The following is a 66,574-nucleotide window of genomic DNA, read 5'->3' as shown; positions in this document are numbered from 1 at the left end:
CAATTTATTATTTTAATAATAAATAATTCAGTTAATTTATGTCTATGTATTTATTTGTTACATTTTGTTTTACAAAGTTAAGAAAGCAATGATTAAGTCCAACGTGATATTACCTTAAACATAAAAGAATGATTCCAGTCACATCCACACAGTGAGGTATACACCTTGTTAATTAAACACTGGTATCGGATCGGTTCTCGGTATCGGCCGATACCCAAAGCCCAGGTATCAGTATCCGTATCGGGACTGAAAAAGTTGGATCGGTGCATCCCTAATGCAGACCACTTTGTTACTTGAGCATAAATGGTTCATTGAATCAGAAATTCTGCCATCTCTTTACCTAAGTGCAGGTGGATGGATCACACAGCCAAGTCTTTGTGCAAACTAGCACTGCAATTTCACTATATGGGGAGCACCTGCCGTATTCCTGCACAAATATGCCCCTATTATGTGTCAACATAAAACATTCTGTTCATTCTTTTACCTTAATATTTTACCTGTCATTTCAGGGCTTGTACGGTTATCAACACACATGTTCTTTGTCTGTCTTCATCGTGCTTTAACAATAAATCACTCTGTTAACACGTATGAGCAGGTGGCTGGCAGCTTCTTACCAGCCGAGTCACACAGTCCGATTGTGTGGGATGAGAGCGCGTGTAAACGTCCAGCATCCCCTCCGACCCGGAGGCTTTCAGAAAGCTGGAGACAGACATTAAGACAAGGAGGTCCGAGGAGAGTCAACCCTCTCAGGGCACAGATCCCTCTTTATGCTCCTGTTTATTATGGTCCCAAGTAATCCATGCCTTGTGCACTACACCAGAGCTGCCATATGTCAACATCTTGCTGGTGGTTTGCAGGGTTCCAAACAACAGATAGGGTGCACTGAACCTACCATGTAAACTTTATAAAACACATTCAGCCGAACTATAATTATTTACAAAACCAGAGCATGGGAATATTTTTAGTAAGGGAAGGGGGATTCGGGTTTTTTTTCAATTTTTTGAGAAAACACAAGTTTGTTGCCCTCGGCCTTTGTGATAAAAAACGTTATGAAGAATTCAATTTTTAATATTTTTAAATCTTGTTATGACACCTTCAAGTAGCTGAAATCAAAGCTGTTATTTAGGCTATAGAGAATGCTGTATTGTCTATGAGTGTTTCATTCACTCAGCTTTTCCCACACAGATTTGTGTGTCAACATTTCACCTTCAGTGTTTAGTGCCGTAACGGTCTAATGGAGGGTTCTGCAAAATTTAGTCCACCTTTCCGTAGAGCAGGCGTGGCAAAGAAGCGGGTGGGGGAGAGGAGGTTGTTGGTGGGGAGGAGCAAGGGGGGTTATTTTTGTGAGCACCCCTACAATGCTCCACCTGTGCCTCAGCCATACCCCAGAGGACCACCCACTTAGGGAGAGAGAGGGCAGTCGAGAATCCCTATAACCTCGTTGGGTGGGCAATAAGGCCTCGCGCTGAAGTAGAGTGTTTGAGACAACTGAAAGACTCAGGAGGAACGACTCTCAGAGAATACTATCACACCACCAGCGAAGAATAGCTGGCGTGAATTAAAGATGTGCTACATCAGGGCAGCCTCTCTGTGTGTGTGTGTGTGTGTGTGTGTGTGTGTGTGTGTGTGTGTGTGTGTGAATGTGTGTGTGTGTGTGAAGTTGATTAAGAATGATAAAAACTGAAGACTTTAGTCATTGTTATATATTGGATTTACAAACCTGTTCATTTCATCATAAAACTAAGTTGAATCAGAAATCACCATGCTAGACATCATGCTATAAATATCAAACGACCTCCCGACACTCCTCTCATCCCTCTCATCGCCACTTTCAGGGTGGATTTCATGCAGATAACCATAAACATTAATAACTGTCAGTTTTGATAGCAGCATGAAACAGCGAACACCAGATGAGCAGCAGGCCTCCGCAGAAGACACACGGAGGTCTCAAAGGTCAAAGATACACTTCACCATTACCGACATAAAGCTGAGCAGGTTTGATGCAGAGGGAGTCCTTATGGTTATATGAAACACCAGGGACAAACATACAAAGTCCAGAACTTCATTGTTCTATCACGGACAATGTGTTGTGTTTTTTTAAAGATGAAATTATGTAAAAAAAAAAACAAAGATTATAGAACCAATGGGCCTCATGCAAGAACATTTTCGTCTTCTTATCTTAACTTTCTTTTACTATTTTTCTTACCGTAGGCTCGTACGAGTGTGCCATGTCAGATTCAGCAAACACTCCTAACTTCACATAACTACTACAATAATTAATAATAAATGAGGATAATTAACGCCCCACAATAGCATCAATGGTCAATTTAAATGAATGATGATATTGTTCGGCTAAAGGCTTCGAATTGCAGAGGCAAACAGGATAATGTCAAAATAACTATAAAGTGTAATTTATTTAGGATTCTCAAAATTGCTTCTAAGTAATGATATATACAATCCATTAGTGAAAAACATAGTAACAGTAACAGTAGAGTAATTGCATGACTGGACCACTCGTAAATTGTGGTTGTACCTTATGGAGAAAATTCAAAATACGAATACGGCAAGTTCTCCTAATTCAGTCCTACAAGCCAGTTTAGAACAAATCTGTTAGTACGAGTGACTCTTGCATGAGGCCTATTGTGACCAAATCTGCCATCAGCTGTGATGAGTTATTTTTCCTGATAAAATATCTGCAATGACCAGCTTCAAGTGATCTTAAACACACAAATCAGGGAAGCAAGAAAATACATACTCATTTTATAGTGATTATTCATTTGGTCAGGGTTCCTTTCAAACTTAACATGCATTTAAAAACTGTTGTCTGTGTCAGGGAATGTTGTCCATCCACAGACCCTGCTTTGTCTTTTAGTGCCCCTTTCCCAAGTAGGCTGGATGAACATTAAAGAGGGTCTGGCCTGATATCAGAGACATAAACCTCCTTATCTGTGAGCGTTAAGCTGGAGGTCAGTGTTTATTAAGGCCTTGTTTGACCCTGGGAATTTAAGGCTTTGTTAGGTGGTCAAAAAAGCATCTGAAATACCCTCCTCCTACATCTTTTCAATATCAGAATACATGAATAGTATATAGACATTTTATTTTATTTCTTATTGTATTGTTGGTACAATTTTTTATTTTATTATTTATTTTTTACTGTTGGTGCTTTTTTATATATATATTTACTGTATATAATATTTATATATACCTATTTTTTTCACTATTTGTGTACATAGCAGTCCTGTCTATACCTTTCCTCTATTTGTCCAGCTTTGTTGTCCTGTCCATTGTGTCCGACAATTTTTGTAACTTTCCAAAATGGTATTTCTGACAATCAGGCCCACGTCTCGCAGCATTTGGCAGGTGTGTGGAAGTGAGAATGTAGCTGTTAACTTTTTGAATGTACAAGTAATCTCTGTTTCTCCGATTATTGTGTCTTGGCCCTCTGTATGACAGCATGCGTTTTGAGTCTGTGGCTGTACAACCCTTTTGCCGTCTGATGTGGTTGGAAGCCACTTGGGATGCACAACCAAACCGTAAAAAAACAAACCGTGCACTTGTTGAACCGTTGCACCACTATTAAACACAGGCCTGCTAATTAGAGAAGAGGCAATTATCTGAACAAAGTTAAGTAGCCTGCCTTATTTCATGTATACGATCAGTGTTATGACTTCATATAATATAGTAGTATTATTCATTTAGGGCTGTCAATCGATTAAAATATTTAATCTTGATCAATCTTGATTAATCGCACATTTTTTATCTGTTCAAAATGTACCTTAAAGGGAGATTTGTCAAGTATCTAATACTCAAATATGCTTGCTTTATGCAAATGTATGTATATATTTATTATAGAAATCCATTGACAACACAAAGCAATGACAAATATTGTCCAGAAACCCTCACAGGTACTGCATTTAGCATAAAAAAATATGCTCAAATCATAACATGGCAAACTCAAGCCCATCAGGCAACAACAGCTGTCAGTGTGTCAGTGTGCTGACTTGACTATGACTTGCCCCAAAACTGCATGTGATTATCATAAGTTCACATATGTTGAGGTCAGAGGTCAAGGGACCCCTTTGAAAATGGCCATGCCAGTTTTTCATCGCCAAAATTTAGCGTAAGTTTGGTGCATTATTTAGCCTCCTTTGCAACAAGCATGTATGCATGACATGGTTAGTACCAATGGATTTCTTAGGTTTTATAGTTTCATATGATACCTGTATTTTCACTTTGGCTTTAAAACTGTGCCCGCTACAACTAAACTGAAAATCACAAGTTGCGCTAATGCGTTAAAGAAATTAGTGGCGTTACAACGAATGTGTGCGTTATTATCGCGTTAACATTGACAGCCCTATATTCATAACAACCATCAATCTATCTATTTATATATTTTGGACTTCAAACACATTAGAAATGTTTTTCTTCTCCCTAATGTGCAAAACAAACCTAACTGAAACAGTGATCCAAAAATCACAAAACAAACCGAAACCGTGGGCTTGTTGAACTGTTGCACCACTAGAGGACACATCATAAAAAGTAGTCCATTTCAAGCATATTTTGGCCTTTAGAGTTCATTCTATGACAGCTTTGAGGGACTGAGCAAAAAAGAGCGTCCACTTTAACAAAATAAAGTGAACATTAAAAAAAAACGTACGAAAAACACATGCTTCATCGATCAATGCTTGGGAACCAAGGATCTGGCATGAATAATATACAGCACAGTGTAAATTACAACATCTTTTCATTGTAGGTAATTCTGTCTGAAAGTAAGTGTAAATTACACATAATGGCGAGACATAAGGATGAGCGTCTGGTTGTGTTTGCTTGTATCTATCTTTGCTTATATGTATGTGGGTGATTGATGGCTGAGGAAGGAGGTGAAGGCCTCCTCCCCGGTGGTCCGGCTGGGCTCTTAGCCACTGTGCAATGATCGCTGTTGCTGCTATCCCTGACCCACATCGCCACATCATTGACACTAAACCGACCGCCAATCTTCCGTTGGCCTGTTGCCCTTGGCACCGTCTGCACTGGAGCTGTTTGGATTATCACCCCGCTTCATAATGAAGACCGGACAATAATGAAGAGGAACACTGTGTCCACAAACTACAAGATAAAGTTTGTTTGTCTATCATTATTGTTAGGCTGACTGATATTTTCCTCTTTTTTTAAAAAACGTGGTGCACACTGCTGCACAGGCCAACGCTGCGGTGCACGTGTTAAGTGGCAAACACAGGGAGGATAAAACAGCTCAGGAACACTATCCCATGTTCAAATAAACAGAGGTGTGTGGGGTCTGAAGGACAAACACACATTCATTAGGTGTCTCGGTGCCTCCAGACCCGTAGTGTTTGCGCAGTGATGCGCACACACACAAGTACACACAAACATGCACAGTTGCCCTTACTCTCTCTTTTTTTATCTCTCATGCTCTCTTTTTCGCAGACACACACACTCACACAACCCCCAATTAGACAATCAAACAGCTCCGCTGACCCTTAGCTGCTCTGGGACTTGGAGTTTACACCCCGACATGGGCCGCCCATTCCTGTTTACCCAAGAAACCTGACTGATGGATTGTATTGTTTGGCCTTTCGCAGCTATAATTGGCTCCGTTGTATAGGTTAAAGCTTGGGATATATTCTGCAGACCCCAAACATGCCACGCATGGCCTCAGGGTCAATAACACTCATATCAGTCCAGGGCCCCCTAAATGGTAAAAGGGTCAGGAGTGAGCGTCACTGGCTCGCTAACGACATTGGTCGGTGGCGATGACTTCACCATCGTACCGTCTCCGTGCTCCTGAACCAGAGACACAAGCTCGGCCAAGCATGCCTCCTAACCCCCCCCAGCACCCAGTAAATATTTAGCCAGGACTCCACACAGCAAGTCCAAACAACCTGCTAAACAATTATCATTGGCATAATCTGTATACTGCACTGCCTCCTTTATGTATCCATGTGTCAATATAGTATTTGGCTTTAAAACGCAACGTATTTTGTACTGGCTGTGTACTGACTATCATTCTGACACCACAGAGAACGAAAATATGCGTTTGAAGCCAAAAAGTCAATGCTAATAAATAATGTCCAGGGTTGTTGTTGTGTTTCTACTTTCACTAGCAACATTGTACCACAAACACAAAAAATCTACAAAAACAAGTTGAATGCACACAAGACAGTCAGTCTCAAAAGTTGATAACCAGGCCAAGCCCGTTCTCTGTCCCAGGGCATCAAATACAGACGCTTTGTCATGGCTGTCGGCGTGTGATACCGCCGCATAAGGCACCCTTTAGCGCCTAGACACAAGGCTTTCATCCAGGAGACCGCTGTTTGTGTCCCTTACGTTTCATTTCACTTTCACGTTACAATTACTGTAGCTGTTCGTTCGTGTCCCGTGTTCACAATGTTCAGTTTCATTTTCACTTTACAAACATAGTAGTTATAAGCCCAACCGTGTTGTTTTTTTCTAAACCTGACTATAGTGGTTTTGTTGCCTAAACCTAAAGTGACGTCAACTGACAAAGGGCCAGTATGTGACGAGTTGGGATGAAAACGTGTTGCCAGGCCAGAAACATAGATGACTGCAAACACAGTAAACCCAAAATGTCAAAATAGTGGAAGCCTATAACATTTGGCAGCTTCACTGGGCGTGGCGTCGGCTGAGAGGCATCATCATAACAGTGATTGTACTTTGTATGATTTTACACAGCTGCAGCACAAGAAGCTTTGTCTAAATGTATGATGTACATTTATATACATACATGAAGGTGACAAACTAGCTTCACAACAACAAAAAAGTTTTGCAGCCATGAGAAGTTTGAAAGGGGTTCCTTTTAACTGTATGTTATGATGGAAAATAATTTAGTCCTGTGGATCTACAAGAGTCATAAATGACTATGGCACCGGTTGCTAAGCATTCAACAAAGACAGGTACAAACACATGACACCTCTGTGTTTGGCCACTGGTGAAGTTGTCACACTTTGGGTATGCAAACATTTGCTAAAATATGGCTTCCTCTCCTCTGCTGCTTGCTAATGAGGCTGCAGGCACATTGATTTAAGGATGTCCAGCAATCTGCAGTTGATCTTGGAGACCACGCCGTTTCCAATAAATGTGATGATTTTTCTCAGTTTGTGTTCTACTCTCATGTTTCATTTCCGTCTACACCGGAGGTCCACAGCGGTGATGAATCAACACGGAGCTTACAGTAACTGAGCTGTAGTCCAACAATGATAGAGGTCTGTATACTGTGACTGTGGCTACCCATACTGCCAAACACTATTATGCTTACCAGATAATACTGTGCTGCTTGTGGTAGCCATCCAAAGTTAGATAGAGCTAGATAGACAATATCTTGTGAGCACAAGGTTTGAAGTGAGACAAAGGAAAAGATTGTGCTTTGTTATAGACAGTGATCATTGTAAAGGAAACTCAAACTGTACATCTGATGCAAAAGAAAGGAAAATATTGTTGTTTGGTACATGTGCAAAATGGAAAGTAGCTTCAATTAAATATGGGGTTAACTCCCACATTAAATGGACCGCTGTGACAGAAATCTGTTTGAGTAGACTTTATTCTCAACCTTCATACACCCTAAAGACAGGACTGCCATCAACCTTTAATGACCTCAATCAGAGACCAGTAGTGCAAATACATCCTACATAAACCTGAAGGGTTGCCCTGCCCTCCATTTAAATTATTTGTCACCTACACAGTAGCCTAATGGAGTAACTGACACAAGTAAAAAAGTCAAAATTTGAAACAAAGATGACAAATTGACAGAAGTCCAAGAGAAAGAAGAAGAAGTTTGTGATGCAAACTAAATAATTATTCATGAATTCATAGACTGTATATAAGAAGTGGACGTAGTCACTGTGGCATCACCCATTCGTTTGTGGACTGCCGTTTGAAACCTTGAGTTCGCGTTTTGGCTGTCGCCATCTTGGTTATTTACAACCAGTAGTGACATGACAGGGTGGAGCTAAGTACAACTGAATGCTGAATAATACATTTTTAGGTGACCAAAAAGGTTATAATTAACTTTTATGAACTGAAAGCACACTGGTAGCGACCTGTCAATCACAAGGTAGCCTCGCCATAAAGCATACCCTGCTTTATGGTCTATTTGACTCTAAATGGGACCATAATTTACTAAATGAACATCATGCTGTATTGACAAAGACTTGAAACTAGTGATTTAGACCATATACTCATGTTTATAATGTTTACTGAGGTAATAAATCAAGTGAGAAGTAGGTTCATTTTCTCATAGACTTCTATACAATCAGACTTCTTTTTACAACCAGAGGAGTCGCCCCCTGCTGGCTATTAGAAAGAATGCAAGTTTAAGGCACATCCTCATTGGCTTCACTTTTCAGACCCTGGAGGTTGCCCACTGTTCAAGAACGGGAGGGATGGATAAGGAATTTCCTAAAATTGCATTGGGAGATTATTTTTCCCACAAACACACTGCAGACTCAAAAGTGACTTCTAAAGAAGACCTTCCAAACTACTGATTTAGTGATCAGAACATCCATAGAAATACAGCATCATTGTAATTTACTATTTAGCAATTAAACCCACAATTATTTGGCATTCAATTGTTATAATCATTACCAAATGCTGCTCAGTTAAAAGAGGACAACAGAAACCAACATCTCCCTTGAATAACTGAATAACATTTGATTCATTGAATAACAAAATAAATGCACAATACTTGAACAGCATAGTGTAAAACATGAAGCAAGTTCAAGAGTGTTTGAACACCACTGATGGGATCCAACCGCAACAGCACTGTCCAGTTGACCACACAAATATTTGGAGTACGCAGCGATACTTGGCAGTCTCCTTGCTCTTGAAACAGCATGCAAGCCACAGGTTGTGAAAGACTGGTAGGGGAAAAAAATCCACTTTCCCAAGGAAGGACAAGTGTTGAAATGCATTTGAATGTTGCGCTGCAGTGCACAAATGATTTATGATCAGTACATCCTTTCATTTTCTTGCTGGTTTATCTCACCAGCATTGTCAAGTTCGTTCAGCTTTCCCTTGGATATCAGAATTCACATGCAGAGCTCTTTTGGTGGGCTGAGCGCACCACAAGAACATAAAGGCTCAGTTCATTTAGCATCTTAATAAAAAACATGCCACATGGCTTCTATGTCTTGGCCTGTAAAATCATAACAGCCTTACTAATCAAAGACTTTGTGTCAAAGGAACACTGATTCCAGTTGTGGCCTGATGTTGGCAAGACACCCCATTTCCTTCTTTATATTCCTCTGCCAAAGGCTGAACAAAAAAGTCCATATTTTACAGCAAATTAGCACAAACGGTACATCTGAGAGTATCAACGTCAAACACCTGCTCGTGCAGGCCACCCTTCAACTAACAATATTGCTGTTCACAATTATGTACAGTATATACCAGATGGATTTCAAAACAGACCCCTGAATTGAAGGAATGGTTCTCTGAAAGTACAAATAAACGTATGTCTCTCACTTACCCCTTGTTGTATCTAATCATGTAGATAGTTTTGTCCAGATTTTGACACATTAGTCGAAGATTCACCACCAACTCAATACAATGGAAGTGAATGGAATTTCATTTGTGGTGTTAACAAAATAAAACAAGACTAAGAGTAATTTATCCAATAATTGTTGAGATACTCGATTATCGCGATGTCACAAGATCACGCGAGAATCGTGGGATCATATATCACACGAAAATCCATCTTGTCAGGCTTCAAGTAATGCGTTTGTGTCTGCCAAGCCCGAAAACGGACCAGTCAGCGTCCTGTGAGGAGCTACACTGGCAGCTACGAGCGTGGCTTAGGTGTGTATGATGACACAGAGAGGCGACTGTTCCTTCTAAACAGCGATGACGGCTCCTGAAGAGGTTAGTGTAGATGTTGCAGTAGCATAACTTATATCAGAACTGGAGAGTATTTCTTCATTGAAAAAAGAGCAAAGAACGACACTGAAGGCTGTTCTCGATGGAAAGATATTTTCGCTCTTCTCCTGACTGACTTTGGGAAGAGTTTGAGTGACAGATGGTTCATCCAATCACCTACCAAGTATATTTTGAAAGTGCCCGCCCTTTCGCGAACAGTTTCCATTGACGGCTTCTCAGATGGTTCTGTGTGACACACCATCAGGAGGGTCAGGTTACTGATGTGGTGGACCGACCGACCAATATTGCCATTCTTAGAGCCTTGCTGATAGCACGGATAAAATTATATTTAAAAAATGAAACAGGAATGTGTCTTTCCTGAAACAAGGAGCAAGTTACTCGGTTCAATCCATAGGCCTCACTGTGGACAGTTTTCATTGGAACTACTTTCTACTGAAGACATAGTGTCTCTGAAAAGTGTTGACAGTGTGCTCTGTTGATTATTCCCAGTAACAAGACACAGACGAAGTAAGTTTTGTTCTTAAAATTCTGCTACAGTTTCAGGTCATAACCATGCACAGAATTCAAACTTTTGATTATACACTTGTGAAATAAAAGACAGCGTCTTAAAGACGAAACAGTGCCTCTCTGACAAGGAGAGGATGGATAAGCAGCAGAGGGAAAACATTTTATCAGAGTCTTAGTACATCTCAAGTCATGTAAGTATACTTAAAGTCCTTGGTGGTCCAAAACTGCTATCAGCATCTGGAATGCAGCGCCCAAAAAGTTCTGCTCTGTATCTTTGCAATTAGCTGAAGATAAACTTGGTGTTTTACACTGTCCTGATTTATCCTTTGTTTCTTAAATTATTTACAAAATGATCTTTCCCACAAGAAAGTACAAACATGGAGCCTGTGTTTATGGTCACTGACTTTGGTTAATTTGTTGTCTGCTTTAAATGGCTATGACGGGAGGACGAAGATAATGATGCAGTGTTTATTATTTTTGAGTGTTTAGTGGTAATAGGCCTGTTTTGTGCTCTTGTGCAGATGGGCGGTTTACGTACACGGATGGAGGACTGCTTGTCTGTCCATGTGTCAGTGTGATGGAGGGTTTGAGGAATGGGAGAGGGACATACAGTGGCAGACAGGGCAGTGACCCCATCCGTCTGAGATAAACCCTGCTGAGAGAGGTCTGAGGCCGGGGACGCAACCGCTCAATCACACACAGTGCGTTTACATGCACTTTGGGAAACGGGTTACTGTCGGATTTCTGCATTCACTTGAACTCTTCAAAGTTGTGTAAATGAGAAGAGAAACCTGGTTTTCTTGGCCATGTATACAGTTTGAGGTGTTTTTTAATATGTGCGTGACAAAGATTTCAATTCAGCAATGAAAAGAAAGATTGTTACCGATAGCTGCATCCTTGTTTCCAAAATATCTGAATCCAAAGTTCAACCAAAAGTGAAACTGACACTAAAACAGATGGGTCTGAATAAGTCGGTCTCCACAGCTGACCTGTAGACGGTAAAATTCAGATATATTTGCACAGCAAGTAAAAACTTTGCGCTGTTCACTTCAGAGCCTGTTCTCCTACTGTGCTGTCAATCCAAATGTTTCTACAAAAATCAAATAAAAAGAGTCATATATAACTGACTGATGACACTTAAAGGGGACATATCATGAAAAATTCACTTTCTCAGTGCTTGAGCTCATACATTTGGGTATCTGGAGTGCCTCTGCAAAGTTCCCCCATAGCCAATCAGAGTAGACTGGGCTTTTTAAAGAGACAGGCGCTAAAATGGAGCGTTTCAGATAATCCAGGTATATTCAGACAGACAGTATGAGAAAAATAATGTGTTTTTTGAACATTAAAGCATGTAATCATGTTCTAGTAGAAACCCAAAATACAAGTATGAACCTGAAAATGAGCATACTATGTCCCCTTTAATATACGTCTTTGCTCAAAAATATGGTATATAGTAGATAGAAACCTAATTACTGCATGCAACAAATACAGTTTTACAATAACAGTGCATTGTTGCAGTGCATATAAAATCCATTCTGGGATTTCCTAATTTGAAGGGGACCTATTATGCTTTTGTGCTTTTTCCCTCTCCCTTAGTGTGTTATATAGTTTTGTGTGCAAGTAAAAGGTCTGCAAAGTTATAAAGTCCACGCCAAAGGGAGTTATTCTCCCCCACAGACACACTGCTCCTGAACTGCCTGAAACGCCTTGCTTTAAGTCCTGCCTTTTCTACCGTAATGTGGTGATGTCACCAAGTAACATACAGTATTTGCATAACGGCCAGCTGAATAAGCCCTCAAAAAAGCTAGTTAGAACGGAGCTGGAGCCCAAAGAGTTTGGTTTGGTTGACCAATCACAACAGAGTGGACCAGCTGACCAATCAGAGCAGACTGGGCAGGAGATCAAACAGAGCGTTTCAGAGAGAGGGTGAAAAGAGGTCCTGCTGCACAGCCGGTATGAGAAAAATAAAGCATTTTTTGAACATTCAAGCACGTAAACATGTTCTAGTAGAAACCCAAGTATGCACCTGAAAATAATCATAATAGGTCCTTTTTATCTTTAATTTTTCCCAGGAACCTGTTTTCTTGAGTTCATGAAAAGCGTAGTGACTGACTCAAGCCTGCCATCACTGGGGTTCAGCATAGAGACCACCTTCTGACACAACGCTCCCTCTGCTGCTAATGAGAACCTTAAGGCCACAAAGAGGTAGAACACATCTGACTAACGCACAGCCGTGCATGACCAATTCAGAGACTTTGTAGCCATTAAAGTGTTAGGTGATACATAAAGAGTAATAGCAGGGGCAAGGTGGAAATGCACCTGGACATAAATAATGAAACATGTCGGTGTCACACTGAGTTTAGAGCGAGTGAGGTTAACAAAAGCAGTAGCAAATCTGGCACGTTACAGTTTTCAAGCTGTTGAATCAAAGCTACCACTAAATACCTTCCATGGCTAGCATGAACCAAAAACACAAAGGAGATCACAGTTTGAATTACATTTAGGGAGGCAATATGAAAATGTATACTGTAATAACTGGGCAGTGTTTTCTAGCAGACGTACCTTGGACTAACTGAAAGAGATTAGAACAAAAACATCCTGACAGGAGAGGCTGGCACACTATAAAAATGACTCATGCTTTGTAACCAGATCCCAGACAAAGGGGAAGTTTTCACTTCGGCTTTTTGATATAAAAGAATAAGGGCCAGACGAGGAAATATTACTCTGAAATGAGACCTCAAAACAATTCCCTGGGACAATAAAACGCAGTGGGTTCCCAAACAGTGACCTTTGTATGAAGGGATGAAAAGGAAAAAAAATCTCCAAACTGATTCCACACCACACCTAACGGCCTGTTCCACTCGCCTCTTTTCCTTCTGTTGTAAAACGATCCCAACGCAAAGAGGCTGTGTAAACCGGGATTTCACAATTGACCACAAGCCCTGGGAAAACCATATAATGTCCACTTTTGAGAGAACTCGTACAGCACTGCACTATCATACCAATCATCCCTCCAAAGTCAGCTGAGGACCACCTTGAGAGCTACTTTTCCAAATAATGGAAGTAAAATACTTTCCATTTGCTTAATCTAAATAAGGGTGGAACTGATTAATCTGGCCGCTGTGTCTGTAGCCTTTTTGTTTGAATGATAAAAGTTCAATATACAGTATACGTGGCAGTAAAGCAAAGCTGCAGGCAAGACTCTTCAGATGAAATGTTCAAGTTTAGAGTGAGAATTGATGCCTTCCATAGCCACCAAGCAAGCAAGAATTTGGAGCATAAACTTACTGGCGTGGTTGTTAAAGGCCCAGACATACCAATCCGACATTAAAGAACTAGCGCGACGAAGGTCACCAGTTGCATCACCTCACGTCGCCTTTGTCTCGGCCAAAAAGTAGCACTCGAACACACCGCAAAGACTACAGCCGACGGCCAACGACCACGTACGTTCTGCACCTGCATGAGATAAAATAACTCCCCCTACCAGCAGGTGGCGGTAGTTTGTATTTGTCATTCAAAAAGGGAAACCGGAAGATCAAGGCCTGCAGATATACAAGCTGTTGTTATGATACGTACATGAAATAAAGCGCCGTCTGTCGACCATTTTCACACCACTCTCACTCACCACTTAGCTTCATTCCAGATGGCCATGTCGTTGTGAAAATATCCATGTAATGGAATGATCAGATGTGATGAAGATGAAAATTGAGACGAGCCTTTTGTGTTTTACCTCTTGACTTTACTCGTTTGCTTACTTTCCTCATGTCCGTTTCTCTTCTCGTGCACTGATTTGTTTAAGCTGAACCGCCAATCAGAGTGATTTCTCTCACCGAAGATTCAACATGCTGAATCGGCCAAAAAACTTAGAGCTGACAGTGCGGGACACACACAAAAAACTAGGCCGACGGACACTCACCGACGGCCCCAAACTGGCACGGTGTGTCAGGGCCTTCATAAAGGCAGAAAATGCTTAGAAAGGGAGTGACACTGCTTTGATTTGAAACGGTGTAAAAATATCTCTCAACAAGAAAAAAAGCATTAGAATGTCTTGCCGTTTGATATCACCAGTACTTCTTACGTGTCTATATTTAAAAGGATAACGAGTACGGCACGCACTCGCTGTACTACTTTACGATAAATATTTTCACTTGAGCTGATCTGCCCAAAGGCAAGTTGATCGCCAGCTAATGGCATTAGCGGGCCCTCATTTATTAAATGTTTTAGACCGTACATTTAAAAAAACACAGTCTTGCAGGTGCACACACACACATACGCACTCACACTCCTCTGCCTGACTTAATGCCAGGAAATGAGAGGAGCACTCAATAGCTCGGGCCTACCTGATGGAGAGCCTGAGAGGCCAAGCAGGAACAGATGGGCTGAGGACGGCGGGGTACTGGGAATGAAGGGAGGGAGAGACGGCAGAGAGCATCGACAGTCAGGGACCACCATCATTGCTACCCACACCAGACTACACTTACCACCACTCGCCCGCCCGACCGCCCCCATCCCATCCCACCAAATTCATTTGCAGCTCAGTGATTCTAGACTGTAATGAATCTGCAATTTGCACACATATGCATGGTGCCGAACATGGTACTACTTTGGGATCTTTTAACCCCCCGATGGAAACATTTACAAACAAGTGGCCACAAAGAGTCATCAATCTGCGCATTAACCTCTTTCTTGCCTTTGGGGGATTCTCTATTATAGGGTTCAGAGAGGACCAAAGGAACTGAAACAGGGAGGAAATGGAAATAGTCCCCTTTCAAAGCAGGTTACAGAGGCAATTAGCCAAGTACTTACAGGACCGAGCTATGGTCACTTCAGTCTTTGTCCTCCCTTTGGTTTAAGATTAGAAAAGACATGATCAAAGTGAAGTGAGAGATTTGAAACCCTTGAGAGGTAGAACGACCACTTCTAAGCTCCCTGGGTCACTGTGCCTACACATCTGGAAAGGCGTCTCTCTGGAGCTGCTGTATTTATCTCCCTGGAGCTATGTCATTGTATTTGTGTGTATTTGTATGCATCAGGCATTGAGTGTCGCGTAAACAGTGACGGGACACTACGTCTTCTCGACTTGCGCAACCCGGTATGTGTCTCGTGCCACCGCGCTAGGCAGCCCTGGGTGGCTTCAGTTACTCATGCCATGTGTATACTCTAGCCAAACAAGGCCTAAGGACACTCCAGGGTGGTACAGAGGAAGGAGGGGCGAGGAAGCTAAAGGCGAGGTAGTGTGGTCCGATGGTTGAAGCCGGTGATTTAGAGGCTGTTGATACCGGGCAGACAGCCCAGGCTCAGTCACTGACTCACTGTGGATGACGCTGCATAAGTCACTACACTTAAAATGTCCTCATCTGTTTAGAAATGTTCAAGTGGAAATCAGGCGCGCTCACACAGCTGGAAATCGCTACTGGATCTGATTTTCTTGTTTCTCGCTCGCTTTTCCCTGAAGCTTTCATAAACAGATGGCCAAAGCTCATTAAGCTGTTGTCAGGACTATTAATGACATTGTGAACACTTTCCGAGTTGTGTATGCCTCGGGCCTTGCGATTGCCAAAGCTGGGCCATTAAAGAAGGTGTGAGAATAACACAATGCTGCTGTGTGCTGCAAGGTGAGGGATGGAGGCCGTGAAAGAAACGTACGCACATGGTTGAATGGCTGTTGGGATGAAGTTAATGATTTCATGTTAGTAGTGGAGTTAAGAAAACCCTGCAATGCCACATTGCATGTATACTGCATGTGCTCCAATTCTATGGTAGAGGGGATCACCTACAGTCACACCTGCCACTAGCACTACTTTCAGATAACACAATAAATATGTTTCTATGCAAGTTTACAAAAGTTATAGTGTCAAACTCAAACAAGAGTCTACAGCCACGATTGCGGCTCTGTGATGGCTGTATTAAAGCTGAAGTAGGCGAGATTGGAGCAAATATGATTAAAAAAAGTTATTTTTATAAAACGGTCGCTATATCGTGTGTAGTACATGAAACAGGTAACCTGAAAGAAATCATGTGCCTCTGTGTCCTCCGGTGTACTCCGGTGCTCCTAACAGCATCTGCAAGATTTCACAGACCGGAGGAAAACAAGCAGTAACAGCTGATCTGCTGTCCAGCTGCCATCTATAAGAGCCTGCTGTCAATCACTCGCGAACTCTGACCAAATGGTCAAACTAGGCAGCGCTGATCAAATATGAATCAATATTATGTTACGTTAATGCTTATTTCTCGTCTCAAATGTTTTCAGAATCATCTTGTAGTGTACTGTTTAGCTGTAAAATGAGAACGTTTGTGATGCGGCCGCCATTGTCAAATCTGATGAAGGAACGCCAAGTTCTGGTCACATGACCGGAGCACAGCCAATAGGAACGCTCTCTCAATGAAATGACCTGTGATTGGTCAAAGTCTCCCGTCACGGGCTGGATTTTCTAAAGCCTGAAAACAGAGCCATGAGGAGGTGCAGAAGTCTAGTTTTCTCTCAGAACACTTGAATTACAACATGCTGAAAGGTTATTATGGAATTTTTGCCCAGTGATGCCAAAAATATACTGCCTACTGCCACTTTAAGGCCTTTACATGCCGGGGTGCATTTTTTTGATTGATTCACACATCAATATGTCATCTAACTGTTGTTACTGTCATGAATACTTTCACACAGAAATCAAATATGACGTGGCGAAAAACCAAAATTATTTTACGTAACGAGGTCAGTTTTTCTGAGCTTTCGCACCGCAAATAAAGGCATTATACACTCACCGGTCACTTTATTAGGCACACCTGTTCAATTGCTTGTTAACAGAAATAGCTAATCAGCCAATCACATGGCAGCATCTCAATGCATTTAGGCATCTAGACGTGGTGAAGACGACTTGCTGAAGTTCAAACCGAGCATCAGAATGGGGAAGAAAGGGGATTTAAGTGACTTTGAACGTGGCATGGTTGTTGGTGCCAGACGGGCTGTTCTGAGTATTTCAAAAACTGCTGATCTACTGGGATTTTCACGCACAACCATCTCTAGGGTTTACAGAGAATGGTCCGAAAAAGAGAAAATATCCAGTGAGCGGCTGTTGTGCGGACGGAAATGCCTTGTTGATGTCAGAGGTCAGAGGCGAATGGGCAGAGTGGTTCGAGATGATAGAAAGGCAACAGTAACTCAAATAACCACTCGTTACAACTAAGGTATGCAGAATACCATCTCTGAACGCACAACACGTCGAACCTTGAAGCAGATGGGCTACAGCAGCAGAAGACCACCCGGTACCAGCACCGGCCACTTTATTAGGTACATCTTGTACCTAATAAAGTGGCCGGTGAGTGTATATTATGACGTCTATACTTATGAAACAACAACACAGAGGCTCAGTAGTCCGAACCAAGACGGTGAACTTCCTGTGCGTTCCAATACCCATACTACCATATTATATTGTATGCCAGAAAAAGATTTAGTATATATCAATACATAGTATGTCAAATGTAGTATGCCAAAAAATACCAGGATCTATCTACATCGCATTTTGCAGTATGCAAGCCAGCATGCTTTTCTGGCTATTCTGACCCACAATCCTCTGTGCAGTGGATAATATACCAGCAAGGGCAAGCACAAATGTAAGGGCAGCTGCAGTATGTACTAAAAGTTTTTTAAAAAGTATGGGATTTGGAATGTACCCTTTATTACACCGTTCAACCTTGATAAAGGCAGCTCATTCCAGGTCCACTCTTTCCGTTCTTACCTTCACAATAAAAGCCCTAGACATATAATATTTGCAAGCGAGTAAATCATATATCATATAAATGCCAACATCAGCATACTAACATGCTCACGATGACAAGGCTAACATGCAGATATTGAGCAGGTATAATGTTTACCATGTTCACCATCTTAGGGACATGTAGCATGCTAACATTTGCTAATTCAAGTGAATACAATTCATTCGGAGAGGAATAATAACATGTGTACCAAATTTCATTGCAATCCATCCAATAGCTGTTGAGGGATTTCACTCAAAGCCACAAATGTGAACCTCATGGTGGTGCGAGAGGAAATGTTTGGCAACAAAGTCATTAGGATTCATCCTCTGAGGACCATGAATGTATGTAACATATTTCAATTGAAATTCAAATTGAATTATTATTGAGATATATTTAGATTTCAGTCTGGACCAAAGTGGTGGACCAACAGACAAACAGGCCAACATTGGCATCGATAAAAATCTAATCTTTGAAAACAGAATTGTCACAGACAGAGGTTGAATTTCAGATTCAAACATATTTAAAAATCATAGCAACATGACTTTAAAGGAATAGTGTGTAACATCTTGGGGCATCTTTTATCAGAAATGGAATATAATATTCACAACTATGTTTTCATCAGTGTGTAATCACCTGAAACTAAGAATCGTTGTGTTTTTGTTAGCTTATAATGAGCCCTTCATATCAGGGAGTGGGTCCTCTTCACAGAGTCTGCCATGTTTCTACAGTAGCCCAGAATGGACAAACAAAACACTAGTGAGAGCCTTTCACATTTGTACGCATGTGAAACTGCAGTAACGTGAGCCGCAGAGGGTAAAACCGTGGTACCGCCAACCGCTGTCTAATTTCTGTTGCTCCTAAAGTAGTGTTACTATGATAAGGATGGACTCTGGGCAACATGAACAGCATTACCATGGTTTTGCACTCGGCAGCTCACATTACCGCAGTCTTGGAAAGAGAGTAGTGAGAGGAGGGGTACTCAGTTGGTTGCAATCTGCAACCACACCACTAGAAGCCTCCAAATCCTACATAGTGCACCTTTAAAATAGACTGAATCCAATTTTTACAGCTACTTGGAAAAGACTTTCTGTTCTGTTCTGTTCATGTTCACATGAACTGAGTCCAATTATGGCTAAAAATGTTTCTTCTCCTGCAGCTCCACAGATGACTTCTCCTGGACTCACAGCTAAGTGTTGGCCCCCTCTAACAACACTCAGAGACAACTTTAGGTGGACTTACGAACTGTGAGGTGTGAGGTAGTGGTTTCTCCCGCTTAGAATGGAAAAAATTGAAAAAGCACAAACAGAGATCTGTCATCAGCCCTGTTGTGTATGCACATGATTACGATGCTGAGTTATGAAGCAAACAATGCAGACAACAGAGTGGACAGAGAGAACAGAGTTCAACAGTCTGGGAAACAGTGGAGGCGGCAATGAGAGCTTGCAGAGCTCCAGACTCATGTTGTTGATCCTTATGTGGTCACACGCAAACCTAACCATCTTCCTCTGGGATATCCTCTCTGAGTGCATGAGAATTCCCCCACTGACCCTGCAGAAATAAAAGGACGAAGCAGGTGGTATCTTTTCAGGGTTTTATCTTGTTAAAGTGATAGATTGGGTGTTTTGAAGTGGGTTTGTATGAGGTACTTATCTATAGTACGTGTATTACTTACAGTAGATGACGGTCGGTGTGCCCCTAGCTTGGAGAAACAGACAGGACTACCGACACCGGAGCAAAACAATACAGTGCTGTGAACGGGGCCGGCAAAAAAATACATTTCAACCACCTAAAAGAAATTCTCACCTAATAAAAAAATTAATATCAGTTTAAGTGTACGCTTTAGAATATTTCCACCGCTTTATCTTGCCATCAGACAGCCCTTTCCTTCTCCTTTCTGACAGGGAACTGAACTGAAAGTGAAACTTTTCTATGCCCTCTCTAAAGCCTGTCGACTCAGATGACAAAAACAGTATAGATACGTTTTACTTTCAGTTCAGTTTGGCGTCGGAAAATAGTGTAAATATAGCGTACACTTAAACAGATATAAAAAAATTTTGGTGAGCCTTTCTTTCTGGTGGTTAAAATAGTTTTTCTGCCGTCCCTGTCCACAGCACTGTATTGCTTTGCTCCGGTGCCGGTGCTCCTTTCTTGTTTCCCAATGCTGGGGGCGTGCCGACCATCATACTGTAAGTAACACTATGGATAAGTACCTCATACAACTCCACTTCAAAACACCCGAACTATCCCTTTAATGTTTTATTTATAGCAATATTGAGTTACGAGCATGATCCCGATTGAGCCAAATTAAAGCAAAGTGGGCACACCTGCAATGTGATGCAATAATTGTAATAAAACCAAATTAGTGGAGAATGAATAATGTGGAGAGCAAGTATTGCGAGAGAAGACACTTTATAAGGCTGTTTGCTTATTTAATCTTGTGCATGCATGTGTGCGTCTGCTCTGCCTCACTCGGACTCTGTCAGCTCAGTACTGCGGTCTGTCGAGCTGTGATTCTCTCTAATGGTCTATCTCTCCCAGCAGATGTACTCTTCTCTGCTCCACAGCTGCATCCCACATGTTTTCACGCTGTTCGACGACGCAGTTATATTCTTTTTCTCTGCATGGAGCACTAGTGTTGGTGTTGGTAGGAGAGGTGGTGGCAGATTCCCTCTCTGCATATGGTCTTCCCTCCTTTACATCCAGTAATACTGCAGTAGCACTTTGGCTATACTTGGTCCTGAAATGTCTCCAGTTGGGTAACGTAAAGAATGTAGAGGGTGGGGGGTCAGATCTGGCAGGGTCTGCTGCTACGGCTTCATAGCACACACAGTCATTTCCATAATTGCCCACAATCAAACTAACCCCTCCTGGATTCCTCCCGCCCCAGATTCCTTTAGATAAGCTGAGCAGGGGCTCTGCTGAGTGCCGGAGACCCCCAAGTAAGAACAGGTGCCGCTAATGTAACTGATTTCAGATTCTCTGTGTATCAAAAAAAAAAGAGGGGCTGTTGTTTCTCCAGTAATTGCCATGGTCGGACATTCCCTTTCGGATCGCTATCATGTGACTTTTCTGAAGAGGGGAGATTTGTCCCACATTTGGTTCGGTATTATCAGGAGCCAAATTAAGTGTGTGCAACTGTATGAAGCAACAAAATCGCTGCGCATCAGGTCACATTGTTGCCGATTTTCCACTGCCTAACACATGTAATTCTTCATTCTGCGGCTACCAGAATAAACCTTTTAGACCATATTTAGACACAAAGTCAAACACCCATGACACAGTTTGTGATGTAACATAATATTCTCAATTTTCATAATGTCAGTGTCTTTGCAGAAATCCCCATGCCTCTCTCGAAAAGCTCAGTTATTGGAGAACAGAAAATAAGCTAATTGTTTTTCAAATATTTTAAAGATTTGGCTCTTGGCCATGAAGTCCAATCCAACATATGGATAGCAGTGGAAAATCATGTATTTGGGTTACTGTAAAAGTAAAATTCCTGCTTTCAAATTTTCACATAAGTAGGCTACAAAAATAACATAGGAAGAATTTACCTATCAATCAATCAATCAATCAATCAATCAATCTATCTATCTATCTATCTATCTATCTATCTATCTATCTATCTATTTATCGATCAATCTATCGATCATTCTATCTATCTATCTATCTATCTATCTATCTATCGATCAATTTATCTATCTATCAATCCATCCATCTATCTTTCTATCTATCTATCTATCAATCTATCCATCCATCTATCTATGGATCTATCTATATCTATCTATCTATCTATCTATTGGGCAGAGATATCTGGAGGTTGCTAGTCAACTGAACTATTAGGCTATACCAGTTACCAATAAAAAAATAAATAATAAGTTTTTATATTTTTGCACATTATATTTTAGATCACATACATCAGGCAGAAGCAGACTTGGAGTAATAACAGCCTTTACTTTTTCCGGTCTCTGGAGCACCAGCAGTGCGTCTCTCCCACCACCACCACCACTCTCCGCTCTCCGTCCTCCTCCCTCTCTCTCTCTAACCAGCCAGGTGAATGTTTACCTCTACTCGACGTGGACGCGACTTGTTGGCCACACTGCGCGCCCCCGCGAAGTCCTACGTCACCGCGCTCGCTCCTCTTCTCGCGCGCTGGTTAAAAAGAAGGAGGAAAGAGCACGGGGAAACATGTGAGCGGTCTGAGGACTTTAGTGAGACTGAGACAACTTTTATGTCTTCTATGTGTGTGTTTTTTTCTTCCATGCACAAACCAGCCGTGCTGTGCGTAAAAAGGAATTACATCTAAAAGGGGACGTCACGGCTCTTTTTGCAGGTTTTTTGACTTTTTTTTGTGTTCATCAGGATAAATTGTTTTTATTTTATTTTTATTATAGGCTGAGCAGAATAATTTATTTTTAAACACCTTTCTTTATAGCAGTGAGTGAGACAAATTTAGGACACCTGCTTCTGAGAAATTTGTAATGTTCTTGTAATTCTGCTGCTTTGGAGAAATATAGCCCAAAATAAAAACATATATATCTATATATATATAGATATAGATATATATAGGCTATACATTGCAGGCTATAACCTCACTCAAAGTGTTATTGTATTTTCTTTCTTTTTTTTCTTAATTTTTATAATTTTTTAAACATATTATGAAGCATTTGCAATTCGTGCTGGTCCTGGCCATCGCGGTCAGCGTGTGGGAATGTGGAGACGCCAAATTGGGCGAGAGAGGAGAGCTCAGCCCCAGGAGGAGAAGATGTTACGACGGGAGCTTGCCCAAGCGGCTGAAGAAAAGGGAGAGAAAAGTGTTGCTTGACGGCAGCAGCAGCGGCAGCAGCAGCAGCAGCAGCGGAGGAGGAGGAGGAGGAGGAGGAGGAGGAGAAGTTTGCCACCGGTTGTATCCTCGTGTGTCCTGCTGTCCCACCAGGAGAGCCGCCTATCAGATCCTGCACCGCAGGGATGCCAGGGTAGGTTATAATAATGTCCATCCATGCACCACCACGCTGCAAAATTAAGGGATTTTACGCGCCTAAACGCCTCAGGAGATGCATTTACAACCCTTGTGTATTGTCTGGCATCTAAATTAGGGAGGAAATTGCCCAAAGCTATGCTGCCTCTCAGTATACCGCAGTGAAAAAGTCTTATTTAACATAATAATGGCAGGTGACCTCGCCATACCTCTGCTGTTATCATGTTTTTAATCGCTATAATCCTTATAAAACCTTCTCATAGCAACTTATTTGTCTCTCTTTTCTGTAAGGCTTCTTTTTTTTTGCTTTACTTGCTCTGAAAATGAATACATTTCCATGTTTCCGTGATATCTTATATTGCATTTACTAGCCCTTGTGTATTGTCTGGCATCTGAATTAGGAGGAAATTGCCCAAGGATACGCTGCCTCTCAGTATATCTCAGTGAAAAAGTCTTATTTAACATAATAATGGCAGGTGAACCTCACCATACCTCTGCTGTTATCATGTTTTTAACAGCCTATATCTAATAATATCCTTATAAAACCTTCTCATAGCAAGTTATTTTGCAGGTCTCTTTTCTGTAAGGCTTTATCTGTTTCTTTTTTGCTCTGAAATTGAATGAATTCCCATGTTTTCCATGGTATATCTGTATTGTTTACCTGGTGGTGTTGTACACAATCTGGTTGCAGCTGCTCCAATGCGCTTCGGCGTTACCATGGTAATCACTCCCTTACGATTTTACGTTACTTCTCGCCACAGTCAGTTTACAACTGTCAGAAAGGAGAAAACTGTTGAACCGTTTACCGGAAAGGTAGGAGCCCAGTTGAACTTTTTTTTATTTTAATCAACTACTTTTATTACTTGCAGCTTGGGGAGCTGATAGCGAACTGTTTTGTTTGACAGCCGTGAAGTTCTCAGCGTGTTTCCAGCGCTAACTAACGTAGTTTGTTAGCCTAGCTAGATAACGTCAACCGTTAAAAGTTACGCAGTTTACGGAACACGTCATGACCGTTTTTATGACGTCGTCGACGACTAAAAGTGATAAAATTAAGTGTTAAAATGTGGAGTTTTTAAACAGTTTCCTTGACTGTATATGCGCCAGACTTTGTATCTGATTCCTTTGGATCCTCATTCTCATGTAAACCACTCCTCTCATCACCATCACTCAGTGGCTGGGTGGTATCTTTTACTTTGTGTTGCGACAAAAAGCCATATTGCATCATTTAATGTGCTCAAGTCATGCAAATAAGAGAAGAAGAGGAGGGTAGATGGAGGGACTCGACTTCTCCCCCTCCTCCTCCTCCACTACACCGGCCACACACGGAGCCCCTTTTCTGATTATGGCTAAAAGAATAACAACAACACCATTGTGTTTGTTGGTTTCACTAATGGGAGAGAAGCTGGAGAACATCACTCTCCCCCCCACACCAGTCATCAGCCCTGTCCAAGTGTTAATGCCTTTGAGAGGGTGTGTGTGTGTCCTTCACTATAACTATATCCCCCTGCCAACCAACTTACACCTATTCCCTTGAGGACAAGTGTTTTTGTTAAAGCTTTGCATTGCCTACATCAGTGCTCTGCTCTCCCCCTCTCTCTCTCTCTCAGTCTCTCTGACCATATGAGGTTTGCAGGGCTTCATTTGATTTATTGCAATTGAAAGACTTGTGAGAGTGTGGCCACTGTATATTAATGTTTGTTTTCCGTCAATTTCATTGGCAAAAAACATTATGCAGTATAGGGTTGGGACGATTCACCCATCTCCTGATTCGATACTACCACGATACTCGGGTGCTGATTTGATATGTATTGCGATTTTTAAGTATTGTGATTCTATAAGTATTGCAATTCATATTGCAATTTATTGCGTTAACTTTTTTAACACTAGACCATGAGAAAAAGTTGAATCAGACACTTCTAGGGACTTTTACTTTTACTTAATACAGTAATAATGTTTGATTTTTAGCATGTACTGTATGTAGTCAGAGATGTACTGAAGTCAAATATATAAGTCATTGTTAGGTATTATTCATTAAATTTTTTCCAGCAACCCAAAAATCAAAGAATAAAGACATTTCCCTCACAAATTAGTAGTATTTTCTATTTAAATGTATTAGGGACATGTAATGTGTTATACTTCTGGTTAATATAATCTAATCAATCTTATTTCCATTTATGTATTTTGTATATACAGTTCCCTTTTTTAACACCTTACGTGACGTAGTCACACATGTATACTTCCGCTAACTTCGCCAAGTCCATCGCTAGCTCTCCCATTAGCTCCGTTCTCTTTATACATCCATGGTCTGCTCCATCGTGGCCGTTTGAATGTATTCAACATAAATGTCAGTATATAGGTGCGTTACGGTTGTAGCGTCATTCAATTTGACCACAGAGACACGAGTGACAGCTGGCTTGACCGCACGTTACCACAGTGTGATAGCGTTTTACTGTCCATGATAGAGTTAGCATGCAGCTTTTGCCATAATGTCTAGTTTTTCTTTTCCTGGCAATGTGTTTTCATATTTTACTGATGTGTAGTGTTTATCACGTTGGATTTGAAATTTGAGGGTGCAGGTCGTGTCCTCGAGGACCCTCTGCCGTTTTCTACTTTTTCGTCTTGGCTCGCGGGAGCCGGCTGGTTTGTTTTGGTTGAAGGATACGGAACGGATATGACGTCACGCTACTCAGACTACAACAATCAAAACGGTGAATGGAATGAAGCAAATATATTGATTCTGGCATTAAAAAATCAATTTCAAAATCGTAAAAAAAAAAAATTGCGATATATAGGTGAATCGATTTTTTTCTTACCCCTATTATGCAGATGCTTTCCTAGAAAGAAGTAATCCGGTAACAGCTGTTCTCCCACATGAAGTTATGAATTGCAGCTTGGTGTGATGCCACCTTTAAAAAATGTAAACATCTGAAATAGCGTAATGTCAATTTTATTTTCCTACGCTATTATTGCTCCATGTTTGTTTGATTATGGCTCTGTTCTTGACCCGCTTTAGCGTGTCCTCAGCAAAAGTGCAACAGCTGAGCCTCATTGCACATTTTCTCCCTGCTTTTGAGGAACGCACTCACTGAGATTCAGCAAAAGACAACAAACAAAGGTCCACTTGTTCTGGTTTGGATGATGGCAACATTGGAGCCCATCCCAGCAACATATGGACACAGGGCATGGCTGAGAGCACACAAATGCTACTCTCCGTGGACCTTGTGCCAGCCCATGGCACACAGAATCAATGGGCAATTTAGAGCAGGAGGGCAGGCATGCCTACAACACTGCATGGCATGAGTTGTGAGGGCACTGAGACAGAGGAACGCACCACACATACAGGGTCATAGCCAGCCTGGAGCTCCCTTTTTGAGGAAAACATCAACAATTACATACAATATAGAACAAAAGTGGGATTTAGAGTTTAACTATGGAACCTCAAATAGGCTAAAATTTCTTTACCCTCCTCAATTTGTCCATTATACTGCCTTTTGTAATGAGAGATTTTCTGTATATGTTATTTTTCAGGTAGACATTCAAGGTTTTGCCAGATGTTCTGCCACCTGTTGCGTAAACACGGCTCTAAATAACTTCTAAACAGAAAATCTTTTCCCCAGTTGCAGTTTGTTCTGCAGTCAGAGTGAAGTACAAGGCGTCCATATGTTGGCCTTGGGTCCGCTGCTCTAATTGACTTCGACAGACTGCTAATTTGTTGATACCAGAGTGGGAATGATGTGCCTGTCTATCTCTAAATTGGTGTTTACACATGGACCTCACACAGAGCAAAGCACTACCAGCCTGCCTGCCTTGCTGCCCATGCAGTGCTGCTCTTGACCTAAAACAGATTACATTGTGTTTTATTACAGCTAATTTGTTATGTAAATAATCCTGCTAATTTCTTTTGGATTAACTCTTTGTGTACTTTTGCGTAATGACCCCAAGTCATGCTTTGAGGCTCTTATTTGGCTTCATTCATTTCATGCTCCGGGATCTGTCAGACATGGGAATTGTAATTTGACTTTAACTGTTTATGAACTTGGGTAAGTAGGCAGTGAATGAGATGATTTCTTTGTTTATTTCCCCAAACAGACAGGGTGTTCCAACCTCAATGTTTAACAAATTGGTATAAAGGATATAGAATTGGATATTACAGAAAATGTTGTTAGGATAGGATGGAAATGTGAAAACTAAAATACTTCAGGGCTTTGTTATGATTCAGTTTGTGTACACGAGATTGTAAAAGCTCTACAGAAATGTTTCAGTGGGAAAATGAGGAAAGATGCTATACCACCACTACCAGTGGAAATTTGGAGTGTCTTTTCAGTGTGAATGGTGTGAACATTCATGCAGATCGTAGTGCTGCAGACTTTCACACTATGCAAGTGACTGTCTGTCTCCCAACTCATTCTTCATTCAACAGATGATGCCAGGAAAAAAACTAAAGTTGCCGTGCAAACAATACCAACCCCAACAATAACTAACCACATGACAAATCTGAAGATCATGTCGAATATAAACAGACTACATGATGACATTGATGTTTGACATTGATGTTTAACATGTGATGTGGCATGTGGAGTAATGGGTTTATTACATCTAGTGTTGCTTTTCACCTTGTTGCCAGTAAGAGAGTATCTCACTTTGCATGTGTCATATGGGAGAACGATGTTAACATACATCTGAATGTGTTGTTGTAACTTTAGAGTATTTATGTTAAGTAGAGATAATTTCTGTGCGGTAACTGGGGTGAGATTGGCTAATTTAGGGTTGTTAAATGGGAAAGTCTGGTGAGGGCTGGAAAGTGCTTAGGCATCTCTGTGTTTTATTGTAGGTAAGATCTAAATATTTAATCAAAACCATAAATTTTACACATTATATGGGCTTATATACACATTGAAAAGGTTAGGTGTAATCTTTTAATCGCTAATATTTGCCTTTTAAAATGTAATTTGTATAGTTATAGTCCTTGAAAGCCTCAAACAGTGTCTTAAGTCGTCAGGAATTTATGTTAATGAAGATTTGAGAACGCGCCCTACAAATCCAAACAAAAGAAGTAAAAGTTAACAGCCCACCGTTTTAATCAGGCATTGGTCCTTGTTGCGTGTGGTCTCCAGATTTTCTCCACCAACAACACCGAATGTGGACGTCTCCTGGAGGAGATCAAGTGTGCTCGCTGCTCCCCCAATGCCCAGGTGTTGTTCCACTCCTTGGACATGGATAAGATGCCACACAGGGAGCCAGACCTGCCGCGGCTCTGCCAGGACTTCTGCCGCGAGTTCTACTACACCTGCAGGGGGCACATACCAGGTAATTATACAGATAGTAATGACCATGGATGTGACTTGAATTATAGCCCCTGTGTGGTTACCCGGTGATACGCAAGCAAACATATCCACATTGAATAGTGTAAGAAGTGAAACCAGACATACGTTATACTTGCTCATTTCAGCCTCTCATACATTTGAAATGAAACTGACACCTCTGATTGTGATGAATTAAATTTCACAGCAGGCCCCATTTCTCATTGAGACTCAGCCCTGCACATGTAGAACTGGCAGATTTTTGGACTTATGCAAGAAGTGGTGCGTCAGTAGTCTGGTCTGTGAATATTTATTTATCCAGCTCTTTCCTCATCTGACCTCACCTCCATTTGTTGCTGAGCTTGTCTCATCCGTTTGCTTGCTTGCTGCCGCGCTCCTCGCTTTACTGTTGCACTTTAATGCATCAGTAAAATGACTTGCCACACACTGCCTATATAGACACAACACCAGTTTGCTGATTAGTCTGCAGTCTGATGTAGCACATTTGGTCTAGCAAACGGCGGAGCAATATTTTAACTTTTTTTTAGGACGCAGTATTCAGTCTCGCTGTATTTATGGCACCAGGTGCAGAAGGTTTTGTTCTTTTGTCTCTGTTAGGTTTGTTCGGATCATGCAAGTTTATTTTAATCAGCATGAATTTGCAAACATTTGACTTTTTTTTTGAAGACCTTGAGTGTTGTAACAATACACAGATTTGAGGCATTTCCTGACATGTGAATGGAAAATATTAGATTTTGCAAAGGTGGGTGTGAAAACATGCACTAACAAAAGCCGGCCCAGCCTGACCAGTGTACCAGAAAACTGGACTGGAGCAAAAATGAACTATTTTATGACCAGTTCCTGGATACTGCTCACCGGACTCAACTCCTGGGGTTGACTCTGTATTCGGGATGCATAAGCACCCTAGCTGTGGTCTAGACATGACTGCCCGGCACCTTGCCTTCCTCAGACATAAACTGTCACTTAAAAACCAACGCCTCATGCTCTGCCACCAGTATGTTTTCATTTGAGTAGCAAGTTCATATGAAGCTAAACATAGTTGAAGTGTTGCTTTACTGGCCCCTCTGACTATTAGCTCTACTATGAGATGGCAGAATCCACAGAACAGGGAAAAAAACTCATTGATGCAACAGTTTTCCTTGTGGATATGGTCCTGCTAAATGATAGGAACCCCTCTCTGCCCTTTGAAAGCATTTAGTCTTCAGAATTTCCTTTGAAGGGATGCAAGATCACAGGTACCTGTGCCTTCATAGTGCATACCAAACATGATCAAACACTTTCTGACTGTCTTTTCTAACTCCAGCCAAGTCTTCTTCCAATCTCTGTCGTCACAAACTGATTAGATCTGCTCTGAGATTTGCAAACAGAGAACAGTTTCAAACACACTTGTCTGCAACCCACCCACATGGTGTGCTGCAAGTCAAATATCAAACACGTACATTCCGTCCGGGTCCATCCGAGTCTGCATCTAATGGCCTGCTCGCATATCTTGTACAGCACTTGAACTGCACTTGAGGTTAGCGAGAGGGACTCCACAGAGCATAGACAGAGGGAAGAAGAAGAAGAAGACTTGTCTGGAGTTACATTACTCGCTCATGAGCTGACAGACATATGGGCTCAGAGAGTCAAACCAAAAAAGCTTAAGAGAGGAATCCAGAGAGGAGTCCCCCCTCCCTGTGTTCACCGTCGTGCTCCTCCCAGCTCAACCCCCCCCCCCCCAACCCTCCACAGATCAGCATATGTGGTGACGAATGACACATTTATTTTTCTACAAAGGTTGTGTGTATGTAAAACTGCTGAAGTGCATCAAGATGTCAAGTACTTTGGGTGGGCCACCCAGGTTGCCTTGGAAGATAACCAGATGGAAGTATAACTTTAGCGCTGGGGAGCCGGGAATATGGACAGAGTTCTGTCTCTTTCTCTCTCTCTCTCTCTTTATCCCCTTCTTTGCTCTCTCTCTTTCTCTCCTGTCTTTTTTTCTTTTGCGTGCTCTTCCTCATCTCTTTTACGTGGTTCATACTTCTGGGTACACAGTACAATAAAGGTGGAACATACATAAATACAATAAACTTTAAAAATGCACACTTTGCTGAACACAAATACATTAATTAGATTGAATCCTATTGCACAGAGAAATGTCTTCCATAGAGTTTAATGGTTTATTTGCATAAACGGTAACAACTGTGTTGGTATTTGTGAATATTTAATACAGATATTTTTTTTATTTGTGGCCCTGAATCTTATCATGTGAGGCAGTATCAGTGAACATAAACACAGACATGAACAGATAATATTATGTCTTTAACTTCTGCTAATTCAAAATCGCTGGTCAAAGGTATTAAAATGAAACAGTAGCCTTTACTGCATCCATAACTGTCGTTCTGCTCCAATGAAACTTCCTACGAGCCCTTGATTAGGCCATGTACTTAGCCCCCATTTCTCCATAAAGACATTTACTGCCTTGACTTTCACTTCTGCCTGGAGGCCTCCCACCTTCCCCGTACTCTTCTTCTCACATATCTTCCTCCCCTCTTCACTCATCCCCTCCACCCCACCCTGCACCCGAGGTCCCCAACCAGCATGGTTAAGATAACTGCAGACGCAAGTGAGTGGGTGGTATAGCCAGGGCTATGTGTGTTTCTGTGTGTGTTTGATCTTCATGTTGTGTTTAGATGTTTGAAGGGATATCCTATCACCTCCAGTATTTGGTGCGGTCAGCGCTTGTGGTCGGTGTGTGGCAGGAGAGGGAGATGAAAGGAGGGACAGGGAGAGTCCTGTTTGTGTTTTTATCACTGGTGTATTTGCTCTCCTCTGTCCTCTGAGGGATTGACTAAAGGAAACAATATTGGCAAGATTGTTTTTAGGTCACAAAGGGCCTCTGAGACCCACTGCACACTTTGCTTTTTGCCAGGAATAGTGTTGTGACTGCACAGGCTGGAGGTGTAGCTGCGTGTGACTGCCATGTTTAGGCAGATCACTCTTTGCTCTGGCACTGAAACATTTTAGGTAAACCAGCAGGCCAAGGGGAAATAAGGAATGATGTGATGGCAGTTTTACATTGAATTCACATGCTAAATTAGTAGAACACAATCAGTAAGTCAAGTGAATTTTATTTATATCAAAGGGCTTCACAATCTGTACAGCATATGACACCTTCTATCCTTAGACCACCCCTCAATTCGGATAGGGGATAACTCACCCCAACAAAACGCTTTAATGAAAGTTGCTGGGACACATCTCAGGAAGCATTTGGGAACATCATGTCTTCGTTTGGCAATGCAAGCAAAGAATATCCCTCACCCTGAAAACATTTTTTGTTTATTCGGAATTACATGCCATATTTAACGAGTTGATTATTTCATTTTGCATGCTGTGCCCATGTGTTGCTCAGTAATGCAAAACATACAGACCTGTTTTGAAGGAAAGAACAAGTGGTCGGGACTTATTCATTGAGGAACATTTACATGTAGGGATGCCTAAGAAAAAAAAATGTTCTTTCTTAAAATTAATTGAGTGGAAACACAGTTTTGCACAGGGAAAACCATCATCCACCATCACCATAATAACTACTCTGAAGTGACCTTTTGACATGCAGATTTTGACAGGCGATAGTAAGAGCTTTGACACGGTGAGCCCCTCAACTTGGGTGTGCAGTGAGATTTTGCCAATTTAAATGTCCTACAAATGTCCTTATAAAGTGAACTGTTATGACATAGTATGACAACAAATTTCAAATCCTGTGATCTCTTCAAGTAAATATAAGAGTCTCGGTCTTTCTGCGTCAGTGTTTTCAATTTGGTTCTATTGTCCTGATATGCAATGCAGTTTTGTTTTTGTTGACAGTTTGATTGGGTTTGTCTGTGTGAGCAAAGTCTCTAGACCAGCTGGATGACGGCAATATGACTTTACTCCTTGAAAGGTCAGGGCTTTGCCTCTCAGATTAGAGACTGCAGATGGAAATCACAGTATACCTGCTGCCTTCAGATGGCTGTAGAGAGTGGTATACTTATACTTAACTTATACTACACACAAGCTGTTACACTGAAGAGATGCTGGTAGGAATCAGACACGATGATGAACTGGATTTTGCTGTGCATTTAAATATGTTTTCTGGTTTAAGAATGTATAATGAAAGTAAAATATACAAGCAAAGCATTACTGTGTTAGTGGATAGACTTTGAAGAAAGCCAGTCTCAGGGTTCTTTCATAGGAATCCATTAGGACTAGTGCAAAAGCATCATTACATGAATCAAAAATAACAGAGTAGACTTAAAATGAGAATGCAATCTTTTTGCTCTCTTGAGAGGCATAGTTCACAGAAAGGCCTTGTCTAATCTGTGATCCATTTGGTTTGGCCCAGTTTCTTTTCACTTGTTCATTTCAGCCCAGTCTAGCCAGGATTTGGTTTGGCTCATCAAGCATAACTCCAACCCTCCCCAACACACAAGCACATCACATCCTTTCTCTCTTCCTCTGTCTCTTTCTTACACTTTTGTCCTCACTTGCACATACTCAGGCATGCACACAGTTACAGTACAGCCACGTGCAACCACAGAAATGTGCACACACAGAGCTAAAGTACCATAAAAACAATGTTAGAAGAATATATTTCTCGATTTAGGTGTCTACATAGCCCAGTGTATGCAGTCATTTAACCATGCAGTATCTACAGTAAATGTAAGAGCCTCTGTCTTTGTATCTGTTGTGTTTGCTAGAACTGTTCCAGGCCGATGTGGATGAGTTCTGCCAATACTATGGGAGGAGAGATGCCAGTCTGTGCTTTCCAGATTTTCAACGAAAGCAACCACAAGGGCAAGATTCCAACTACTTGGGAGATGAGAAAATAGAAGATATCAGCAGGTTTGTAGCCTGGCTTTTACCATGTTTTATTACATTTGAGCATTGAGTTACACACTATGGAAGATGTACATATTATTTTGAATGAGCTTTGGTTAGTTTTTAAATGTGTTTCAGCCAAGTGAACTTTCAGACTCCATTAGCACTTATGAGTTCAGATTCATGACTTTCAGTTGTGATTTTTATGTTTTTATAGAAACAGGTGTTGCCTTGGTCACATGTTCTGGGTTCACTGGTCCATTTTGACATGGTCCATACTCTCAGACAGAAATGCTATGCCATCTCCTCTCTAATCCTAAAGTTTGTCCAGACTGCATTTGCTCAGCTTTGCTCACATAATGAAAATGCTTATCCTGCGTCATTCTAGTTGCCTCCCTCGCTGCAAAGGTCTGTACATCACAGAGGGCTTTGCCCTTTTGTCCATGGAGGGATGCCTTTCATCTCTGTTCTCCCCGAGGCCAGAGGGCCAAGCAGCATGTGCACCTGAATAGCAGCAACAAATGTTCAGTCAAATAACTTCCAAAAGTGAGAGAGAGTCAGGGGCTCATTTGTCACTTCTGCGCCTTATCCTCTGAGAGGTCTACTCAGGTGAATGAGTAGGACTTTCTTACAGTAGAGGCTGGGAGAAAGTGCCAAAATGAAGTCACAGTTAGGGGCTGACATTATGGCCTTTGTTTTTGGGAATTAAGACACAAAGTGCTCATGTGGTCCTTGTGCAATCCACAGAGGAAGTGGTGGTGCACTTTTCGGTTTTTTCATATCTGGTTACCACCCAAGCACATTTAAAACAGGATAGGACAGGAACAAATCCACCATTATGCATTACCAGCTGGTGTGTTAGTTGGTTTATTGGCTGGTATCAGTTGTGGCCATCACAGCACCTTTTCTTATACCCCTTTAAATTTGTGCTGACTCCACCAAAGTGGCCATGTTCACAGGTGGGAAAGCCACAATGGTTCTTGGCCCCGTCTCTACAGTTTGGTCAGGTACCTGCACAGTGGAGGATGGACATGGAAGGATTAGTTAGAACCTCCTGCGCTATTTTTGCTAGATCCTTGTAAAAGACAGAGATGAAGCATGCAGCTGAAGCCCTGGTAAGCTGCAGTTTTTTAATTAAGATGGAAAGATGGAGGGAGAGGATTGGTGGGAAAAGTGTTCAGTGACGTATGGAGGAGAAAGAAATTTTAGTTGTATTATAATAGACACGATGATAAACCAGACTTTTGCCACGCATTTAAATGTGTCTACTGGTTAAGAATGTTCCCACCTTGGCAAAAGGCAAGTCATGAAATTAGTAAACCAGCAAACCTCACTGAGCCTCAGCAAAATGCAACATCCCACTTCCAAACCAAGGAATAAAAATGAAAGAGCATACCTGCTAGTTTTGTCAGTTAAGACGAAGCTCAAGTACTTGCAGTCCTTGACAGCAAAGTGAGGTATTTAATTCAGAAAGTCATTGTGAATGTCATAAAAAATATTTTAGGTTAAACTGTTATGTCTTATTGCTGATTATTTTCCAATACTACTACTTCAAATTCTGTCATGCCCCTTCAACCTTATAACTGGATTATTCACCGCCACCATCGGTCTCTGACCTTTTGTCTCCCTTGTTACCCAGGAAACACAAACACAACTGCTACTGTGCCCAGGAGGTGTTGAGTGGTCTGAGGCAGCCGGTGGCCGTGGTGCACTGTGGGGATGGATCCCAGCGGCTCTTTGTCCTGGAGAGGGAGGGAATTGTCAGGATACTCAACCATGACCTCGATCTAATCAAGGAGCCCTTCCTGGACATCCACAAGCTGGTGCAGAACGGCCTGAAGGTAGGAATGAGCCTGCCGTCATAGTGTTGACAGGGTTGGAGGAATTCTAGAGGTAATATGATGATATGGATGTAGTTTGAGCACAGATGTAAACAGCAAAAAACTTGGCTGATGGAGTATGCAATATCGTATACTACATTGCTAGAGTAAAGGAGTAATATGCTAGAGCCTTAACACAATTCTTTACAACACAAGTGTTTGCACCTATGTAAACGTGTGAGGAACATCTCCAGCCAAGACAAATCCCTTTAAAGTGGTGCCTGCTCACTATTAGTATTCAATTATATAATTACACCAAACAAGCAGTCATTCATCAAATGTGATCGTGGCTAATCATCACGCTATTATCTGCAAATTAACTGTACATACAGCACACATTGTGCTCACTGCTAATTTTCTGCTAATTCTCACAAGATGGTTTAATGGCTTTCTTAATCTCTCCCATATTGTTCCTATAAGGGTTTTAATATCCCACATGGTTACCCAATACTTTATATAGCGCCTAACTCAATATCCCATATGATGACTGGTTTGAATTGTAACCTTGTCTACTACACTCTTCATTCAGTTCAACAAAGACACTTTATCGAATGTCTATGATATAATTTTGCTTTCTCCGGCTCTCTTAGTGTAAAATAATGAAAGGTTAGTGATATAGAGCTGAAAAGACTGATATGTCTGTATTTCTGTCAGGAATTAGCACCTATGTAGCATTTACATTGTCTGCTTGACCCGCCACCATCATGAAAGTCTGCCTGCCAGAAGAGGGGAGATGATAGGGGTGTCAAGGGGCAAGTAAACATATGTTCTACTTCTGTTTGGCTTTGCGCCCTCTCTGAGAAAAACAAACACAGGCAAGACTGTAAAAAGGAAATACAATTACATGAAGTATCTTTTCTCATTTATGCAAAAAATGTTTACAAAAGCACATCCAGACGATAAATTCTAGATGCTGGACAGAAGAACATATGAAAGATGGAAAAAAGAGAGTCTGCACACTAGATAATGCTCCCATGAACATATATTTAATTACCACCAAGTAGGGCTGCACAATTAATCAAAATCAATCATTTTATATAAATCGCAATATGGCCTTCTGCATTTTCAAATTGCAGTATTTGTTAAAATCGCAATATTTGTTAAAGGCGAAATGTGTCAAAATACCATTTCAAATTAAATGTTGTCGTGCTGCAGAGATGTCCTGGCCTACACATCATATTCTACAGACTTAAGAAAACATCTTTGTCTGATAAAGATCCCTGCAAAAAAAATCCCCCCATAATCACTTTATTATGTTTTTCAATGAAAATGACAAATAATGATGTAACAATTATAGGGCTTTGACAGTTGTTGTTGTCTATTGGGCTTGAGTTTGCCATGTTATGATTTGAGCATATTCCTTTATGCTAGATGCAGTACCTGTGAGGGCTTCTGGACAATATTTGTCATTGTTTTGTGTTGTTAATTGATTTCCAATAATAAATGTATACATCCATTTGCAAAAAGCAAGCATTTGTGATTAATCACGATTAACTATGGACAATCACGCGACTAATCATGCTTAAAAATTTTAATCGATTGACAGCCCTAAAAAAATTATCATTCCCTCTAATATCGTAAATCATATCGCAATTGCAATATCAGTCAAAATAATCGCAATTAGATATCTTTTCAAAATCGTGCAGCCCTACCACCAAGTGACTTTTCGAGTATCAAGCTTTTTTTTTCAGACAAAGAATATAATACAGAGACACATCTTCAAATACATGCTAGGCCAGGTCACCCGACAGAGCACCTGACAGGTCAATTAAATATATGTTCATGGGAGTCTTTCCTCATTTATATCTTTTGAGCTCAGCTGGGTCATAGAGTAGATTATTTTCAACTAACTGTGTGTTCTAGTGTGGTGCTATAGTGTAGTTCTTGAAATATCTTCTTCGTGACACTGGAAATATTGCAAGACTTACTTGTTTGCAATACGACATATACTGTAGCTCTAGGAATTCTCTATGGATATCTCAGTTTCAAAGACACTGTAATCTTCAGGGTAATAAAGTTCTGATATTTATTTTTTTTATCCGTAATCCTTAATGCATCTCAGATTTTGAATTTGAGAATTGTTCGGAAATTGTTGTGATCGCACGAGATGGGTTAGCTGGAGATATTTGTAGGGCACACTCTCAGACAGGAAGTTTATCTATCACGCATGCCTCCTGCTCCTCCACTGACAAGACCCTTTGCTTACAAGGAGTCAAACGGAGCACAGCAATTGAATATGCAACTGCCCCCTGCGGGATGCTCTCGCTGCACCGCTGTGCTCTCTTATCATCATTCAATCCAAACTGGTTGTGGATAAAGTGATCATTATGACAATTAGACGTGGCTCGATCCCCCGCAGGCCCCAAGAGTCCTATTCTGTGATGTTGGCTGCCGGAACGGGCTCCCAGCCACACGGGTAGAACAGAACCAGGGGAGGGCTAAGGTGTTTACTGGCAGCATCAACAGGATGGAGCTGCCTTTATACAGAGAGAGGAACCCAGGCCCCCAGGAGACAGGGCAGATAACGGGTTTATCATCAGCTCCATGCACATGCTTTGATTGTAATGTTCTGTGTTTCCTTCTGCTCCTCTATCCCCCTCCTTCCACGGATCCCCCCGGTGCCAATTAAGCTGAACTGCACAGAAACAATACTGTGCTGTGGTGGTGTGGGCTCCTAGCTGCGCTGTGGGTGTTCTTCTCCTGAAATTCAATCTCTATACTACAACCCCCCCCCCACTAACCCACCCACTACACACACACACACACACACACACACACACTACCCATGTCATCATCACAGTGGTCTCTCCACAACTAGCTCACATTCATACACCTTAAACATGATGGTGAATTGTGGTACCTCCTGATTGGAGCCCTGCTACAGGATCAGGCTGTTCTCATACACAGTTCGTAGCTATACCTCTGAAAAGTAATGCACTGTAATTCATATTCAGTATATCCTATGATATCAATTTGTATGGAATCCAAGTAATTGTGAACCAGAAAGTATAAAGAGTGACAAGCATCGCGTAGGGAAGAGGTCAGGGTGGGTGGGTTTTGCCCATGAGACCGGTGCTCGTACCCCGTGTGAAACCAGAAGTCAACGTAGATTTAGTTGTCACATAACCTCCGTACTTAAGTTACACCACTTTCGAGTTATTTTAACCCAAACCATGATCTTTTCTTAAACCTAAGTAGTTTTGCTGCCTAAACATAATGAAATTGTTTCCTGTGAAGACGTTTATTTTTAGTTAGTTTTAGTTTTTAGTTTATTTTGAAAAGACATGTAACGAGCAGAAATAAACGCATGTTGCTGGACATTTTTGGAAAACACACAAAAAATTAGGAATAACTTTTTGTAAGATATCATACGAACTGTTGTATGAGGATACGTTGACAGAAATGGTGCATGTAGATGAGTTTGACTGTTCTTACTAAAATTCCTGACCAATAGTGGATTTTTTTGTTCAATACCAATACGGATATTTGAAACTTAAATCATCAAGCTTTCTTTATATTTAGATTTGTATTTTTCATGAAAATATGTTTTTGTTTTTTTATCTGTCGATTAAATTAACTAATTGATGAGTCGTCAAAATCGTACGAGTTTTAGTCGTTTAAGAATTTCTTTGGTCGAGGACAGCCCTATTCTAAACAATATTATATGCACAGTGCAATACTATACTAAATAAAGTTATTTAAAACAATCTTCAGACAAGTTTGCAACAAAATTAGACTTTCTTGTTTGTGCCTGTCAATTAAGGTAATTTGAGTCACTCAAAGTCTTGTGAATTTGAGGACACAATAGCGCCGCGTTCATTCTATACGTGCCACACAAGCACAGGTGTGGTTCAGCCGGTGTATGACGCCATCTTCCTACTTGAACATGTTTTATTGGATAGCTGTGATTCGAGCATACGAGAGCCTACGTAAAGCTTTACAGAGAAGTAAATGACACAACTTTGAACACAATTAAATATGGCAAAAACTACAATTATCCTTGAACTTGTTTGGAGTTGCTCTCAAGGCAACCCATTTTAAGACGCAACAGTTAAAGCCAAAAATGACACTTTGATATACATGTAAATATTCCCCTTAGTTCTGTGGTGTCTAGTGGTGTCTGTAGACTTTGGTGCAAAGCTTCAGCCTCTGCTCAGCATCTTGCATAGTACAACTTCCGTAAAGACACTCGAGACCAGCACGTGTGATAGTGACAGTGAGTTTTATAAATGCAGATATCTGGGAGCAGAAACCTAAAGCTGACAGCGAGTCCACTGACACGTATTAGCCTGTGTAACAGGGGCGATGGGGCCAGCAATAAAATATTTCACTGTTAAAACAAATAAGTCACAGCATGTTATTCTTTCTGTCCCTGCTCCGCTGACAGCTGCTCTGCATTCTCAGCGGCCATCAGAGGCTCAGGGCTCATTTCATACGGAATAAATAAGTGGCCTCATCTCTACTATAACTCATACTGATCTCACAATTATCCTCAAACAGTGGGATGCCTGCTAGTGAAAGATGAAATGGTAACAAATATGGCAGGCAGAAAAGAAAGTCTATTCTATGAACTTTATAGCCCAGATGATGGATTATATCTTATTCTTGGTTGGTGGGAGGATTTATGTATCAACAGGTGGAGGAGGTGCAGTGGAGATTTGATTCTCATTGTACAAGGGAAAAGCAGAGATTATTACACCGGAGGTGTGTGTATTGTCTGTGTGAGCGTAGATGCTTCAGGTAGTCTTTGAGTGAAGGCCGTAGACATTGTTTTGCTCCAGTCAACTCATGTGGAATGTCCTTCGGTGGAGGAATGCCCATAAGCCAATGAGGAAGGATCAAAAGGTTCAGGGTAACAATGCATGGTCCAACACGTGCGTCACAAGGATTCAAAGACAGCTGCCCCTGCAGAATTGGAAATGGTAGCATTCTCCGCCACTCAGACAGGACCAGCATTCCATGTAATGCACCGTGAGATGTGAGATAACAACCGCTCCTCATCCCCGCACCTCACTCTCCTAGCTTTCTGTGGAGTGACGCCAACACTTTGACAGTGCCAAAGCCGGAGCCCCAGAGAGCAGAATTGGAGGGAAAAGAGGAATGCAGAGGCAGGTGTTTGTGAAAAATGAAGAGATAATGCCTCGTGAGAGATTCAATCAGAACCCCCCGCCTGGCTGTGGAAGAATGATGGCAGTCATAAAAATCACGAAGATGTTCAGGGAAAAAATGGAGGGAATGCGTTTTAAGTTGACACAGCAGAGTCATTTGTATAGTTTGAGGTTTGGAGATAGCAGGCATTATGATCAGCGACATTAACATCTGTTGTTAAGAAATTATGGAGGTAAATTATTATTAATATGAGGGTTAAACTTGCAGTAGGCAGAATGTTTTTGGCATCATTGGGCAAAAATAACCTAATAACCTTTCAGCATATTGTAATTCAAGTGCTCTGAGAGAAAACTAGACTTCTTTTTTTTCAGATTACTTGTCTCATATACTACTGTCAGGATATAGTGACCGTTTTATAAAATTAACTTTTTTTAATCATATTTGCTCCGATTCTACCTACTGCAGCTTTAAGCTTACAATATAACAGAGAACCTTGCAGCCTACCCCTAAATTGTCCCTCATCCTCATCCATATACTGTATGTACTGTAAGTGAAAATTATATAACATAGTATAAAAGTGCACACATTGTACTGTACTGTAGTAGTTGATAAAATGTACTATGACACAAGGCAGAACAAAACTCCTTTTAAACCCACTATGTGAAAGCTGAAACTCCTGCAAATTCACTTTGCAGCTGACAATATGTGAAACCTGCAGTTTCTCTGAATGAGCTTGTACAGTATATTGTCTTTTGAGCCGTGCCAAGAATATCTTACCTACTGCAGCTCTGGCAGCAGTTTTAGCATGATCGATGCTGAGGAGCCACAGGTTGGCAATTTGTCTTCTTTTAATCAAGGTATCTCCTTGGCTCTGCACTGAAAGGCTTTCTAATGCAGTGTTTGTTTCTTATGGCTCCGGTGCCAGCTCTGCTGCTTGCCTGCTGCTGAAGGAGCTAGTCATTAGCAAGGGAGCTAATATTTCAGCCCATTTAACCACTGTGTATCTTGGTGGTCCCCCTTTGGCTCCGGATTTAGGCCCCTTTGGAATTGTGGTCTTTGACCCGCTCCCTATGGTGAGTTTATTTTGGGGATGTGGGTCACTGCATCCCCAAATCCAACATATGGATCCAGCATTTCAAGTTAAGGTTCTCTTCCTGAGATGAAACCTGTTGACATTCTTTGGCAAAGTGCATTCACCTCTGCTCTGACTAACATCCAGCTGTTCAGTGCACTGCATCCACTCCCACATAACTCCTTTTTTTATTTGACTTCAATGATCTGATGTTTAGTAGTACTCATAAATTCACTGTGGAGGAACTCTGTCTTTTGGGGTGGAGATTTATTTGTCAACTTTCACAACATTTCATTTGATATTCAGATTGATAGAACCCCTGTGGCTTATCATGTGGCTCTCTGTTGTTGCTCATTGGTGCTTCAAGTACATTCCTTTGCAAAGAGTAATTTCTTTTTCATTCGCATGTGGCCTGTGTCACTGCTGTGTTTGACTGGGCCGGGTCTAACGCAGTCCAAACAGAACTACGAGATTCAGTACACCAATTTATGATGTGTGTTACTTGGCTTGTGACATGGACTACACATATCCAAAGCTTGCCACTTGTGTTCAAACCAAGATATATATTTTTCTGAATTTCCCTTTTTATTATTTTGAGAGGGAATAGATGTGTTAATTGTAGACATGATACTTGTTTCTTTGCCATGAGCTCTCTGCATGATGCTCACTTTTGCTTTTCGATTTTTTTTTTTAAAGAATCAAGCTGTTTTAGAGGGATACAATCACACAGGGACCACTTTATAAACATTATTCACACCTAAGCCTAGCATTCTGTTCATTCTTTTGTCAAGAAGAAATAGTGAGGGAGAGTACGACATAAAAAAAGGGCCGACCTGGCTTGTCTTGCCTAGGGAATGAAATGCTGTAGCTGATTATTACAGCTAACTATGATGGGAGGACCACCAGGGTAGTGACAACTGATGGAGCTGCCTCCGGGGTGAGACAAAGGTTTACATATTACACAAGCAATTTAGATGTTTTCTAAACATGTTGCCAAGACAGTGGGAGTTGGCAGCTCTCTGCCCCCCCACCCCCCACCCCCACCCCATCTCCCCCCTCCCAAGCCTTGAATTTTGCATGGATTTTGTGTAAACCAGGAAAGAGCGAGGGGATGGGGAGCAAAAAGCACGGACTGAAGCACTCTGCACTTTTGTGCTCTCTATGAACTGTGAGTGAGCTAATAAATTCTTTCAGCCACTCAGCGTAGCATTCACGGATATCCCCCAAAGATTACACACACAAATCACTGCACAATGGAGGCCACCGGGAGGGCCGGGGCGTCACAGGGGCCCCCCGACCCTGTGGACAAGCGCACATAACCAGGCTGCAGAGAAGACGGGGCAAAGGCGGGGGGGTTGTAGAGGAGGTGCAGCGCTACCCAGAGTCAAATGCTTTATAATGGTTGGTAATGGTATATTCAAGGAGGTTGGTGAAGGTGTGAAGTGAAACAGGCGAGGGGAGAAAAACAGAGAATGGGAGAATAGCAGGGGTGTGAAAGGGAATGTGATGGATAAATAAAAAAGGGGGATTAGAGAGGTTGAAGAATTAAAGGAGGTGGGGGGTGATGGGAGTGTAGGGGTTGCATGTAGTGGTCTTGGTGATGATGAAGATGACCGAGGGGGGTGATTCCAACCCCACACAGCCGAGCAGAAGCCAAGGAGGGACATAATTAACTCCTGGATCTTTTGTGTTTCTCATCTGACTGCAGGGTGGGGATGAAAGGGGCCTGCTAAGCCTGGCATTCCACCCCAATTACAAGAAGAATGGCAAGCTCTACGTCTCCTACACCACCAACCAAGAGCGCTGGGCCATCGGACCACACGACCACATTCTCCGTGTGGTTGAATACACCGTTTCGAGGTAATGGGAGAAGTGTGTGCCAAAGCTACCTTAAATATGGGTCGTTCACTGCCTGAAAGGAAACCAAAACCTCAGCTGCCTTGCAGTCTACACAACATTTAACTGACCTATTAACTATAGAGGATTAATATAGCATGGACATGCATTTCTTCATGCAAAGCCCACTTATTCAACCATTGAAAAATACAGGACAGTTTACAATGTGGTCAGTCGTAATTTGTAGCGATGCATGACGATTGGTGAAAATTCCCACAATCTGTTTTTCAGTGCATGCTCTCATTTTACTGTTGATTGCTTTTCAAATGCAATAAGAGAAATAAGAATAGGATGAGATTGAAACTTATTGGATGTTGTGAAAAAGTCCTGATCAAAAAACCCTGAAGGAATTGATTATAATATTGGCTTTTCCCATCCAACAACACTGATTTGACACATTTTTGCCAGAGACCATGGTAACCACAGTAAATACAAAAGCTTCAACAGCACACAGCGTATTATGGGCGTTCATTTGCAACACTTTTGTGATGATAGCGATGTGTGCCTTCTGCTGTGTCGATACCTCACACTCCCTTCACAATGACCTGTAATTAAGAAAACAATCTTTTCTCACGAACGTGTTTAAGTGTTACATTTTAATTTACATAATCACAGTTGTATGTTTAACTTAATGATCTAATCTTAATTATAGTCTTGGCATGCAGTCGTGGTGACTGCAGCGTATAGTCCTTAATTTGAGGGTCCAATAGAGGAATGACAGTTAAAGTATTTGATGGTAGATTAAGAGAGTCATTTCTTTTTCTTTGGCAAGCTGCTTTTCAAGAATTGCAGGACTACCCAAAATAACACATCATGAAATATTTGTTGCTGATACTGTGAAGCCAAATCCTCACTTTGCACGAGAACTTGTGCAACATTTTGAAGCCTGTGTTACATCTCCACCCACTGTCTTTGCCTTTAAAGCTAGGGTTGGTAATGTTGAGAAACCAGCATGAGTACGCTAGATTTTAAAAATGATCCAACCGAAAAACCCAGCCCAGTCTTGCCAACTCTTTCCCAATTAAATTAGCTAGCAGCAGTAGCTCCAAAAGTCGTTAAATCTAGAAAGAAAGTCGCCAAGTCAGCAACACTGACAGTCTGTCTCTTCAGGCCTCCCCCCAAAGCCACTCCCCCAAAATTATAATCACGAACATGGCTATTGTTAGTACTCACAGCTGTCAAGCTAGAAGCTTGTGGAAGATTCCAGTGACGCGCAATGAGTGCGCGTGCAGGCAGCAAGCAGGTAGACAGGCAGGTAACCCGTCCACTCATTGCATTTGGACCAAATGCAATGAGTGGACGGGTTTATTACAGTCCTGCGACAGCTACAGATACCGGATTTCTTTCTTTTTTTTAGCTTTTGATTTATTGATTGCTGTTGGGATATAATGAGAATTTCAACAAATATAACAAAAAATGTTTTTGAAGAACATTATCAACTCTAGCTTTAATGAGACAGTGCATCAGACTAATTGTCTCCAGACAACAAACAATTGAACTCATTTCATGTCATGTCAGCGTTTCTTATTCATGCCTTTGTATCATTTTTTCCACCAACACAATTATTCTGTAAAGTAATTAGAGTGTGTACTCATTTATAAAATCATGTCTCACGCAGTATATTTCAAAACATTACATTGAGTTTCTTCAGCGGCTTTCATCCCAATCATGAGGCAACTACGGGGCATTCAGGAGCCATTTACCAAAACCCTTATACAGTGTATACTTTTGAATATTTGTATTGAGACTGGTTGGAAGCATGTGAGTATAGCAATCATCTTTGCACCCTGTGACAATGATGTGTATGTTTTACCTCAGGAAAAACCCAAACCAGGTTGACACCCGGACTGTTCGGATGCTGATGGAAGTGGCAGAGCTGCACAGGAAGCACCTTGGTGGTCAACTTCTGTTCAGCCCTGATGGTCTGTTGCACATCGTCCTGGGAGATGGCATGATCACCCTGGATGATATGGAAGAGATGGATGGACTTAGGTGAGATCAGAGGTCTAAGAATTGTAGTATAAATAATCGAGTGCTGGTGTGTGCCCCAAGATTGAATCTTTTCCTAGCTCCCACTATCGTGAAGGTGTATTTTTTTTGTGTGTTTGAATGCAGTGATTTCACAGGGTCCGTCCTGAGGGTAGATGTGGACACAGACTGCTGTACATCACCTTATTCCATACCGCGGAACAACCCGTACTTCAACAGCACCAACCAGCCGCCTGAAATCTTTGCTCATGGATTACATGACCCAGGCAGGTGAGTGAAACATTTAATGAGACACTTCAGCAACGTCACACTGAAGAACTAAACAGCTGTTCCTTCAAAAGAGATCCACTCTTCAAAATTGGATGGCTACGACTGGTTCAAAATGTTACTGCTTTTGATTCTGTCAAAAACTGAGCAATTATCCTAATATGCTGTTTCATTACTGCTGTTTTTAGGAAAGAGTTTCATGAACTCAGACTGTTTCTCCTATATTCATCCTGTATTCTGTTCTGTAGGTGTGCAGTGGATCGGCTTCAGAGTGAAAATGGGAGTCTGCTGATCCTCTGTACGGATGCAAGTGGCAAAAACACATCAGCAGGAAGAATACTGGAGATTACTCAGGGGAAAGATTATGGTGAGTTCCAATTTCCACGAGATTTTTCAAAAAATGTTCATCATATTTGTCTTTTTTTAAGTTTGGATGGAGTTCATTATTTTGCAATATTAATATTGCTCATGATACAAATTAGGGCTGCAACGATTATTTTCAATGTCGATTAATCTGTTGATTATTTCCTTGATTAGTCAATTAGTTGTTTGGTCTATAAAATGTCACAAAATGGTGAAAAATGTTGATCAGTGTTTCCCAAACCCCAAGATGACGTCCTCAAATGTCTTGTTCTGTCCACAACTCAGAGATATTCAGTTTACTGTCATAGAGGACTAAAGAAACCAGAAAATATTCACATTTAAGAAGCTGAATCAGAGAATTTTTACTTTTTTTTTTCTAAAAAAAATACTCAAACCAATAAATCTATTATCAAAACAGTTGGCTATTACTTTAATAGTTTACAACTAATCGATTAATCATTGCAGCTCTTATAAAAATAACTGAGTGCAACCTTTGTCTACGTTTTTTTGATGGCATTGCGTACTGAGAAAGGTATGAAAATACATTAACCTCTTGGATAATCTTTCAGATTTATTCTGCTGAAAATAACATCTGTTTTTACGAATGTCTTTCATTTTGTAAGAACATGGTGTTTTGGCAACACGTTCCGAAAACACCCCAGGTTGAGAGCAGAGACAGTGGAGGTTGAATGTAAAAATGATGTGATCTAGAAAGATTCCCCCCCTGTGGAGTGTAGATATGCCAGGGGAATGTGAGATTGTGTCCACAAGTGCGATTTTAAAGCTGTCAACAACAATAACGGTCTAGGTGATGGTTTCGCATTGTTGAAAACAGCTGAGAGGAGTCTGGCTCTTCTCATATTGAGAAAATAATCAATAACAGCAGCACCTTCACAATGCTAAATCTTCTTCTCTCCACAAAAAAAACAACAAATTACTGCGGTTTGATCCAAATTACAAGGCTGGTTATCTTTGCCACAGTGAGGGTTGTTTTGGCAACCCAAATGAATTCGTCAACCTTGATCTCTCACTCCGATTCAAGGTGCCTGTTATTGCCACATACCACTCCTCACTTGGCTTAGTGCCTGATGTAACCAGTTAAAACTAACTAACCTAACTCTAAAGTGAATACAGTTGAGCACACCAAGTCTTGGATCATACATTTTTAAAGGCAGCAAACTTCCATTAATATTTCCCTTTGCCAAGACCATATTGCTTCAACATCACACTTCTGAATAAAAGATTAATAAATTCTCTTCCAGTTTTGATAAAGACATATTAAAGTTGGCTGCCAAGAAGGAAGAAGTCAAATATATTGCTTTCCCATTCAAATCCAGACGCACTCTTTGCTCTTTTTTCTTATTAAATTGAGTTTCTCTAATATAAACCACACAAGCATGACATCTAATAGACTACTTACAAGCATGCAGATTGATGAATATCATGATTAATACATGGATTGGATTGCCTCTATCATAATCTTTGTCTACTGGTGTTGCATGCAGGCAGCAGTGCCTTAATCAGACCTTTGCCTTGTTGTCCCTCCCCAGAAAACGAGCCCTCTGTCTATGACCTGCAGTCCAGTGGAGGAGCACCACCTGTGGGGGGCTTCATCTACAGGGGCTGCCAGTCTAGAAGACTTTATGGCAGCTATGTGTTTGGAGATAAGAATGGGTAAATATGAAAAACTATGAAACAGTGCTGATGGAAATCAAACTGAAAAATGAAGTTGCTACATGTTGTGAAATCAAGATAGACTTCCTGCACACTTGTTGACAGACAGCTATATTTTAACGACATTGTATCCCGTTGGTGTTCAAGTAGACTTGATTTATGAGTTATCACACAAACATCTTAAGTCCCATTTAGATCAGCATGACCCTTTCTTCTCTTCTCACACTGAAAATCTGTCCCTTGCGTCGGTATGTGCCAAAGTAAACACAGAGTTCCATCCACGTGGGGGAAAACAAGTTTTATGTTACTGTCACCACCACGGCACAGCCCATCCAGTGTAAATGGAGATTAGACATCCTACTCTGTGCTGTTCACACTTCTCTTTGGTTTGTAATTTATCCTACTTTGCTGATGTCAAACGCTGACGCTTGAGTAAACAAAGGAAGTAAATAGCAGGGGGGGAAGTACACTATCAGGAGTTGGCACTGTGTTTAAAACAATGTGTGGTCGGTTAATTCTGAACCTCATTACAATTTGAGGGCATACTGTTGTGGCTAAGTGAAGGCTCCGGCGTGATGTGTGTTTTGAAACTAAAAGCCAAGGTCTTAAATAACACCATGTGCGACATGGGGTGGAGAAGGAAGATGGGTCAATGAACCATGTTACAAGAAGTAAAAGTTGTCCCTTTTTCCAGATCTCAGCTGTTATTTGCCTAATACTGCTGCAAATTAATTGCATTGTATTTCTCACTTGTACAGCGACTTATAAATGTAAGAAATGTACATGGCGTGTACTGTTTAGTACATCATCAAATCAAATGGAAAAAAACAAGTGCCAGTACTCTCTTATTCACATGTTGCCGTGTGTATCGGCCAGTATCAGAAATCTCTCTCTCTTTATTTGTTATTTCTTTAAGCATGTTATAATGTCTCAGTCATAATCAGGTGTGATTTTATTGTTATATTATTATACTTGGGCTATACATCTTCTATAGTAGGCCTATAATACTCCAATAATATTCCAACTGGAACATTATAGGGTTAACACGGCGTGTTTGTAAATTTACCCATAGCGTTAATAGTTAAAGTACTTTTCTGCGTTAAAGTCTATAGTAGGGTATCATTCAGGTTTTAGGAGCAGTGTCCCAGTCAGGATGGACATATTGTGCAGCAAGATAAAGAGACACATTCTGAATTTCTACAGTGAATGTATGTGAAAGAAAAGTTATGAATCGCCATTATGAATCTCCCAGAGAAACTGATATGGAGAGGGCACAAAAGAGTACCAGCAGCTTGTGAGAAGTTCCGGTACGCATGAAAAAGTCACGGTACGCCAAGGAGTAAAATGAATATGCATACCGGTGAAAACCGGCCCACTTCGAGCACTGACATGAACAGTATCTGCACGAGATATACTGACAAAGTAATGACCTGCAGTAAATCAACCTACTCTGTGTGTTTTGTCTGTCTCAGTAATCTGCGGATCCTCCAGAAGGCTACATTGTCAACATCAGCAAGTGGTGAACAGTGGCAGGAGAAAGCTCTGTGTCTGGGCTCAGCTGGCTCCTGTGGCTCCATGCTGGTGGGACACATCTTCGGTTTCGGAGAGGATGAACTAGGTCAGTAGGGCAACGATGAGAAACCTACGCTGTTATGCAGATGATCTATCTCTTCTCAGAATTTCAATCTAGCTCTTTCTTTCTCTTTTCTCCCCTCCTTTGTTTTGTTTGTACTCCCTCTATCCACATGAGTGACAGCTATGTGTTAACATATTTTCTGAAATCACATTTTTACAACATGAACCCTTGAAGGTTTGTTGGCTTGAAATGAAGGATGTCAAAACTATGGAAAAATCTTTCTTTTGTTGTATATTTATCAATGGTGCACATGTTAACATCATGGTGAGGAATTTTCCAGTTGGTTATTTACAGATATGTTAGTAATGTTTTGTACTAACACAGTGGGATGCATAAGAGCATTATTAAAATCTGGAAAAATTGCAACACCTCACCAACAAGGAATAACACTCAAAACTACAGGGGAACTAATACCACTCTTATTCTACCTCTATGGCACATTCTCAACAGGATATTAAATAGTGCGTACTTCCTTCTGGATTAATTGTCATTTCCATAAGATAGCAACGATACTCCAAAGACCCACTCATGAGCTGGGTATTGGGCCACCTACAAGGCAATGTTTTGCATGGGTAGAGAGATGTGTTACTATTTACCTGGGGGGACTGCAGCATTAAGATAAGGTAGGGTGAGCTGAGGTGAGCCGACTAATATGATACAGAACATTTTTTTCCCAGCTGGACCCCCACCAGACACTCACAGAATTATTAACTGTCAGCTCTGGTGTTTCTGATTAACATGAACACATGATGTGGATCACTCACACAGCCATCAGAAATGTTTGATCGCAGTTCTTGCCAGGTCTCTTGGAGTTATTATTTGACGAGGTATTTAAAGATTCCTGCATTTGATCATGATTTGCAAGTGGTGCAAGAATCGTGGAGGGGGTGGGCTCGTGTCCCAAAGTATGGGCCCCACAGACACATGTTTACAATTTGTCCCCTTATGGAATTTTCTTGTGGGCTTGTTCCTCATTAAATTATCCGCCTGGTTCCCAGTCATGAGTATCCAATTGCCCCATTAAACTCTTTCTTAGAGTCCTTTGGCAAGTGCAGCAATGCAGAAGCTGTAGCTACACTCCTCATCTCCTCATGTCCTCTCCTTTTGTCCTCTTGTCTCCTCTTGCCTCCTCTTGTCTCCTCTCCTCATTTTGGTATTGCATGAATGGCTGTAAGGTTAATTATTGGGACATATGCTGCACATTAAAACTATGTAATGCAAATAGTGCTGATGGTCCATTTCCATGTGACTGTTCCTCTTTGCAGGTGAAGTCTACATACTGGCGAGCAGTAAAAGCCTGGCGCAGTCACACAGTGGGAAACTCTACAAGCTGGTCGACCCTAAAAGGTACAATCGCAGATTTTCTTTTCCTCGGGGGCTGGTTTGTTTCACATTTGGAAAGGGGCTTTGAGTCAATCATATTCTTTCAGCCATCATATGTTTGTAAACTGTGGTGATATACAGTTGGATCAATAAGTGATCCCTCATGCCATCTAATGACAACTATGTTGTGTCCTTAATTCCAAATCAACATGCTATTTAGTACGCTAAAACAGCATGAGAGATTTTTTAGTATGTCCGAAACCTAGTATGAAACCAATAGTACGTGAATGACATGCTATTTCCGGTGAAATATTACAGTATGCAAAGCTGGACACTACGGCGGCAGAGATATCCCACAATGCAATTCGGTAGTAACGACAACGTTCATAACGGATGTTGACGGACTTAATTTAAGTGTAAGATTTCACTTTTGCTAGGCGTAATATAGTATTTCAATTAGTTCAAACTTTGATTCTCACAAATCATAATTTTGGTCACATGACGGGTTACCATGATTACGTGTCTCCAACCAGCAAGGAGGCTCTCAGGATGTCAGTGCGTCAAAGATACATACTACTGCTACTACTACTATATTGACACAAAAGTATGTTGAACGATATTGGGTACACATATTGGGTATGTAGTGCATAGTATGTGATTTTGGACACAGCACTAATCCCCCATCCCTAATTCCATGCTGTTTTGTTTTGTTTTATGACACCAGACTATGATGATCCCACATACAGTATAATATACAAGACACATGCAGCCGACTGTAATGAAACCATGGATTTATAGTTAATCACATTTCACTACAGTGACGTCTTTTCTTGCTAATTTAAAGTCCTCACTACCTATACACGTCCTCTCCCCACACACTTAACATTTCGCTGTGACCAGAACTTTTGTGCCCTTCAACAAGTCGTCACATGACCACCTGCCAGGGCCAAAACAAATGCTGAGCAGTAAGTGGAGAATAAGCATAGCATTTCAAAATGTTAGTGTAAAGTATTGCGAACAGAAACACCGACTAGCTGGCCACGTTCACCTAAGTAACTATTGCCTGCTGGTTATTGTCAGAGCTTTTGACAGCAGGGTTTATTCTGCTGAGAGTAAGGAAAACACAAAGCCACCTGTTGTCAAGCACAGAGACCTCTACATATTTTATTTCAGCATGTGTAGAAACACACACATGTTCATGCATATAACATAGTGCACATTTTATTCATCATTATTTGGACGGAGTTCAGCACACACACCAGCTTAACTTTGAGCGGTGCAACCGATCTATTTCCGTGCAGTCTAATGCTTAATTAGTTGATGTTAAACAACTGGAAACTGTGGGGAACACTTTATAATTCAAATGTCTGTGTGTCACTGTGGCATAATCCTTACCATATGCATCACAGTATTAGTGATAGTGATGGATCTATAAACTATTTGTGCAAAGCCAAGTACATGTGAAAAACATTTGTCACTCAAGACGAGAAAATATGCAGACAGGGCATGAATTCATCCCACATGATACAGTAGGGATGTATGAGCATTTGTGTGATATATTACCCTGGCAGTAAGGAAATCACCGCAAACATAAGCAGACTTTGTAATTCAAACCACTTGCATATTAAGTTTCAAGCTGAACCCCCCCATCTTCTTATCAGCACTTCTTAGGAAGTTGAGATAGTGAGATCCTGCAGGGTTAGGCCCATCTGTCCAAATTTAAACAAATGCATATGAAAAGTCCCAAATGAATCATACTTCTTTAGGCGAGGTCCGATTTGATTAAGAGAGGCAAATAAAGTGAGAGAGGCAGACTCAGAGGGAAAAATTTGCATGCCTCAGAATGACAATAGAAACATATCCGCAGCTGATTATTCCTGGGTGACGACAGTGCCACCCAGGCATTAGCACAATTAATTACACCACAGATGTTTCAAAGGGGCCCCGGTGGCTCGCTCCATATTTATGTTTTCTGGCATGGCCGCTGGACGCATTTCTCCCAAAGAACAATTCTTTCCACCATCAAGTGGACTTGTTTAGTCTGTGCGGACCCTGTGGTGTTGGAGCCTTGACTCCTAATACTCTCTGGCTTCGTTATTATGATCTTGTTACAGGGAGGATGGAGAGGGGGTGTAACTGGGGTAGCTAACGTGTCTGACCTCAGCGCGTTATCAAGTCTGGTGGTCCTCCCCTTTTTCCCTTTTCCATACTGTGAGAACATCTGGACCCTAAATCCCTCTCATAAAGAGGTTTGTTTTAGACTATGGTGGTTTTTGCGGTCCGCTATAGCATCTAGTGCTGTGTTTTGATCAACTGTGTGTTTGGGAACATGGAGGGGAAAAGAGGAACTGTTAGGGAGGGCGGCAAAGGCTTACAGGGAAACATCAGCCATAAAATCCCTCAGCAGTGTTTGTGTAAACATGTCCTGGCCAGATGACTTCATTTCTAGGTATTTGTTTGTCAGTTGGAGTACCCCTCCAATAATAAATAGGCCACCATGCATTTTGAAACATGCTGAATGTGTGTGGTGTGAGGGTGTATGTGAGTGAGAGTATGAGAGAGCAAGACAGGGCTTGTTTGTGGTATAGCAGTTGGATGGAAATATTACCAATCATAAAGTCTCTATAGGGTGACCGTGAGATGCAGTTGAAAGCTTTGAATGAGTAGTAAGTAGACCTTTGAGTTTAGATTCTCTTCACCATATACCGTTCCCAGGTTAAGGTTAAAAAGGGGCATCCATGCACCTATATTTTATCTAAGGCAAGACTATAGACTATATATAAGAAGTGGACATAGTCACCTTGACTTCACCTATTGGTTTATGGATTGCCATTTTGAAGCCTCGAGTTCGGCATTTTGTCCGTCGTCATCTTGTTTTTTTGCAACCAGAAGTGATACGAGAGGGTGGAGCTAAGAACAACCGAACACTGAATAAGACATTTTCAGGCCACCAAAATGTTACAATTAACTTTCATGAACTGAAAACACACTGTGAAAGGACTAAAGTTGTAAGTTGCTAACAAGTGGCTAAATGAGACTACTAAACGTCATCACGCCGACTCATCCACTGTTACAGTCTTGTTGTGGTGTAGTTCATCTATAGCCTAACTTTAGCTTTACACATCAAAAAATCATCAAAATGGTGTTCCTTTGTGAAGGAGCAAAACGTGTAAGTATCATAAACGTCTGTTTGCCACAGAACTTATTTTCTGCAATAATCCAAAACCCAATTGATAAATCTCATTGGCTTTTTGTCGAGGGAACCCAGGGCGATGCTAACTTCCTGTTTGGCCTACAAAAATATGTCATCCCTGGACCATTCTGTACAATCAGGCTTCTTTTTGCAACCAGAGGCGTCGCCCACTGTTGGCTATTATAAATAATGCAAGTTTAAGGCACTTCTGCATTGGCTTCACTTTTCAGACTCGGAAGTTGATTTGTATTAGCACCTTTCAACAACAGCGCAGCTCAAAGTACTTTACATAAGATATAAAAAAAGGTGTTAAGATATAAAAGAAAACACAAGATACATATACCAGTAAATAGGATTTTTTAAAAAGTAAAATATGTAAATAATAGAGATGTGATGGTGAGGAAATTTCTCCACTGGTTAATACACTTTTGACAACGCTGGTGTTACCTAATTACACCGGACGTTTTATAAGAAAAGATGACTGTCAATATGTGTAGCGCCTTTATTTTGATCTTTACCATCGGTTGTCTGTGTGTCTGTGTGTCTGGTCTCTCCGATAGAGCTTTTGCTGCATGGCCGCAGGTTTCCATCTGGCGCCACGCACATTGGCTGTGGCCGCTCCGTCCTCCTCATGGTGAACGTTATGGTACCCTTATAACATTGGGTTTAAATCTGAAATATTGCCAAATAGGCGCTTTTGCTTTTCGCTTCGACACCAAATCCACCGCCATCGTCTTGTCTATCAACTCTCTCTCATCCCGTGTGTTCAAACTGACTCCTGCTACTAAGTGAATGTGTCTCCATACGGAGCAGACACTTTCACTTTCAGTTTGTGTTGTCCGTCTTCTGACTATGTATTGATAACGTGGCGCTGTACGCAAAAATGTACTTAATGGTTTTATTTCTGTAAAAATAGCAAAACGACGGATGAGGCGGTGCAAGTTATGTAATCGGTGTGTGCCCGACCACCTAGTAAATAATGTCTTATCTTCTTTTGCTTTTCAACAATCTTACTTCCTATATTAGCCTTAAACATACAGTAATTGAGCAAAGCAGTAGCCCTCAAACTGAACGATACTGAATGATTGTGGTTTACTCTGCACATAAAGTATACTGTAGGCAGGTATTCATGGGGACGTTTGGCTACTTTTCAGTCCCACTGAGTCTGCATTTGATAGCATAATTATTTATACAGTGAGAGCATTATATTTATGCCAGGAACAAATAATGCTAAAAGAGACCCATTTCTTTTTGAAAAACAAAGAAAGATATTATGATAACAGCACAAAGTAGGGATTTGTTTCACCCCCTCTGTGTATATACAATATGTCATGGGAGTCATATAGCAAAGTTAAATGTTTATCGCACCATAATTCAAAAGGCACATGTTGCACTCCATCCATGCAGTTGGACAGAATCAGCCTCACTCTTACAGTTGGCTTAATTATACCATACAGTATAGAGCCAGACCTCCTGCTGATTTCTGGTGTAAAATGCAATTTGCCTCTCTATTTGTTACAGCCCCTCTCCACAGAGAAGGAGGGAAAGCAGTATAATGAAAGAGTTTTCACACGTCCAGGTTTTGTCAGCTGCAGGCTGGACTGATTGAATTACAGTGAGCAGAGACCTTAAAGAGACACAGTGAACTTCGAATAGGGTCCTGGGACCTCCTTTATGAACTGCATTAGCCATGGAAGTCACAAATCACTAGATGTACAGGGGAAGGAGACAGCGGGTGCTCGTTTGTGGATATCTTTATCTGTATGTGTGCCTCTATGTGTTTTTGTGTGTGTACAGATATAAACCGTGTGGGTGGTGCGTACACGCGAACATGCACATCTGTGAGCCTGTGTGAGCGTGTGGTGTGCTAGCTCCCAGCATGCTGCAGGAAAAAAAAAAGCCTTTTCTTTATTTTCCTATCCCTCCTAAATCTTCCTACATCTCTGCTGTGGTCCTCCCCTCGACAAAGCTGCTTGCCAGTCGCACTGAATAGCCCTGGCTCCTACAATACACAGTAAATTTCTTGCACAATTAAAACAAGGAATGAAGCTACAAAAGAAGCCCCCAAACAATGGAGTCGGATGACAAAACAGCAAAAGAGACCACACTGGGCCGTTTGATTAAGCCATTGTCAGGGCGCACAATGTACACCACTCCACAGCCCTTTTCTCACATATACCTCACGTCAATCAAACTGGCCCCGCGAGCCAACAAGCTAAACACACACACACACACACACACACACACAAACACACTCACGCACTGACAAATATAATAATCAAACAAATCTGAGGCAGAGCATCCACACTGCTCCGATGGCACAGACCCGATTGGACGTCAGTGTTAAGATATGTTAATGTTCAGTTTCCCCTGATGTAAGGACAGAAGGGAGGGCGAGTTTTTAGCACAAAACGACTGAATGATAACCTTCATTAATCTCCCTGGTTCTTTGCTTTATCATTAGAGCTGTGCAGTCAGTCCTGAACTAGTATCCCTTGCTCACTTTCCACTCTGTTTTCATTTTAATTACGACATGATCTACGTTTTATTTCTAATTTTCGTCATCATCTGTCTCTCTGTCCATGTAACTACCTCATGTGTGAGAGTTGTCGCCCTTCTCCTACTCCCTCACTCTCACACATACACCACCCCTCCCAAAGTTGATAAATTCCCACAGTGGCTGTTGACCCAGCTGCCTTTGTCAAGTGGCGCTACCAGCAGGTGCTGTTTTCACAGCCACCCTGGCAGTCGTACAGACTGTTTAGTAGCGCTGCTGACCCCGGCCTGCTATTAACAGTGTTAGCTACAGACCCCCCCAATCCTCCAGGGACTCTTACTCTTTCTCTCTCTCCCTCTCTTTCTGTTTGCTTCCCTCCTTCGCTCTTTTTTTAACTGCATGCAGCCTGCAACAACAAAAGCCAGCACGGATGGAGTCTGGAGTTGGGTGCTGATGGGAGCATGGGAATCAACCCCCCCGCCCTCCATCCCTAAAGCAACTTTAACGCACACACACACAGTCACAGTATTGTCATTGCCATCAGTCAGTGTGTCCGTCAGAACACTTGCAACACATTTTTCAAACTAGAAAGTAAACACTCGCACAGTCAAATAAATACAATTATAACCACACAACATCGTAGTTACAGTCATTTATCCAACAACTGACAGATTTCTATTTAAAGCTGTGTCTTCCAACAGTCAACCCTGCACAACAGGTAAAACAAATATTATATTTACCCAGCTAGTGAAGGTCAGAGCAGGTGAGACTCAACAAACCAGATTAAAATTTCCCCACAGCAGAATACTAAGAGCATCTAACGCCCGGCCCACACCGCCTGCGTGAGCAGCGCGTGATGGCTACTTTGCTGAACTGCTGCGTCTCTCACGTGTGTGGTGTCCACACAGTCCGCCAGCCCTTTCTTTCTACATAGTTTGCCTTTCATAATGGCTATTTCATTTATATTATTTATTTTAGACAGAAAAAAGGTTAAGAAGCGTGTGCTCATTTGTAAATGATAATAATCAATCATTAAAAGCCGGTACTCTATTTATTTATGGAGTTGTGCAAGTCACTGCATTTTCCACAACACTGTCCTGCAAATATTTCAGAATAAAAGCCTTTGTGTTCGCAAATATGGGATTCTGTCAAACAAATAAAAAAGAGGGCTTTTATTCTGAAATAGAAACAGGAAGTTTTGAGTTGAAATTAATCGAAACATAGAAACTGTAGTAATGTTGCTGGTATGATCTCAATACACTGTCAAAAGATCACTTTCATTGTCTATTTTTGCTGTGATCCACGGCACGCCTGCACGGCAATGCACACACGCTGCTCACACAGGTAGTGTGGCCCAGGCGTAAGAGTGAATACATAGTTGGCTCAACTAGATTTATGTACTACAGTACATTTAAAACATTGCTGATTTGAGATTTCACATACAAAAAGATCACCTGTTTGAAGGTCCTGAGCCCCATCTAGTTTTGGTTTCTACTGCTGATTGACCAGTTGCTCTGCAGCCATGATTGATGAAATCTGTTCTCCTACGGACGAAGCATTACATAAATACACACTGACCTCACTACTGATGCTCTTCAGCTCTCATACCAGCGTCAATCTACAGGAGTCCAGTTACCAAGCCTGTGTGTGTGTGTGTGTGTGAGTGTGTATCGCTCAGTGTCCAGCAAATTGTGTTGCCTCATTAGCTTTTTACCTCGGCACAACAGAACTGTTTACATGTCTATAGCTCTCCCGCTCTCTTTTTTACAAATGCACACACAGACAAATATGTGTGCGAGTGTGTGGGCAACAGGCGCTAACAGACGCTTCACATTTGAACTCCATGACGCACTCGCTGTATTATTTCCAGATTTGTAGAGCGTGATATGAAATAATTCTGTTTCAGCCCATTTGCTGATGTGCGTGTGTGGATGTTTGTCTTAATATGGAATGATCACAATATGTCTCTCTGGTGTTCAAACTTGACGCATATGGTGTGGAGATGTTTGTGTTTGTGTGTGTCTGCATTTTCCAAATCATGTTTATATTCGTGGTGGCCCTGTGTTAACCCTACATGTATGTGTTGTTTTGTTCTTCAAGTGGGGAGAATTTAAGGAGTCATAACAATAAAAGCACCACATTGGACACAGGTAGTGTCTGCTGTACAGTTTAAATCCATCTTAGATGGTAGATTCACAATTGACTTGCAATGAGTTGACAATATACAAAAGTTGACAACACATCGATGACAAATAATCGGAAAATGTAGACAATGTGCATCACTTCAAAAGTGCTATCCCACTTAGGCTACATATCAACAAAAGCTATATGATTGTCGATCTTGTTGCAGCTACAGCTGTTATTTCGTGTTTCGTACAGTACTGACACGAATCCTAGTGAATTGTGTATCTCAGCCAACACGAGTTGGATGAGTATTTTGTTTTGCCCAGTCCTTGCTCTTTTGTTTGTCTGTTGTGTTTGATTGAAATGATTGATTTGCACGAAACTTTGTGGAAACTGTGGTAATCTGGAAAATAAGAACTGATGTGTGTTGTTGAGAGGCTCTTCTAACTTCGTAACGGACTCATTGACCATAGTGTGCCTAAAAGCAGACATAAGAAGTAGGAAACCATCCATTACTTGCCCAATCAAACAACCTGTGGATACTGGAAAAGTAATTTCTGTTTTGGACATGACAACCCTGCCAGCAGCTGAGCACAGAACAAATACAGAGCTGATTAGCCGTGTAGTGTAACTGGACAGCAGTCTGAACAAGTTAGTAGAATTAAATAAATGACATCAAATCATACAAACATTGAGTAACAGTATAACTACACACCTTGACACCACAATTTTCCATTGTTAAATCAATGCGACCCTGTTTACATCTATAATTATTTCCAGTACAGTCGTTATTATTGGGTGCATCTGTGGTTGAGGCATTTCAGCGGAGACGGTTCATTGTTCAGGGGTTCTTTAAGGATAACAAATTGTAGTAGCATGACTCAAGATCCAATGTGTGTCATTTTTATTGGATGTAAGCTCAATGTTTGACCTGATATAAATAAGGAGGGCAAGACTTAACACTGTGACTTTAGAGGCAAAAACTAAAAATCTTTGTATTCACTCCCTATTGAATGCTGATTTTTCATGCTCCATTCGCCAGAGTTCGCTTGCTCGCTGTATTTTAGGAAAAGGTTTTAGACTGATGGTCTAAAGGTCCGTGGTTCAACAGAAAGTGCTCAACTGCATTTCGTTGTCTCAGTACTCTTTGTGGTGACAGTAAAGTTGAATATAATTTAATGTGACTGCCAATATCTAAAACTGTGTTAATGAAAATGTCCTAAAACCGATCTTGTCAACTTACTAAATGGCATTAATTGGGAGATATCATGGTGGGACTTTGTTGAAAGACATTAAGCGATGATATACTACTTTTCTACTATCCTACTTTCTGTAATTCGTGAGCATGCCACGTGACGCTTGTGTCCCCCACATATTGACTTTCCCTCCTTCTAACAACTGTTACAGGCCTCATGCCCCGAAGGAGTGCCAGCGTCAGGTGGAGCCTCCAGAGCTGCTGATGACAGCTTGTTCCAGACACTGTAAGAACGGACACTGCACTCCGATTGGCAAGTGCTGCTGCAGCCCCGGCTGGGAGGGACCCTTCTGCCGAGTTGGTGAGTGCCTTTTGGTAGATCTGCATCTGCTCCTTTCAGCATGGTATCCTCTGGACAAACATCGGTGTGTTGTTCCTTTCCAGATGTATAAATTAGGTTTATTAATAGGGATGTCACTATACCGGAAATTTAGTAGTCGATACCAATACCAGTGAAATTCTACAATTCTTGCTACCAAGTCGATACCATGGTAAAAAACAAAACAATAAACACTTAGAGCTAGTGTCAGGAAGATAAACGGGTCATAATTCCCTCTGCTGTGAATACATCTCCTTCAAACAACTGTATTTATTCAAGTTTCTCACCAAAAACTACATTTGAAAATATTACATTTGAAAACATCATGATAATGTTAGAATTTACCTTCGCCCAATACTCATTTTTACAGATTAGTTCTAGAACGCATCATAATGTGAATCAACAGCACCTCCTGAGTTGAAATCGGCAGCTAGCCTTTTGTTGTTCGCACGTAACATTATCAGGGAAAAAATAGGACGCGTTGATTGTGAGTGTACTGCGTCCCAAACACTTTCTGTTGTCCCCGGGATGACGGGACGACGTTAGTCTTAAGCCATGACAGTACCTGTGTAACAGGGTGTCTTTCTTCTGTTTACTACCTCTAGACAGTTCAGAACGGCCCCGTTAACCTTGTTTTGTACCAATGCGTTGTGTTTGATCGTAGACCAACGGCTGACGGTTAGCATTACACTCCAATGAACCACAGACAGCTCTGATGTCGATTCAAGATGTATTTATTTGCTTAGCACTTCGGGACACCCGTTCACCTGGGAGATACAAGCCCGGTCTGACTTGTTCCCCTAGTGACGAGCTTGTATAGCTCCATCGTTACCTTGGATACTGTAGTATTAAATATAAAATATAAAATAACCACATAAAAATATGAAAATAACACAAATATGTTCACCAAACGACTACTAAATAAAATAATGGTAACAATAGTAACAATTTATTAAAGCTGAAATTGTGTATCTAATGTAACATGCAAGAGGCATATGTTACACCTGTGGTACCTGCGGTACTGTAGAAAAACGAGTACTGTCCCTTTTTCAGAATTTTGGCATCGACATGGTACCGAAGTATCGGTTCTTGTGACATCCCTATTTATTAATGCACAACATACACTGTAGGGCTTCCACATTTTTTCTTATAAAGATTCAAAAATCTATATGATCTTTTGTGACTTAAATACCTGAATGAAACAGAACACCATCTTTTCTGACTTTACTTCTGACCTCTCTGTTTTCTTCTTCTCTCTGCGGCCGTAGCCAAGTGTGAACCAGAATGCCGCAACGGAGGAGTGTGCATGGAGCCCAACAAGTGCCTGTGTAAGAGCGGCTACTCCGGAGCCCAGTGTGAGAAGAGTGAGCGTGGCATGCCCAACGACCAGGAGAAGGACGGCATACTGGACCACATCATCGACATGACCTCGTACCTCCTAGACCTGACCAGCTATATCGTATAGGGGTGAGCAGAGGGGGGCTGCTCCCCGCCGTCATCCTCAAGTTGACACAAATCTACCTACCACCACCAGCAGACTCTAACGAGGTGTCCTTAACATGGCCTCTTAATCTCCCTCACACCCACACAGGCATGTAAACACACACACACACACACACACACACACAAACACACACAGGATCCCCGTCAGACTGCTTTTCATCCTCATCCTCATCACCAAACTCTTCCTTTTTCGCCTATAAGCTACTTGCTCTTGAGCACCAGGCCTGGCATCCAAGCCGTGTTCACACTTCGGAGAGACCTGCAGACAACAGAGGAGATGATTGATAAGCACGGCCAAGTTATGGATGTTCCACTAAGACATTCGTTCAGAAAACGCTCGCACACGGCTGACTCCACAGGAACAGGAACTCCACAGGAACAGACCATTTTAACCCAAGACTTTGGATCTTTTCAGGGGCTATCTGTTGCCTTAAGACCCCCAAAAATGGGAGTTTGTTGCATTTCAGTGAGGACTGTTGATTGTTCAGGGGTTCTTTAAGGATTCAAAATTGTACAGAGCGGCGTGGCTCCAGATCCAATTTGTGCTCATGGTCCATTCAAAACCCAGCAAAATAAATGTCCACATACGCAGACTTTGAAGGAACACTCTGCACCTCTGAAGTCGATGAGAGTCGTGGGTCACATGTGCCGTACTATTCTAAAGGCACTAATACAAGAGAGATGTCGTCTCACTTATGATGTTGTATTTAGTTTGTGGGACACGTTGTCATAAAAAGCTATAACAGTATACAGTGTGTATACTTTTTTTTTGCGACACTCACTTGCTGTCAATGTACAGAATGGATCTACAACAGAGGAACGACGTTGTCAAAGCCAGTTTCATACAATCTGAACAGAGTTTTTGGCTCCCATGCACTGTATTCATTTTTGTTTCATTCACTTTATTATTCAAAATGAATTAAAACATTTATTAAAAGCGCAATGAGAGTAGTTTAACATTCACACACACACACACACACACACATCACACATCACACTATCACAGGTATGGTTTGACAAACTCCTTTCATTGTGTCACACACTGAAACCCGAACTCAAAACTACAAAGGGAAGAGATAGCGCAGTGATGTACAGTATATTTCCAATAGAGCTTACCTAAGTACTACTTAGCATTGCAAAAAAAAAACTATAGCATTACTATTGTTATCATAGAGGAGGGTTTATTTTTTTAAGCGTAATAATATATGGGAGAGAATGGTGTTTATAGAAAGCAGTTTTACACTAAGCTTGTCAGCTCATGTCATTTCATGTTCTTGTACTTATACATATGCAGCTTTTTCCTCTGTATCTTTTCTATTTTCTTTTCCTCCCCCCCCACTGTAAAAGTAATGCATGTCTGTGCCTGCAGAGAGTAATTCGGAGCAGTTGGCTGACTCCATATAATTCTTATCCCTGACATGTGGTTTCATTACCACTGTCAGAAATGTGTCTCTGTTGTGAGATGATCAAACGTCTCGTCGGGCCACCAAGTCACTGTGGAGGCAGTTCACAGTGCGATCTTATCTGTAGAGAGCAGATTTAAGATTAACCGAAGGATCTGTCTAATGGAGATAATGATTGAACTCTAATGAACATCTGACTCCCTACATGTAGTCAGAAAATAGTTAAACACAGACCGGGATTGTCTGGAGCCACTTTAATGTGTCTTTTCAGATGCCAGACAGAAGTTCATACAGATGCAGCACACATACATGCATGCCCATATTCTCTTAAACTATCTAACTACACATTTGTCATTTAAATCCCATAACATAAAATGAGTCTTGACAGAACCGTCAGTCATTTTGTTTTGAAGGCAAACAGTTGCAGTTTTGCTCTCTCCCCAACTTTTATTTAGAAAAAACAAGTTTCCAAGTATCATGGTTAATTGAAGTTCAGTGTCCGTAAAAGATGTTATTTGTTCTTCATCTCCCGCCTCGCTTGTGTTTGCTGAAATAAATCAACTCTACCTGGTCAAAATGGAATTCATGCTGTAAAATGGAAAATTATAATTTTTTTTTAGCACTTAATGTGAAAGTTGCATTGTAGCTGCTGAGACGGCGTGGTGTGAATAGAATAACCATTTTCATTATTTAAGTAGTTACACAAATAAAATAATTATTTAAGTTCTTTTATGTTGTTTTTACCATTGTACTGTATGTGACAATTTTTTTATTCCTGTATTGTAAATAAAACTAGGGATAACTTTGTTTCTCTACAGAAATATCAATATGTCTATTAAAATTTATAGCATGTCTGAAATATTGTCTCTCTTTTGTTTTTGGTATTCAGTAATATATGGTAACGCTTTACATTTTCTAATAATTTCTGAGGAAGTTTCCAATATAATTTATTACTTCTTTAATATTGGAAAAGTAGAAATTTCCTTGGAAAAAAAACTTAATCTAAACCTAAGTAAATATTTATTTATTATTCATGTATCATTGCAAACTGTATTTGCCATATACTGTATGTTGAATTGTTAACAAAACAAAAGCACTGCAAGGCCCAGAAGCTTTTGATCATATCACATGACCTTTGACCTCTGTGCACTTTAAGCACCTGTCCATATGGGCTTATGTTGGCCGGGCAACATCTACATCTGCTGAGGAAGATCATGTGATATGATTGAAAGCTGCGGGACAGCTAATAGTGAACCTGGTAGTGAGGTTTTATGTCAACTGCTGTTCTCTAGGTAAAGAATGAGTCTCAACTTTAAGTCAACATTAACGAGAAGTCTTTAAATAAGGAACAGTTCACCGTTTTGAAAAATGTGCTTTTTTGCTTTCTAGCAGAGCACCCAATTCGACTGTTATCGGGCCATTAAATAGGCATTATCAGGAGCTATAAGCTAAGTTGCAACACGTTTTAACATGTAAAACCGAATCAAACGTTACATTTTGAATACAAACAAAAAGGCTTCTTTAGGTTTAGGCAACAAAAACAGTCTAAACATCTATTGTGCTTATAGCGACCAATAACGCCTATTTAATATCCGGATAACATACTATTCGGCTGTGCAGAGAGTAAGATGAGAAGATCAATACCGCTCTAATATCGGTCCGTTGAATATGAGGCTACAGCCAGGAGACGCTTAGCTTAGCTTAGCATCAAAACTAAACAGGGGAACCATTATTGTGGCTCTGTCCGAAGGTTGAAAAGAAAAGAATAAAAATCTGCCCACCAAGATCTCTAAAGCCGATAATTAACACGTATTATCTTATTTATTTACTTCGGGTTTTTGTCAAATCTTGTTGTCAACGTGAGGTTGGCAAACAACCAGAAGAGACTCCAGCAAGTCACTGCTCCCAGCCAAGAAATAGTCCAGCAAATAACACCCCCTAAACTTGTCATTTTCACACTTAAGATTTGTACGAATAGTATATTAGTATTATATACTACACAGTGGAGCTAGTAGGTGGATTTTTACCCTTTGGACAGAGGAAGGCTAGCTGTTTCCCCTTGTTTGCCTTCATTTTGAGCTATGCTAAGCTATTGCTGTAGATTCATATTTGTCATACAGATGTGAGAGTGCTATTGGTCTCCTCATCAAACTCTCAGCAAGAAAGCTAAAAAAGGTGTATTTCCCAAACTGTTCTTTTGAAACGTGTACAATAAAAACTGCAGTGTCCCTGTTTCTTTATATGAGGCTATATATATACATGTATATATACGTATATATATACATGTATATACTCACCCTCACTATATGATAACTATATGAAAAATGGCAACAACAAACAAAGAATCTAGAAAAAGGATTAACTTTCAATCTCGACTATTGAGAAATGACAGACCCGTTACCTAAGATTTTAGTCTAGACATAATCTGTCATTATGGGATGGTAATTTAATGTATAAGAACCCTGTTCTTGGTTGTGGCCCCATACTGGGAATTGTCTCATTTCTGGTAAGTCAGCTGCAACATTTCCACTGATGGTTTGTCCTCCAGCCAGGTAAAAAGAGTAAAGAGAAGGATGTTGAGAAAATGTTTAAGTTAAACTAGGGCCAATGTGGCAACAGGCCCAGGGTTTTCCTTTTACTCCTGCTTGAATGGAAAAGCTGCCTGCGGAGTTGACAGCGAGGAGAGAGCTGAGATGGCTGCTATGTCGTCATGCAACAGCGTCATGGCATCGATCAAAGTTCAGCCTGAAAATCTCCTCGTTTCAAGTGGAAATTCTTCACTTCGGAAGTACAGAAAACACGTTCATGCATGGAGGCACACACGCAAGAGCCACCGCTGATGGCAATATTAATTTCCTTCTCAAAATACCAATGAGGCTTTGTGTTGTATACTGATAGTGAGTGGAGACCACCCACCTCACTCTGCTCTCACACACACACACAAGTGCACACACTGCCATATTTAGAGTAATGCAATACTAAGTTGTCTATGCACTGTTCAGATCCAATCAAAATTGCATAAAGTGGAACTGTCCAATAGCGCTGCGAGGTCCAGCGTATATTTGAGTTTATACACTATCTGTGGCATGAATCATTACTTTTCATTTGGAATAGTTTTCTTTTTCCTTCCCAGAGGGCCCTTGTCTGGCTATCTTTCCCAAACAGTGTAACCCAGTACTTTGAATAAACATGAGGAGCCTGTATACCAAATATTTGTAGGACTGAGATGGCTGGAAGTGCATGCTATAATATTGTATACATGAGTGAAAGAGTCAGCACAAGCAATACTTATAGGGTAACAGGAGGAGACAGGAAAAAAACAGGAAAAAAACAATAGCCCCGTGATTAAAAAGACACACGTCATTCTTTTTCTGCTCATCCAGACCAAAGTGAGCAATTCATTATGCTGTATTTACTGGTGTTTCTGTTCTGGAGTAATGTATTACGTCCTGGGGGAGATACAATAGACATGCAATAGCTGCTTTGTTTAGGGAATATATCTGTCTTGTGAAATCAAGCACGGAAATAATGAATAGATACAAAAGAGTGATGTGGGTTTAGGAAATGTGCAGAATAATTGCAGTTGAAACTACTGAGTCATAGGAGGCCAATCAATCCCATATGCAAACTATCATACTGATTATTATATAGACTGTTCAATGCCAATACATACGTCTTAAATGACTCAAATATAATATAATATCTGCATCCTGTAGAGCAGACATTAGTAGTGCCTGTGAAGGTGGAACACGTGACTGCTCAATGTCTGGT

At 41.1% G+C, this 66,574-nt stretch overlaps 1 protein-coding gene across 2 annotated transcripts; it reads left to right on the top strand.

The window, feature by feature from the left end:
- Positions 1-22,313: 22,313 nt before the first annotated feature.
- Positions 22,314-63,662, top strand: LOC119485306 (hedgehog interacting protein). Of its 2 annotated transcripts, none has more exons than XM_037764803.1 (13): positions 22,314-23,141; positions 28,258-28,450; positions 33,180-33,324; positions 34,940-35,141; positions 43,070-43,221; positions 45,076-45,249; positions 45,373-45,516; positions 45,762-45,880; positions 47,427-47,550; positions 49,023-49,168; positions 50,452-50,533; positions 59,731-59,879; positions 61,166-63,662. In XM_037764803.1, the coding sequence occupies exons 1-13, from the start codon at positions 22,824-22,826 to the stop codon at positions 61,360-61,362; spliced, it is 2,145 nt and encodes a 714-aa protein (XP_037620731.1). In that variant the 5' UTR covers positions 22,314-22,823; the 3' UTR covers positions 61,363-63,662. The 2 variants fall into 2 exon arrangements, with proteins under 2 accessions (XP_037620731.1, XP_037620732.1); XM_037764804.1 differs by lacking the exon at positions 22,314-23,141 and adding an exon at positions 23,841-23,956.
- Positions 63,663-66,574: the final 2,912 nt, after the last annotated feature.

This window comes from Sebastes umbrosus, chromosome 3 (genome assembly GCF_015220745.1).
Source record: "Sebastes umbrosus isolate fSebUmb1 chromosome 3, fSebUmb1.pri, whole genome shotgun sequence".
NCBI classification, from domain to species: Eukaryota; Metazoa; Chordata; class Actinopteri; order Perciformes; family Sebastidae; genus Sebastes; species Sebastes umbrosus.
This window is presented reverse-complemented; position numbering and strand designations above follow the sequence as displayed.

Excerpts from the sequence above, each read along its gene's own strand:
- LOC119485306 (XM_037764803.1), top strand. The coding sequence starts at position 22,824 with ATGAAGCATTTGCAATTCGTGCTGGTCCTGGCCATCGCGGTCAGCGTG. Across the intron at positions 28,451-33,179 it reads CTGCAGGGGGCACATACCAG|AACTGTTCCAGGCCGATGTG; the intron begins GTAATTATACAG and ends TGTGTTTGCTAG. Across the intron at positions 45,517-45,761 it reads GGATTACATGACCCAGGCAG|GTGTGCAGTGGATCGGCTTC; the intron begins GTGAGTGAAACA and ends TCTGTTCTGTAG.